Below are 71,280 nucleotides of genomic sequence, written 5' to 3'. Positions count from 1 at the left end.
ATTATATTATTATGTTATAATAAAAATATTATAAGCCATCATCATTTTATTTTATTTCTTCTTCATCTTTATGACCGAAACTAAACAAAAGAAAAAGAAAGAAGAACCTAGCTACATTCGGCCATTTTAAATTTTAATTAAGGTTAGTTCTTTGTTCGGTTTTGATAATTTTTACGTTTTGATATCGTTGTTTTGTGTTCTTCAAAACCCATGCTTAAATTTTGTGAATTGATGATGATTTTGAAATGTGCCATTGATGGATGTTTGAGTTTTATGATGTTAGTTGATGAAATATGAAATATATGTGTTAGATTAACATGTTTTGTCTTGGGATTTTTTATGAATTTGAGTATTTAGGGCTAAATTGTGAAAATAAATTTTGAGGGACTAAAATACGAAATAAATGAAATGCATGGACTTGTATGAGTATAATGAAGTTTCGGCCTAACCATAGTATAGTCAAAATTTGAATGTTTTGTGTTTTGTGTAATTCGGACTAAATTGTGAAAAATGTAAAATGTTAGGGCAAATTTGTAATTTTCCATTTATGTGTTTTGGATTAAATTGAAGTTAATAATATTTAAACTAGCTCATTTTGAATATGTTTAGATCAAGAACCAAAGAAATCGGAGCTAGATCGGGGAAAAACCAAAATCGTCGACTAATTATCCGATTTCAATTTTTCACTGTCCGAGGTAAGTCTGTTAGCAAAAATTCATGTTATCAAATCAATATATATATATAAGTATATTTATTTTATAATTAATGAGTTATAATTACAAGTATAAAATTTATGTTAGTTGATGTGTGAATTTCATACATATACATGTGATGTTCGAATAGGTATGTATATAAAAGTATAAATTTTGGATTCAATTAAAAGTTCAAATGTTATGGTTGTGATTATATAATGTGCTAATATATATATGTGTAATATATATATATATATATATATATATATGTATGTGGATCGAACAAGCTTGCATATACATGTATGATACCTTATATGGATTTGGGAATGAAATTATGGATGTATATATATTAGATTCGAATATGTATGAGTATACAAATATAAATTCATGCTTTGATTATGAGTACGTAATTATATATGTATATGATAGACTCAAAAAAATATATATATATATAAATGTATTCGGTTGAATCATTGAATTTTCAAGTTTGGAATTGGTGAATTGAATCAGGTTATAAACCTAGCAGGCTAAGTGCCGGTGATCTGAATCAGGCTATAAGCCTAGCAGGCTAAGTGCCGGTGTTCCGAATATGATGAATTAAGTGATTCTAAGCATTTGGTATAAATATAGATATGATTTTATATGAAATGGATGAATGTATGAACATTGTTTCAAGATGTTGATGAGTATATAATTGTTCGAATCTTTGTGATTAGTGAGTATGTATATATATATATATATATCTCGGATGTCATGAAAATTGTTGGATATTTATGTGTGCATATGTAGGCATTCGGCATAGGTGGATATATATATTTGTATGCATTTGGCATAGTTAGATATAAGTGTATATATGTATGCATTTGGCATAGGTGGGTATAAGTGAATATGTGCATTCGGCCTTTATAGTTTATAAGTATAAAATTATGCTTTTGGTATATGTAATTGAACAATTATATATAAATGAATCCGATGAAGTACGAACAACAAGTACTCTAGAAATCAGATATGCGATAATGATTATGTTAGTAATTTGATTTTATGCATGTAATGTATATACCTTTGTCCGCTTATGTATAGTAGTTAAATATACATTCTTTTAGATTTAAACGAAATGACTTAATATAGAAATGTTTGGTTAGTAATTATATTTGATATTTGTGATTTTGATAAATTTACTTAAATAATTATGTGATTCTTTTATATGTATTTTTAGATACGCTATAGACTTACTAAGCTATAAAAGCTTACTTTGGTTATCTTTGTCTATCTATTCCTATAGATTTTGGAGACGCGTTACGAGCTCGAGGATCATCAGCATAGTCTATCATACTATCGACTACTTTTGGTATTTTGTTAAATATTTGAACTCAATCTTATGGCATGTATAGGTTTGAGTACGATGTTGATTATATTTTGATTGTAAATTATAAATAGCTATGCAAAAGTAATTTAATTTTCATATTTGTGATCAGTTTGATTTTAAAAAAATGGTTGTGTTTGTTCGGTAATGCCTCGTAACCCTAATACGGCGACGTATACAGGTGAGGGGTGTTACAGGTAGAGCAGGTGAGGACGATGGGACGTGCGCGGCGCAAGTGGGGTGAGCCGGTGGTGGCAGAGAGTAGGTGAACGGCGATGGGACAGTGGCGGCGGCAGAAAGCTGGTGAGAAGGCCCTAGGTACGGCGCACCTAGGGTTAGGTTTACTTGTTTGCTTTTGCTGATGGTGGGCTAGGGTTTTTGGATATTGGGCTGTAGATTTTGGGCTTGGGGTAGTAGGCCTGGTTTGGGTTAATTTGGTTGTAAGGGTTTTGGTCTCTGCTTGTTGGGCTAAGTTTGTAATTGGGCTGAGGTTTGGGTGTGTTGGGTTTTTGGGCCCCGGGCAAATTTGGGCTTGTACAGGTACCATTTCTGGGATTTTAATAACATGTTATTTTGGGTGAGAAAAAAAATTGGTAAAGAACTATTTTACTTAGCATCCAAGGGATATCCATACATAAAACACCTCGTAAAGACTTAATGTAACACCCAAAATTTAGGGGTTAATTGTAAGAAATAATCAAGAAAATGGTTAGACTTGATAGTTAAGTGTTTAGGGTACTCCTTAGAGGTTCAAGGTTCTATTTACACTTCTTTCTATTTTCTATTATTTTATTCAATTGAGCCCTTGATTTTAAGATTAATGCTAGAATCCATGATGGATTGATTGGATTACTACTAATAAGTATGCTATGTGATTTATACATGCCTTCAATGTCCGAATTGCCGATAAATTTCTATCATTACTCGTTTAATCAATTCTTGAATGCATGATATGTGATTAAGTACATGTTGTGTATGATTGAATTACTAATAAATTGTGTTGTTACATGTATTATTGAAATACTAATTGTTTGAACAACATGTTTATGTACTAATAAACTGAATACATGATAAACATGTCTTATGCTATCGTTGATAAAAATGCATGTTAAACATGTCTCTGTTTCTATACTATGTCTTTGTACTTTTTAAATTTTAAAAGTTTAGTCATGGTCGAATGATAGTCATTAAATTCATTAAGTGAAGTTATGTTATTTTCAAAATTCATTAAGTTAATTTATGTCAACTTGCTATTTCTACATATTACTCATAAAAAACCAATTTATGGATTTATTAGGAGATTATCATGATTTTCTTTGTTTCTTTTGGTTATATTATCTATTGGATGTTTTTATTTTTAGGCATGAACTAATTTTCTAAATACCTAGGGGATGAAATCTATGATGGATTCTCATTTTGATTTTTATTTTACGTAATAAATATTTTTTTCTTATTCTCAATTATGTGAGCTTAATTCTTGGTTTGATATTTCTAGATTATTTATCCATGTTTGACGTGCTTAAAATCGGAGGTTGAATAGACCCTATTTAAGAGTAGATCTTGCATAATTGAGTAGAGTTGCATGTAATCCTAGAAATAGGACGACATAAATCTACCGAGTTTGAGTCAAATCTAATAGGGGAATCCATAACATGAGTTAATGTGATAATAGGGGTTTTAATTAGAACAAAAAAAATCAATTGATCTACCTAGAGTCAATTGCTTTTATGCTCAAAAGAGATATTTGCATAATTTAGGGATTTCTATAGATCAAGATACTAAGTACAAAAATTGTGTAATTTAGATTGATAGTGACAGATGAAATCTAGGCAAATTCTTTCCCGAGTATTGTTTCGCTACTTGATTGTTAATCGATTATATTCCTGATTTTTTCTTTGTCGTGTTCATTAGTTAATTAGATTAGTTAATTTTACTTTTAATCAATCACTCAATTATTAGGTTAAATAATAGAAAGACAGTATTACTAGTACTTTTAGTTTTTGTGGGAACAATATTTGTTCTCACTATAACTATACTATTAATTGATAGATGCACTTGTCTTAACTAAATTTTTAACTAGATTGCAATGCATCATTCCTCATATACTCCTCCATCGTTGGTACATAGTTTTCATGGTACCAATTAGCTTCCACCATGTAAGTTTCAGATAATTGTTTAAACTATGACATGGAAACAAAACAAAAATCGTCAGCTCGTTGTCTTAGTAGTTTCTCAAGACTAGAGTTAGCATGTTAACAAAAAGGACAAATTAATTTAGACTCACTTTTTTAGCTAATTTATTTCTTTCTCTATAAATACATATAATGAAGATACTTTAGAGAAAAATGTTGTCCAGATACATAGACATCTACCCTAAAAATTAGAGGTTTATGCGAAGGTATTTTATTTGTTTTCCCGTTTGTTTTTCAATCATAGTTTTCCAAGACTTAAATGCGGAAAACACATAGCTTTTCTGCTTCAGGAAGAACGCCGACATTTTTCTGGAAAAATCATCAATAAAAGTTAGCATATAATTAGCTCTACCTCTCGAAGAAACTCTGGATGGCCCCCACAGGTCAGAATGAATATACTCCAACGTTCCCTTCGTGTTATGGATTCTCTGGTGAATTGAACTCTCTTTTGCTTCCCAAAAATGCAATACTCACAGAACTTTAGTTTGCAAATTTCTTGCCCATCAAGAAGTCCTCTTTTGCTCAATTTTGTCGTGCCATTCTCATTCATATGCCCTAGGTGCATATGCCAAAGTTTAGTAATATCATCATCTGACAAGGAAGAGGATGCGATAGCTGTATCACCAGTAACAGTAGAACCCTGCAAAATATATAACTTGGCAGTCTTTCACTGCCCTTTCATCACAATGAGGGAACCTTTGGAAATCTTCAAAACCCCATTTTCAGCTGTGTATTTGTACCCTTTTGAATCAAGAGTAGTCAACGAAATTAAATTTCTCTTCAATTCTGGAACATTTCGTATGTCACTAAGTGTTCTGACAACTCCATCAAACATCTTAACTTTAATTGTTCTAACACCTGCAATTCTACATGAAACATTATTTCCCATCAAAACAACACCTTCAGAAACTGTTTCGTAAGTTGTAAACCAATCACGATTGGGACTCATGTGGAAACTGCAGCCCAAATCAAGGATTCACTCCTCTCTCACTTTAGAATTGTTGACAGAAGCGACTAGAAGTTCACCATCGTTGTAGTCTTCTACAACATCAACTTTACCAGAATTTTCTGGTTGTTTTTCATTTTGATTCGCAGCCTCCCTTTTGATCTTGTTCTGTAGCTTATAGCACTCACATTTGATGTGCCCTTTCTTCTTGAAGAAGTTACAAGTTTTACCTCTATTTGAAGACTTCAATTTACCCTTAGATTTACTGCGAGGATTTCGCTCCTATGTCCTTCCACGATCATCATCAGCATTCTGATCTTGTCTCCCACAAACAATGAGAGGGTCAGTTTTAACCACAAGATGCTTCATCTTATCATGCGAGGTTAAAGAATCAAAAACCTCGTCAACTGTAAGAGACTCGCGGCTATATAAAATTGTATCTCTAAAGGTTGAATAAGACGAGGGCAACGAACAAAGTAGAACCAACCCTTGATCTTCCTTATCATACTGAACCTCCATGGCCTCCAAGTTTGAGAGAATTTCTTTAAACTCTGTTAAGTGTTCTTGCACAGACGCACTTTCCTCCAAACGATGAGCATAAAGATGCTGCTTCATATGCAGGTCGCTAGTTAGAGTTTTCGACATACATATTTGTTCCAACCTCTTCCAAAATCCAGTTGCGGTCTTCTCCTTCATCACATCCTGTAAAATTTCGTTAGACAAATGCAGATCTAACTCTGTTAACGCCTTTCGATCCTTGCGCTTCTTCTCTTCCTCCGTCAATGTTGAAGGCATCTTATCTACTCCTAGCAGGGCTTCCTCTAAGTCTATCTGTGCAAGAACTACCTGCATCTTTATCTGTCACAACGCGAATTTGGTGTTGCGATCCAACAACGAAATTTCATATTTTAAAGATGTCATTACCGTGATTGAGATGAACAACTCGGAAGCTCGGATACCAATTTGTTAAAAATAGAATGTCGGTAATTACAATTTATCGCAAAGAAATGAGAAATAAAAAGAAAAATAAAGAACACGTAGATTTTACGTGGAAACCCTTTCGGGGAAAAAACCACGGGCAGAGGAGAAGATAATTCACTATGTCGAATTCGAATGAATACAAGAGGAGTAGACTATGTCTATTTATAGGCTTGTAAAACCATATTCTAATAGGAGTGTAGTAAGATTGAAACACCTTCTTCTAATCAATATCAAATAGATGGAGTTTAATAAGGTTTAAAAAAACTTTATTCTAAAATAAAATAAAAGAAGTGTAGTTCTATAGGGAATTTACTTTTATTTTATTTTACCACTGTATTTTATTTAAATAAGGATTCGGGTCACTTAATTCTAACACTACTCATAAAAGCTTTTGGATCACACAAAACTCTAAACAGCTTTTACCATACTAAACAAAATGTCTTCTCCAATTTTTACAAATCTTGCTCCATCTCAAGATGGTAACACCTCCAAGGAAAATCGTCATTTGGCCAATTTTAAACCTAGCTTTTGGGGGGACATTTTCCTCTCTTCTCCTTCTCAAACGGTATGATCGGACGTATGATAATCATTTTTATTTTCTGCTTGTGTGACATTATTATTTAGATTTGATGTAAGTGCTAATATGTATTTCATACAATGTATTTAATTTTTTTATAACTATTTTCGTAATTGATATAAAAATAGAAATTTATCCATAATTTAAAGGTAAATTCAAGTGCAATATAGGTAAAATAATTTTGTAGAATGTTTGGGCTTCATGAATGTTAGTATCAATGGCGGTGTTGTTGATATAAAAGCCTTGAAGTATTTTGTGTGGCGGGTGACGAGCTGTGAAGGGCTTTGTGGATTGAAATTGGATACGCAACATAACATAGCCTTGAATTTTAGTCTTTATCAAGTGGTAGCTAGTCATTAAATTCATTAAATTTTCTGTTATTTTTAAAATTTAATGTGATAAATTTATTATCACGTGTATAATGTCATGTCAACTTGCTAGTTCTACATATTACTTAAAAAAAATCAATTTATGGATTGAACAATTGTAGCTTGCATTAAAACTAAAACTTTGAAATTTAAGAAATATAACAACTAAGAATGATTCAATTTGAGAATATAGACTAAATCTACAATCTTACATATAGTACAAGACTAATAACAGATTTTAACCAAACAACGGTAATTGTTACTATTTAATCAAGAGTAAGATTTCAAATTTTAAAAGTATAAAAACTAAAATTAAGTAAATTTGCAACTTATGCAAAATACAAGGATTAATAATTGAATTTCAACTATTTTATAAGGAGACAAAGAAAGAGAAAAGAAAAACGTGTTGGCGAGGGCGGATGGTCCTGAAATACATGTTAAGAAATCACTATTTTGTTTTGTTTTCTTTTAATTTATTAAACTATTCGATATTTTGATTAGATAAAAGAAGTAAATACAACGAAGTTATATGAATTTCTTTTATAAAGAAAGATACCTCATTAAAAATCGTTTGGTTATATCATCTAAATACTAAAGACTGAAATGCGGAAGAAAGAGAGAATACTATAAACTAAGTGCCAAAATTCAATACTAGTGCATCTACAATACTTAACTACAAGCAATTTGGATGGTGATGAAATGTTTGGGTTTGGAGTGTTGGGACACTAATGTAGCTATTTGTATTTATTGTATTTTAATGTATTAATAATTCTGTGATTTAAATAAAAATTTTTGAATAATTCAATGATCAAATTTTAAATGACTAAAATGAAAAACTACTCATAATTTAATGACCAATGCACGGTGTTATTTTGATATAATAACCTTCAAGTATTTGTGGATTGAAATTAGATAGGCAACGTAAGGTAGCAATGATTCCTCGAATTTGGATGGTGATGTTGGTTTACTAGCGTTGTATTCAGTTATTTCAAAGTAATATTTAGGATTTATCGTTATTTTTTAAAAATAGATACTTATAATATTTATAAATATGAAATAATGAGAATAAATAAATCTTAAAAGATAAAATACTTATAAATTATATAAAATTATTTAATAAACTTCATTAATACAGTTCATCGTGAAATAAACTTGAAATGATTAAATAAAAAATTATTTCATAAATTAAACAATAAAATCATCTCAAATTACCATATTATTCAGCAAATCCAAAATAAATAATAAAAATATTTATATTTATATTTTAGCATTCGTTTTTCTTGTATCCACCAATACATCATATTTCAATCAGTAGAAACAAAATCAACCAATAATATCAATAGATTCCTTAAATTTCATGTTTTTGCTTGACTTTATGAGCGAGGAATTAGTGTGGCCTGTTTGGGTTTTTCTTTGATCTTTGTCTAAGCCTTGGTATTTTAAAACTTAAAATCTGATATTAGTTTATGCATTATATGTAAATTGTGAATTTGGTCTCTGTATTTTAATTTAATCATTTTCGATCTTTGTACTTTTAAATTTTAAAATTTTAGTCCCGGTAGAATGGTAGTTATTAAATTCATTAAGTTAAGCTATGTTATTTTCAAACTTTGATGCTACAAACTTATTATCTTATATGTAATATCAGTCAACTTGCTATTTCTACATATTACTCATAAAAAGATCAATTTATGAATTTGGCAATTGTAGTTTGCATTAAAATTAAAACTTTGAAATTTAAAAATATAACAACAAAGAATAATCCATTTGGATAACATAAACTAAATTTACAACCTTACGCATAGTACAAAACTAATAGCAGAATTTATATTTATATTTAGCATTCATTTTCTTGTATCAACCAATACATCATATTTCAATCAGTACAAACAAAATCAACCAATAAATACATTAAATTTCATGTAGATTCTTCTTTTTGATCGATCAATCAAAACCCCTTCCCAAAATGTATAAGCTTCTTCCAAAGCATACGACTTTCTGGATGTAGATGATGATATCTATACAAATGGATTCATATAATTCTTATATATTATGTACAATGAAGTACCACATGAGTGGATATATAGGAATCCAAATTTGTCGAACCACTCATGTTATGATATTCTACATCTTAGGTCTTCCCATTCCGACATCTGGCTTATGATCTTCATGTAGCATTCAGACCGAATGACTCTATGAAATTACGTCGATACTTCCACATATTATAGGCAACGTAGAAGATATCTCTATTTTTTCCCGGGGAATCTTTAGAATTAACACTACTTAGCTTTCAATTCGCCTCTGACCATCAAATGAAATGTGAATAAGCCATCCTCCTCTCTTTGAAACAAGCGGCGCTCTAGTTCTGTCGGTGCTTGAAATAAATTTGTCTTGTCCATATTACTATATCTCTAGAGTCAATAATTTTATATGAGAAACTACTGAATTTAATCACTTACTACCATTACACTTCAATTTTCTGTTGAGGTCTATCTTGTAGAGGTACTCAAATTGGATCAGTGATCGATTTCTAGGTTCCATCGTAAACCTAATTGGTTCCTTCCAATTACGTAAATCAATAGTTCAAACCGCACTCAAAGGTAGGGTATTTCCCATTTTTATAAGAACTTCTATGCGGAATTTAACAAAACAGGTTTAATTGCTACCATTTAATTAGGATTAAGATTTCTTAATTTGAAAATTATAAAAACTGAAATTAATTAAATCCGCAGCTTAAGCGATGTATAAGGATTTATAATAGAATTTGAACTATTTTACAGGGTAACAAAGAAAGATAAAAAAAAAAAAAAAAACGTGTTGGGGAGGACACTTTCAGCTTGAAAAGACTATGATTGTCTTTCCCTAGAAAAGAACTGGTCTCTATTTAAAATTACACATCGAGACACTTTCAGCCACGGATTTTCAATGACAGATTTTAGTTGAGGAAAAAAATCAATTTATGGATTTGGCAACTTTAGTTTGAATTGAAATTAAAACTACGAAATTTAAAAATAATACAATTAAGAATAATTTAATTGGAGAACATAGACTAAATTTTAAATGATTGAATTTAGACTATTTTAAAGGGTAACAAAGAAAGAGGAAAAAAAGAGAAGGTGTTGGAGAGGACGGATAGTCGAGAAAACAGAGTAGGGAACAATCTTTTAGTTGAGGAAACACTTGAAATGAACTGGTCTCTATTGCTACAGCTGCCTTTTGTCACTTTCTCCTACTTTCAATCGTACATTACTAAACAAGAAAAACGTGTTGGCGAGGGCGGATGGTCCAGAAATACGTGTTAAGAAATCACTATTTTGTTTTCTTTTCTTTTAATTTATTAAACTGTTCGATATTTTAATTAGATAAAAAAAGTAAATACAACGATTTTTTATTTATAAAGAAAGATACCTCATTAAAAAATGGTTTGATTATATCATCTCAATACATGTCTAAATACTGAAGATTGAAATGCGGAAGAAAGAGAGAATAGTATAAACTAAGTGCCAAAATTCAACACTAGTGCATGTACAATACTTAACTACATGCAATTTGGATGGTGATGAAATGTTTGGGTTTGGAGTGTTGGGACACTAATCCCTAATCAAAAATTCATCAAAATTACTTAATAAAATACTTTTAAATATCAACAAACTTCTCAAATTCATCATTTAATAACTAAAAACAAAATAAAAACCTAGAGTAAGATTTAGTTGGACCTAATTGTAACAATCTCAAAATTATAAAATTATAAGAAACGAGTAAGAATTGAACTCACATAAAGCAAAATTGAATAACCAGCTCAAGGAGCTCTCCCATGTCTGTTTTTGAACTGAAAATTAGGAGAAGAATAAAGAATTGCCTAGAAACTTTCTAATTTCACTTTTATTTTATTTTAATTTCAATTTAATTACAATTTTGCCATTAATGGATTTATTTTATTATTTTTTCCATGTTATTCCGCCTCATCTTTTAATTTAGGCATAATTTCTATTTAGGTCCTTCTTTATTTATTAATCAAGTCATTTAGTCACTTTATTATAATTAGCAAGTTTTGCACATTTTTCAGTTTAGTCCTTTTTAATTAATTAACTACCAAACGATAGAATCCTTTCAACGAAACTTTAATATACCTTAATGACACTCTATAAATATTTATAAAAATATTTACAGTTCGGTTTATAGAAACGAGGTCCCGATACCTCATTTTCTAAAATCACTTGAACTAGGGTTTTATCACTTGAATTTAATAATTCATTATAACACATAAATTACTAATTCAAATTTTTTTAAAACCATTTTTGAATCGTAAATATTAAATAATAAAATTTACGAGCTTACTCGCCGGATTTGGTGGCCTCAAACCACTGTTTTCGACATCACTAAAAATCGGGTTGTTACATCTTAGGTCTTCCCGTTCTGACATTTGGCTTATGATCTTCATGTAGCATTCAAACCGAATGACTCTATGAAATTACGTTGATACTTCCACATATTATGGGCAACGTAGGAGACATCTCTATTTTTCCCCGATGAATCTTTAGAATTAACATTGCTTAGCTTTCACTTCGCCTCTAACCATCAAATGAAATGTGAATAACCCGTCCTCCTCTCTTTGAAAACAAGGGGCGCTCTAGTTCTGTCGGTGCTTGAAATAATTTTGTCTTGTCTATATTACTATATCTCTAGAGTCAATAATTTTATATGAGAAACTACTGAACTTAATCACTTGCTGCCATTACTCTTCAATTTTCTATTGAGGTCTATCTTGTAGAGGTACTCAAATTTGATCAGTGATCGAGACTTAGGTTTCGTCGTAAACCTAATTGGTTCCTTCCAATTATGTAAATCAATAGTTCAAACCGCACTCAAAGGTAGGGTATTTCCCATTTTTATAGGAACTTCTATGCAAAATTTAACAAAGCAGGTTTAATTGCTACAATTTAATTAGGATTAAGATTTCAAAATTCGAAAATTATAAAAACTGAAATTAATTAAATCTACAACTTAAGCAAAGTATAAGGATTTATAATAGAATTTGAACTATTTTACAGGGTAACAAAGAAAGATAAAAAAAAAAAAAACCGTGTTGGGGAGGACACTTTCAGCTTGAAAAGACCATGATTGTCTTTCCTTAGAAAAGAACTGGTCTCTATTTAAAATTACACATCGAGACACTTTCAGCCACAGATTTTCAATGACAGATTTTAGTTGAGGAAAAAATCAATTTATGGATTTCGCAACTGTAGTTTGCATTAAAATTAAAACTTTAAAATTTAAAAATAATACAATTAAGAATAATTTAATTGGAGAACATAGACTAAATTTAAATGATTGAATTTGGACTATTTTAAAGGGTAACAAAGAAAGAGGAAAAAAAGAGAAGGTGTTGGAGAGGACTGATACTCGAGAAAACAGAGTAGGGAACAATCTTTTAGTTGAGGAAACACTTGAAATGAACTGGTCTCTATTGCTACAGCTGCCTTTTGTCACTTTCTCCTACTTTCAATCGTACGTTACTAAACAAGAAAAACGTGTTGGCGAGGGCGGATGGTCCAGAAATACGTGTTAAGAAATCACTATTTTGTTTTCTTTTCTTTTAATTTATTAAACTGTTCGATATTTTAATTAGATAAAAAAATTTAAATACAACGATTTTTTATTTATAAAGAAAGATACGTCATTAAAAAATTGTTTGATTATATCATCTCACTTTCTCCTACTTTCAAACATGTTAAAAAGCTTTCATCGTACATTATGCATCGAGACACTTTCAGGTACAAAGTTTCAATAATTGAATTTGGACTATTTTAAAGGATAAGAAAGAATGAGAGAAAAAATGGTGTTGGAGAGGACGGATGGTGGAGAAAACAGAGTAGGGAACAATCTGAGTTGAGAGAACAATTTCAAGTGTTGAATGAATGGTGCCTATAAATAGAAGCTACTCATAAAAGCATTAGGATCACACAAAACTCAAATGTCTTCTCCAATTTCTACAAATCTTGTTCCATCTCAACATGGTAACACCTCCAAGGAAAATCGTCATCAAGTAAAAATGGATTATATACCTAGGGTTTGTAAACCCTAAGGGCGACAATGGTAATTCATTCATGCTTGCCGAAATTGAAAAAAAAAATTTGGAGGAAGGAAGCTCAAACTTATAACTTCTAGGAAGTAAGACTAACTCTTAACCATCAAGCCTAAGACTCATTTCTTAATTAGTTATTTTTACTAACTTTATTTATTTTAAGGCGTGACAATTTTATTCAAATTTTAAAATAAATTTTAATTTTAGAACTGTTTTAATTAATATAATTTTAATAAAATAATTTATATGAATTTCATTAAACCGTATTATGTAGGACTATTTTAGTTATTTTTTTAAATTGTTTTTGACATGTTTTCTTTTAAAAAATTTAATCATTATTTTAATTTTATTTAAAAATGAAACCAATAAAATGCATTAAAAATTAAAAATAGTTTTGACAATACACGTGGCATTCTTTTAGAGTGCGAAATGTCGTTATTTTAAATTATCCACATTATTATTGATATCCTACTAAAAATTTTTAAAAAGAAAGTAAGAATATCGTAAAAAGATATGTCAAAAATAAAGAAATGAAAATACTATTCTTTAAAATAATTTTATACCATAGTTGTGGGTGGAGGTGCTCATGGGTCGGGCCCAAAAAAAATTCCGGCCTGGGTCCTAGGCCCGGGCCCGGCCCGGCCCGGGAAAAATTTATAAGCCCGAGCCCGACCCGGCCCTTTTTTTAATAAATACCAAAAATTTATTTTAAAAATTAAAAAATGCATTTTAAAAATATTTTAAAATTAAAAAAATTAAAAAAGTATTTTAAAAATATTTTAAAATTAAAAAAAAATAAAAATAAATATATTTATTATATTTGGGCCTGGCCCAGGCCAAAAAGGTGGTGCCCGAGGCCCGGCCCATTTTCTAATCGGGCCTCATTTTTTTCCCAAGCCCATATTTAGGGCCTATATTTTTACCCGAACCCTCTCATATTTCGGGTGGGCCGTCGGGCCGGGCCGCCCGGCCCATGAGCACCTCTAGTTGTGGGCATTTATGTAGGTTTTTTTTATAATTTTTAAAAAATTTAAATTTTATATATCTTGTTATCTTAAATTTAAATTAAATAATGCATACTTTATGATAATTTTAAATTTTAATGAAGTGATTAAAAATAAAATTTTAAACAAAATTTAAATTAAATCATAAGGACAATTTTTTAAATATCCAATGATAAAAATTTAAATATTAATCATAATTAAATAATATTTTATATTTACGATAATATAATTTATTTTTATAATAGTTTTATAAAATTTTAAAATCTATCTAACCCTTTGAAATTTTACTTATGATTTTAACTTTTATTTATTTAAAATTGTTAAAATAATAATAATTATCCAGCTTATACACATCAAGTTTGGGTCTTAGACCTTATGGTATGACATAATATAGTAATATACATTAGAATTTTTTTTAAAAAAACTAATCTAAAATTTTTAAATAGAATAACTTTAGGAATTTCATTAAAAGAAGTTTTGTAAACCATATGAAGTACATCTATTTTAAATTGTAAGAAAAGTGTCTGAAACATGATTTTCCTTTTACTTCAAATTATATTAATAAAAGTGTATCAAATTAAAAATAGTTTTGACAATATACGCAACATTCATTTAGACTGTCAAATTATTTACATCAACATTAATCTTAGGCCGGTAATATATGTACTACTTTGCTTATCTTCGACGCATAGTTGATTGTGTATATACAAATTAAAAAATATCTAATTATTTTATGCCTTTTATAATGAAGTTTTAAATTTTTTAAGTAATGTATAAAATTTCTTAAATTTAAAAATAATTATTTCTATAAGGTTTTGAATATTTTTATATATTTTTATTTAAAACAATTTTGAAAATAAATATTTTTATTGAAAACATATTTATAAATATTTTCAACTTAACATATTTGTGAAAAAAGTTTTAAACATATTTAACGAAAAATAGATGCAATGATAAATTTTTCCAGAAAACCAATTTCACATTTTAAAGGTAGAGGGACCAAAGTGATCTAAAAGAAAATAAGAGCTAAAATGACAAAATTAATAAATGTAAGAAATTAACTTTATCTTTATACATTAAAAATATTTTTATAAAGTGACAAAGTTAAAATAACTTTTAAAAAGTGACAATTTTTTTTTGTTTTTTAGCTTTTAAACTTATGTTTTTATTAAATCACTCTAAAATTGATAGAAAATATAACATTTTTAACTTTACTGATATGTATACACATGGATTGTCACATGAATGACACATTAGTATTTAACTAATTTTAAAAATTTTAAAATTCAAAAAATATTATAATTTTTAAAAATTAAAAATTATTGAAATTATTTAAAACTTCTAAATATTTTTAAATTTTAAAAATTAATTAAGTGTTGACATGTCATCCACGTGTATGTCACATCAACAAAGTTAACAAATATTAACTTGTCCATTCATTTTAGGTAGATTTGACAAAAAAAATCATGTTCAATGGTTAAAATAGACGAAAAATTAAATATATGGCCAAAATGATTTTTTATAAAGTTGGAGGGCAAAAAATCATTATGCCTAATTTTTACATAGTTTTACAACGTTTCTTAAAAATTAAATTTAAATGATGATTATATAGATATTTAATATTTTAGCATTGTTTATTTATAATTTAATTAATTTCATTTTTTATACAATGCTTCGAACTACCCATAATCCCTTCCCAACCCTTGAAAAGGAGGATAACACCCTTCAACTCGCTCGTATTCACATGCTCCTATACTAACAAGAATGTTAATGTCAACTTAAAACTTGAATGCAAATTATTATCACTTCACTTGATTCAATTTCATATCAAATTTGCTTTTTTTTTATAGTTTAGTTATATTTTTGATTGATTGAATTAATTTGGTATAATGACTTATTTAGCCATCCAAGATTACAAAAAGGTCTTTTTTTAATCCTCCATTTAATTTTTTTCCCCTCTCTAACCCTCAAACTTGCATTTTTTCTATCAAATCACTCTAAAATAGATAGAAAAGTTAACAAATATCAACTTTGCTGACGTGGACATACACATGGATGTCAAGTCAACAATTAATTCATTTTTAATATTTTTATTTTTTAATAATTTTATAATTTTTATTTTTATTTTTACCGAACCCTGCTGTTCAATTTATAGCTGTATATGTAAATATAGGATTTTCACATGCTGAGAAAGTTCTATAAATAGTTCAACATAGGAGCTCTTCGCCTCACACCAATTCATCTCATTTCGTAGTGTTTCCAACATACAGAATTACTGTCTAACAAAATGTCTTCATCAAAGCTTCCTTCTTCAACTCATGGATCCATGTCCAACCAGAAGCGTCCCACAGCCAAGTTTCATCCTAGCGTTTGGGGGGATATTTTCCTTTCATCTCCAACAACGGTAAAGAGTTTAGATACATACGTGTGTTTGCACATGAGTAAATATCAGTCGTTAGTATATTGTTTAGCTTAAATCACATATATACAAGTGTTTGCACATAAGCAAATATGTTTTCGTGTTTATATTGATTTCGTATTGTACTACATTACAATTTTGCAGAACGTTGATGCTAAAACTAAACTGCAACATGAAGAACTGAAAGAAGAAGTAAGGAGGATGATTAAGGTAGTGATGGATGATGAGTTGCTCTACAAATTGCGTTTAATTGATACAATCAAACGGTTGGGTGTGAGTTACCATTTTGAAAGAGAGATAGAGGAAGTATTGCTCAATATTTATGAGCATGACTATAAGGATGACCAAACTCTCGAGACTACTTCTCTTCAATTTCGGTTGCTTAGAGAGAAGGGATTGGGTGTCCCTTGTGGTGAGTCCATTTTCCTTCCCATTTTTCGCGTCAAATCTTGTTTTTTTATTGTTTTAACTGCTAATTAGGGTCAACAAAATAACTTAACTGTTTTGATTCAAAAAAATTGTCCAGCTCCTTCATCATTAACTTGAATCGATGATCCAACCCAATCAAAATTGTTAAAAAAATAAAATAAATTTTTTAAAATTTTTACTCTATAATTCAACACAAATAAATAAGCAATTCAATATTCTAGATCGAGATCTATATTATTTTATTTAAAATCCATATAAAAGTAATTGCATGTAATTATTTTCCTATAATAATAAATTATGATGGTCATGACCACGATGAAAATCGTTGTCATATTATGCATCTTAATTTTTTTTCTTCAAGTTATTTTTCTCTTTTTGCTACAAAACTTTGTTGTTGAGGGTTTAAATTTTAGATTTAATTTCTCTATATTACAATGATTAATATAATAATATTTTCTTGGGCTGAGTAGAATGGTTCAACAAGTTCAAAGATGATGAAGGAAACTTTAACATGTCCTTAACAAGTGATGTGAAAGGCTTACTAGAATTGTATGAAGCTTCATATTTACGTGTGCATGGGGAAGATATACTTGAAGAAGCTCTTGGTTTCACCACCACTCATCTTGGTTTAGCCAAAGCTGCTGAGACTATCGAATATCCCCTTTCAGCCTTAGTCTCCCATGCTCTATACCAACCCATCCGCAAGGGCTTGTCAAGGTTGGAGGCTAGGCGATTCATTTCCTTTTACCAAGACGATCCTTCACATAACAAAACGCTATTGAAGTTTGCAGAGTTGGATTTCAACTTGTTACAAATTTTACACAAGGAAGAGCTAAGCAAGATCTCAAGGCAATATATTACTCCTTTAACATTCAACATTAATTGTTTATCCCAATTTAAAAGGACTAATTGATACCAAATAATGAACTATACACAGTTAGGCTAATGTGGGTTTTGTTTCAGGTGGAATAATGGTTTAGACTTAGCTACAAAACTACCTTTTGCTCGAGATAGATTGGTAGAAGGTTACCTTTGGGTATTAGGAGTGTATTTTGAGCCACAATACTCTTTTGCTAGGGAGATATTAGCAAAAACAATTGTCATGATAACAATAATGGATGACACATATGACTCATATGGCACACTTGAAGAACTTCAACTCCTCAAGAATGCAATCCAGAGGTTAGCAACTTCTATATTTACACAGGATTCAATTTTAAAGCGATTCAATTAGTTCATGTGATCATGTATAAAAAAATATTCAAAATGTTTGATTTTGAACTTCTCTCTAATTGATTTTGCAGGTGGGATGTTGATTGTATAGATCAACTCCCAGAATACATGAAGTTGTTTTACAAGCCATTGTTAGATTTTTATGGAGAAGAGGAAGAGGCAATGATTAAGCAAGAAAAATTATATCGTGTCAAATATGCGAAAGATACAGTACGTTCGTATTTTATCTTATTTTTTAAATAATTTTACATAAATAATAAAAATTAGTAACCCTGTTCTCATATATTAAATGGGGAAAGTGTCGAATATAAGTCGAGTTGGCAAGGAGACAAGGAATTATTTTGTTATTCTTAAATATAGATATATGTTCAACATAAGCATATTCCATTTTATAAAATGAATATTTATATTTAAAGGATTATAAGTTAATACATATGTACTCTAAATTTGAAATTTTATTATGACCTAAAGGTAATGACCTTTTTTTTTTCTTTTTTCTTTTTTCCTTTTTATAGTTTAAACAAGTGAGTGAAGCTTATTTTGTGGAGGCGAAATGGTATAATGAAAACTATGTTCCAACAATGAAGGAGTATATGAGAAACGCAGTTGTAACTGCTGGTTATATCATGTTAATCGTCACATCTTTTGTTGGAATGGGAGATTTTGTGACACCTAAAATGTTTAATTGGGCATCTAACAACCCTAAAATCATTGATGCTTCTTCCATTATTGCTCGTCTCATGAATGATGTTACTTCACACAAGGTATCTTTTTTCGAATTTTGCAAGAGTATGTTCAATAACTTATATTTGATGAATAAAACTAATATAAATATATAGTTTGAGCAAGAGAGAGGGCACTGTGCATCGGCTGTTGAATGCTACATTAGAGAACATGCAGTTTCAGAAGAAGAAGCATGTAGTGAATTGATGAAGCAAGTGGAGAATGCTTGGAAAAATATAAACCAGGAATTGATATTTAGTGAGATATCCAAAGTTGTTCCAGGGCCGGTTCTTACACGAATTCTCAATTTTACAAGGGTCATCGATTTCCTTTACAAGAATGGAGATGGGTACACACATGTTGGGAAAAAAACAAAAGATGGAATAACTTCTTTGCTCATTGATCCAATCTCAGTCTCTTATTGAGGAATTAAGAATCTATATTATCTAGCAATCCATTTCGTGTGTATTGCTGTTATATGTTATATAGTATTTAAGATGTTATTTAAATCCTAATATCTCAATAATCCATAGTGTATGTTTGTGTCACTTTTATGTGTCATTTTATGTTTGAGGTGTTATATCACCTCAATAATTTATGGTATATTTATGTTACTCTTTTGTACTATTTTTATGTCATATTTCAATAAATTTTCAGTTCTCATGATTTCTTGAGCCTTACGGGTTGGTGAATGAATCAAGCATTGTTATTTAAATGAGTTTCATGGTTGTTCTTTTGGTGCAGTTCTGAGTTGGTCACAAATGATTTTTGCTTATGAGATTTCAGTGAAAGGGATCATGAGTGGTAATTGTGTTATTGTGTTACAAAGGGCTAATACTTAACAGTATATCAACATGGGATGATGGTGAATGAACCTTGGCTTTAAAGTTTTTTAGGTGTTAAAGATGGTAAGTTTGATCTCTTGGGGTTGTTTGAGGTGTTTTTATGTGATTGCTTAAGAGATTAAAGGTATGTGTTTTAAAGAAAAATGGATCGTGGAAGCAAGTATGGATAATCAACCGTGCATTTTACTGGAGGGAAGTGCAATCGGTAGGGGATTTCTAAGAGAGTTGAGATTCATCAGTTGGATAAAAATTCTCGTAAAATAGTTGGCGAGCAATATGAGGCTAGTGAACAGATGGTGAGTAATGGAGTCATTCTTGGGCTAGGAGACAATAGAAAAGTTAGATCTATAGAGGAAATTGAGGACAAGTTCTTAACAACAATGAAGAAAAAGAGAGAGAGCAATGTAAGGAAGAAGAGATCTAGTTGATTTGGACAGAATGTGATTCTTGATTTGGTATAGGACCGATTGAGTGTAAGTTGGATTGTTTAAAGAAATTCTAAATTGTGATAATGATTTATTTGGTTCTACATTTAATTTTTGGTTTTTTTAACCTTCAAATTTATATTTTTAAATTGTATGTATTGTACGGAGTAAGATATATATCAGGGTATTGAATGCCTTAATTAGCTAATTGATAACTGGCAGTGTGAATGGTTGCCAGTAGAATGGTCTACAGTTCGTTTTTGAATCTGTCCTCGGACTTGGGGATTCCCCTTCTTCTTCACTTCTTCCCTTTGAGGATTGGATGCTCTAGAGGTCTCAACGAGCAAGAGGCATGGTACGAGAGTCAAATGCCACATAAATGCGAAATGGCTAGCTGCCCATTACTAAGCGAAGGCCTTTCTCGCCTGTCTTCTTGTGACCGGGTCGGGTCCATTCTTTAATAAGTCAATTTCCCACGGTCAGGTCAAGCCTAGTATATAGCTTCTAGTTCGACAAGACTAGCAAAGATGCTACCAGGCCTAGCTACCAAGGATGGGAAAGCGAAGGACAGAGAAAGTCAAGGCATACAGATTTTTTGTTAAGAATTTGATTACAATGGAGTAACTTATTAGATACAATGTCTTGAAATTGATCTATAGGACCAAAAAAGTTCAATTCAATTGATTAAGAATTTGATTAGATAGAAAAATAAATGAGTAGCATAAATATGCCACAATTTTTTGAGATGTCAAGATTTATATAATACTTTAAATGTAATATGACAACAGTAACGAGTTTTTTTTTTTTGGCCAAATAAAAGTGATTGCATCTACGTAAATTTTTCTACATGTACTCATCTCCATCTTTGTAAAGGAAATCAATGATGTTTGTAAGATTGAGAATTTGGGTAAGAGCAAACATTGGAACTAGCTTAGATGTATTACTAAATATCAACTCATGATTTATATTTTACTCATCACATATAGGTTATTGAAAATACTCCTCGAAATTTGCGGAAAAAATCACCTTGTGTGAAGCAATATCATCCATGAGACGATAAATATTTTTTTTCTCAACCAATTTAAAATTTTATTAATAGAAGAAAACCACGTAATTTTACAGGGGTGAAGGAAACAATGCCATACTACAACACCAATAAGAAATGAACAATGAAATACACGCAGCCAAGACACAACCATACAGAAAAACCACCAGGCCTGAAGATCAAATTGTCACGTCCCGAAATATAGAGGATTAATTAAAATAGTTAAACAAGAAAAGAATTAAGTTTAATGGCTAAATGTTAGAAAGTCCTCCCTAGAGACCTAATTTCAAGCTCTCTTCCTCTCATTTTATTTTCGACAACTTAGGGTAAAGTCACACCCAAAATATATATGGTCAGGAATTAAGGCTAAACAAGAAATGAGTCTTACGCTTGCTATAGGATCTAGGTTTAAGCCACTGCTTTGTATTCTTTTTATTTTTGGTCAAATTTTGGGATATTTACCCTTCGCACCCCTAGGGTTAACAAATCCTAGCTATTTAGCCATTCTTTGTCACGTCCCAAAATATAGGGGGTTAATTGAAATAAATAATTAAGAAATTGAATAGGCTTGATGGTTAAATAGTTACCGCACTCCCTAGAGGTTTTAGGTTCAAGTCACTGTTAAGCTCAATATGTAATTATAACATGTTATATAATCAAATATGGGTTTTAAACAAGTTTACAAAAGCTCTTTCGATGAACCAAGGTTGATTAAGGACTAAAATGTAATGTTTTTAAAATTTTTGGATTGGTGTAACGATGTTGAGGGTATCACGTTGCGATAGTGCCAAAACAGTGAGTGTCGTCACGACATCAAGGGTCAGTGGTCACAATGGCACTTTCTATCGGTTTCACATCGCGATTTTGAGAGTCTGTCGTCGCAACTTCACCAATTGTTTGCACAATATCATCTAAGCATCAACATAATAGTTTTGCTCAGTGAACGATTTTATTCAACAATTCATCTTGTACAACTCTTGGTTTAAGCCCAATCTATACTCTCCCTAGTATAATTGCAGCCTCAAAGTCAAATCCAAGAGTGTCTAATATAATGACCCGAAAGTTAGCAGTGCTGAAAAGTGTTCGAAACCCCATTTTCTTAAAATGAACTCGTAATTATAATTAATAAATAATTACGGAGTTATCTTGGAAGCGAATTGAAATTCAATTAGGAAATTTCATTGAATTAGGGCCTATTTCACGTTTAAGGATTAAATTACTTAAGTAGTAAAAGTGTGATTTTTTATTAAATTAAAAGCTAAACTATAATTAAAGGACTTATAAAAAATTTAACCAATGTTCATTTTAAATGGACCGCAATATGGTTTAATTGTTAACAAAGTGTGGTCAATTTTGCATGAAATAAATAAGTAAATAAATAAATAACATAATATAATAATTAACAAAACTAGTGGGAAAAAAAACACAAAAACATTTCCATTTTCATTTCATGCAAATTCGAACCTAGGGGGAGAAGAAAAGAACTTTCGGCATTGGGGCTGAAATTTTACAAGCTTCAATTGATCAAAAACAAGCAGATCAGTCGATAGTCAAGGAAAGGAAAACTTGTTGAATAATCATCATCAAGTACTGATAGCTACTACGAAGGTAAGTTCGTAGTCCTTAAACTCAAACTTAATTTGTCTAGTTTAGTCAAATTGGTAATTACTTTGATATCAAATTATATGTGTTCTAGTTATTAGTAGCTTGAATGAAATATTATAGAATTGTAAATGTATGTGTCTATAAAATAGATAATAGAAATTTATCTAGATGATTGATGTAAGAGATTGAATTATGAATTGATGGTTTGTGGAATGATGTGATTATATATGTAATGTTGGTTTAATCAACCAATGTTAGGCACACTCTTATGATATTGTCGATTTATCCAATCAACGCTGGGCGCAAAACATTGTCGGTTTATCTGACAAGTGCGGGCACATCTATCATCAGTTTATCCAACTAGCGTTGGGCGCAAAATATTGTTAGAGTATCTGACCAGTGCAGGGCACATCTATAATCAGTATTATTGACCAATAACAAGAGGCGCAAATCATTGTACGGTTTATCCATTAGGCACTAGGTGCCAATTAAGGTTTGATTTTTGGGGGGTTTGTATAATCGATCTATTGAAGATGTCTGGCAAAGAGTTGATATAAAGAGGATGAGTAGAGAATGATAAAAATGTTCCTTGTAATATAACAAGTGGTAACAACACAATAGGATATGGATTTATGAACTAAGGTTTTTAAGTAAATGTTTAGTTTGTGAAGATTAATGAAATTTTCTCAGTATATGATTTGTTCCTCTATGTGCGGTTAGGTATTTAACGTCGTTTGTCAACTCAGCGTCCAAAGATAATCCCAAACTCAATGTTAGTGAAGTACTCTTGTTGTGTTTTGGCATATACCTAGGACTTAATAGTTTTAGAATGGTCATTTTGTGTATTTGTTAGTTTTTGGGAGAGACATGTTAAAAGAATGTTGTTATGTGAATATGGCATATGTTTTGTGATAGTTGTAAATACTTGTGTATATAGTTGATATTATATGTCCAATGAAATTAGTTGTTTGGAAGTGTATGCTATGAATTATCTTGAATTGGGTTAGTTTATAATATGATATGGTAGATAGGTTAATGGATATGGATGATGTATGATGTATGAATTGGATGTATAGATGAGTAGAGTTAATGTAAGTAAATTGTTTATTAAATTGAGGTACCTTGATTGGCATATTGGTTAGAACTTATAGGTGGATTGATTTGGTATGTTTTGAGTGCAATTAGAGAATGTTTTGGTCAATTGAATGTGTGTGTAAATGGTGTATCTTATTGGGCAAGGCTTGGTATTGATTTGGCTTGTTTTAGGGGCTAAATTGGAAGCACGCGGCCTGGGACGCGATTTGTCACACGGCTGTGTGCCACACACAATCACCTCACACAGTCATGTACCATTTTCATTTTAGGTGTAGGTTTCACATGGCCTGAGACACGGTCTGCGACACGGCCATGTGTCTTAAAATAGTTCGTCACACAGTCTAGCAGACAGACTGTGACACGATCCGTGTGACCCTATTTCGAATACCCACACTATCAAACACACGGGCTAGGACACGGCCGTGTGTTTGGATTTTGAATGTCCACAAGATCTAGGCTATGTCACACGGTCGTGTGAACCCTATTTTTAAAATTTTCAACCTTTTCCTAGTTTTTCTATTTTGTTTCAAATTGATCCCAGAATATTCCTAAATTATTTTTAGGACCCTATAAGCTTGGTTTAAGGCCCGTAAGTGCATATTTATTATAAATCGATTGCGATTTGTTTATTTATAGTTATACTTGAATGATTGTTTCTATGCAATGTTAGAATTTTAATGTACTACTCCGTAACCCTAATCTAGCGATGGAGACAAGTTAGGGGTGTTACATCTAACCCCTCTCCAAATGGCTAAAGAAGAAAGTTGACCGTCAACCTATTTATAGCCTATTTCTGTACCCTTAACCTAAGCCTCATTACAACACCGTAAAGACCTTTTGATTGTTGTGTCATTTCATTTCTATAGTGGTGAAGATTTGATTTTCAAGCAAGCCTATGGTAATAGCATTTCTTATTCGACTATTGAGTGCACATTACTTGAACCTTAAACACCTTGATTGCTTGAGTGAACCTTAGTAAGGGTATTAATTCTTGTTAAGTTTGAATTTCATATAATTGTCGAGATAGATGAGACGTCTAATTTTTATGCTTCAAAAAATTTTTGCTTGGATTACTTGTGTTATTTAGTGTCATTTTTGTTTAAATTTCCAATGCATGATTATCTATAAATTATCTTAAGACTTTATCGGTGAAAACAATAAATTGAGGGAAGTTAACTTGAATGTGGGTTGAGTTGTTTGAGGACAAGCAACTACTTAAGTATGGGATATTTGATAAGTGCTAAAAGTAACATGTTTTAACCTCGTTCTTAATGCATTTTTTGGTGATTATTCAATGCTAATTGTGAATTTTATGCTCCTAATCCTTTAAATACATGTTTTAATGCTTCATAGAACACTTGGGAGCAAAAGGAGCGAAAAACCGAAACGTCGGAGCAAGCTATAGGAGTCTCACGGGCTGAACCATTCCACACGTCCAAACCACACAGGCGTATGGTAGGCCATGTCGATTTTGTGGAATTGCGCACCGAATAGCAAAAAATCACATTTTTTAGGTTTTTCTAGCATTCTAAGACATATATATGAAAAAAAAATAAGAAGATAAGAATGAGCCGTCAAAGAATATTCAATAAGATAACTCAAAAAATACCTTTGAAGCCAACTTGGAAGCAGATTTTCGTCAAGATTGACGATTCCCCGTTGATTTCTTAGGAAGTTATCTTGAGTTTCTTTGTTTCTTTCAGTTATACTGTCTCTTGAATGTTTCTATTTTCAAGCATAAACTAATTTTCTAAATACCTAAGGGAGATGAACCTTATGATGGACATTGTCGTTTAATTTTTATTTTACACAATAAATACTTAGTTTTTTATTCTCAATTATGTGTGATTAATTCTTGGTTTGATATTTCTAGATTATTAATTCATGTTTGATATGCTTAAGTCGGTGGTTGAATAGACCTTGTTTAAAAGTAGATCTTGCGTAGTGGAGTTACATGCAATCCTAGAAATAGGATGACATAAATCTACCAGATTAGAGTCAAATCTAATAAGGAATCCATAGCACAAGTTAATGCGATAATAGGGGTTTTAATTAGAAAGAAACTTCAATGAATCAACCTAGAGTCAGTTGCTTTTATGCTCGAAAAAAATATTTACATAATTTAGAGGTTTCTACGGATCAAGTTGCTAAGTAAAGAAATCGCATAATTTATATCGATAGTGACAAATGAAATCTAGGCGGATTCTTTCCTGGGCACTATTTCGCTTTTTGGTTATTAATCGATTATTATCCTGTTTTGTTCTTTGTCGTGTTCGTTAGTTAATTAAATTAGTTAATTTTATTTTTAATCAATCACTCGAATTATTCGGTTAAATAATAGAAATATGATAATTACTAGTACTTCTAGTTTTCATGGGAACGATATCTTTACTCACCGTAACTATACTATTAATTGATAGGTGTACTTACCTTAGCTAAACTTTTAGTTAGTTCCGTGGATATCAAAGTATATAATTCATTATTATAATGATATGTAATCTTAGTCTAAATTACCGGTGATAATTACACAGTTTTTTTTTTTTTTTTTACTTTGTACTAAAGAAATAAAATTATCATCTTTACAAGTATATACAAATTTTTATATTATTGAATAGGAATTTATTTTTGTTAGTTTTCAAAACCACGGAAGACTCTCCAAATAAAGCCTTGATCTTCGGCGGTAGCATTCTATCCCATACCAAGATTAGAAATGCCAGGAAAGTGTTTTAAAGCAAATTCATACCCAGACCTCATCGTATACACACCATCATGATTAAAATGCCAAATCAACATATCCCTTGTCTTGTGCCACCAGATCGGGATATTGAAATTTCTAGAGGAGTCATAAGGGGGCTATTCCATGAACGGTTGGCAAGTTAATTTTATAATTATTTTAGGTAATTATTTATAATCTTAATTCAACCTACAAGTAAAAGTATAATCCAATCCAAATTCAGTTAAACCAAAAAAATATTTTAAGGAATTTATCAACACATTACAAATTATTTCATTATAACATATTCGTCATGTGATTTTATTGAGTATTATTTTATTTAAAATATGAAAATGATAAAAATTCTTAGTAATTTTCAGACTAAACTGTACATAAATATACATATCTAATCTATTAAAATTAAAATTAATTTAATGTAAAACACAACAGACTGAAAACTAGAATATATTAGAACTTAAATTAGAATAGATCTTAATAGAGTTCAACATGATAGGATTTAAGTTCAATAATCTTTAAATAAAAAAACACATAACAATTGTATGTAATAAAATTCGAATCTAAACCAACAAGCTACTAAAACCCCAACTCAACCAAGTAACATTGACAAAATGCTTTCAAGTAGTGATAGACACATACTGAAATCTTTGAAGTGGTTTCCCTCCGTCTCTTAATTGGAGTAACATGGTGGGGTATGATAAATTTGCAGAATGAGCAACATTTCCAATTGATGACGATGGTTGGTGGGCAATGGAAGGGATGCATTGTTCCGGTGGGACCATTGGATGGATAGTCGTCTAAGATGTTCCCAAAGAGGGGAGGGATGGCGTTGGATGGAAGATGGATACGATCCATGCGTTATTTAACTGTAGTTGGATTACAAAATTCTCAACTCTATCTTTTAGGTGGAGTATACAATTATGCTTCCCAAATTAAAAGCTTCTTTTGCTTTCAACCTATGTTTTCCATGAGGATAAACCTAGCATGCTTTTATAGTATTGAGTCGTGGGATTCTATCATGTTTCAAAATTTATAGATGCTGTTTGGCAAATAGAGTTTTGAGTTTTTTTTAGTTGACTTGGGCACCAATGGAGGATTGAGTAGTTAAACTCTATAATTATAGTGTTTGGTGAATGAAGGTTAGTAAGAGCTTGTTGAGCTAAAACCTCCAAAAGAAAAAACGCTAGTATGAACAACTTTTTTCGCAACTAATTGAAAATGAAATATGTGCAAACTTATCTAACTATGCTTGCTCAAAAATTACTCCCTTTGTCACTATGTATAATTATATTGATACACTATTAATATTTATCCATTTCCATAATATTAATATTTGCAAATAAGAAACATAGAATTTTTTATTTAAATTTTAATAAATATTCACTAATTCATTTTCATAATAGATGTTTTAGTTCCTTGGTAATAGTGTTTCATTTCAATAACTTCACCCAATAAATACTAAAGTATTATAAACAAATAAATACTTAACAATAAAATGTATTATGCCATTATTTATCAATTTACACCTATCATGCTTACAGTTAAATTTTACCAAATACTTTTCAATAAATAGTTAATAAAATCTATTTATCAAACCAACCGCTACAATCAACCAACAGGACCATAGTATGATTTGTTAAGAATAAATATTCAAACAAGAAAGTCACCAGTGCAGGGGAGCAGTAATTAGATCTCTTGTTGACATCTCAAAACTTAAAATTGATTATCAATAATCTTTAATTTAGCAACAAGGGTGTGGCCTACAATTTCATCATCCATCCAAGCCAAAACTTGGCTGCCACTTCTATGAATTTGAAGAATTTGTCTATTTTTGTGTTTCAAAACATTCATTTTCTTGGATAGCAAGATTACATTCATGTACTGCAAAGAACAAGTTTTAAAGATTATTTTCTAAAACCACTCATGACTATCCCTTACCAATCGTGATGTACATACAACATGTTCAAAGATGAAAATAATAATAAAAATTTTATTCATTATTAAAGGAAAATATTACCATATAATAGTTACAAAAAGTAAGCTTGGATTAGCAGCAGGATTAGCTAGGGATTTGAGTAGTCAAATATTATTATGATTATCACACAATTGAATGAAAGATTACAGGTCGAAGGCAAATGAAATAAGCATCGATCAAGATTTGAATAAGGCTTTATTTTAAGCAAATTAATTTCATAACAAAGCCAGCTGCAAATAGGTAAATAATCAAAACAGAGAGGAACACCAAATAATCATACAATGAGTTCTTAGCAGCCATGAAAATAATTCAACATCTGCTCCTGTTTTTCCTATAATTCTTGAATAATAGACCTCAGTTCATCACATTCCTAGTGCATTCAAGTCTCACATTACAAAATTCATAATTAATTTCTTTCTTCTGCCAAGGAGATGATAGGTCGACCTGTTGTAAACCCGCCTCTGATTAAAATAAAAAATGACAAATCATGTTTCAGGTCGAAGTTATTCACGGCCATAGGAATTATAGCCATTTGAATTAGACATGTTGCTCTGAGGCGGAGTTCGTTCTGGCCGAGGTCTTGCATACTCTGCAAATATAACCCAGCCATCGAGGAACTGCAATGATCCGAAGGAAATTAGATACCACAATCAAGGGAAAGGGGGAGGGAGAGTATGCAGATAAATCACTTTCCGCAATCTACCCTCAAAAGAACATAATAACAACAAAGCATGGTTCAATCATCAATGATCTAACCTGGAACAGTTCTATAAAAGCACCTAACATATTTAGTTCAATTGAAATTACAATATCGAAACAAAGAAATGAACATTTTAAGGAAGTAAAGGGAGCTAACCTTGCCATCCATTCCCACTCTTCCTTTCTCAGCTTCCTCTACAGTGGCATATCTTACGAAACCAAAGCCTTTAGAATATCCTGATACCCGATCAGTCACTACTCTGGCTGTAAAGAAAGAAAAGGCCAACGGTTAATAATCTCATAAAAACAATTTCCAACATTCTTTCACGTAAGGAGAGACTAACCATCAATTACACGTCCGAACTGAGAAAAGGCTTCTCGAAGTTTCTCCGACTGAGTGCGCTTGTTAAGCCCTAAAAACAAATTCACATAATAACTTTCATCAAAATATGAATCGAGAAAGGTAAACAAGTGACACAGTCAACACGTAGAATCGAAAAAGTACACAAATCAAATTACAAACCAAAACAGGGAGAGGATTCATTTTAAACCCAAACTTATAATACTCAATTCATTCTAAATTGATGAATTACTTCTTTGAATGAATTAAAGATATAGACAACATCAATCGTTTTCCTTAATCAACCATAGAAATTGACAAAATTTTCTTCCGTTTTCCCACATTTTCCCGCAATCAAGCCAGCATAATAACCTAATAAATAAGCCTGTACGCAAAAACTATAAATTAAACCAGAAAATAATAGAAGCAATTAAAGGAAAACCTGAAAAAACAGAGCTTTTTCCAGCAACAGAACAAGCAAAAAAAAAAACCCCAATAAATCAATATATAAACAATATTTACCAAGAACCCAGAAAAAAACAGGACCAACAAATTAAACCCATTAAAAGAAAAACTTCTCTTCCATTTTCCAGCAGTTTCCAAGCAACCAAACATATAAACAATACCAAATAATCCATAAAAATAACATGAGAAAACAAGAAAGAAGCTATGACAGATAAAGATGGAAAAGAAAATATATGTACCGGAGACAAAGAGGTTGGTACTTGGAGGCGCTTGCTCTCTACCAGGGGTTCCCTCGCCGTTGCCCATCGCCGTAATTGGGGGAGGCATAAAGGAATTAGCCGTAGCCGTTGAACACATGCGCCTGAATCCCTGGGGAGCTGCCCCAGCGAAGATCGCTCTCGTCGCCGCCGCCCTCAAAGCCATCAAGGAGATATTAGTGGGGATGGGGAGAATCAGGGTTTAACACTTCAGGATAAAACCTCTTTTGTGGTGAGAGAAAAATAGGGCAAAGTTGCAACCGACTTTAAAAGGCAAGGACTTGATGAAATTACCAATTTAGTCTTATAGAAATATATATTTAGAAACATATTAAATAATATAAAGGAGATGCTAAAATTATTCAAAAGTTACATATTAAATAATAATAGAGTAAACTTTTTAAAAATTTAGCCTAAATCATATCATTCCTCACTCAATTATGAGTAAATTTTTATTTTGGTCACTTAATTAGTTACAATTTAATTATTGAATTATTCAAAATATTTTATTGAAGTCATTGGGTTATTAAAATCTATGATATATGACTTTTTCTATTAGCGTTACCTACACTAATCGAAAATTATTTTTTTTTCCTTTTATTCTACAATTCATTTTTTCATGAAACAGTCACAAATCTACAAGCCAAAATTCAAACAGTTTATTTCTCCAATCTCCGAGGTTGACTGTCAATGGGTACTGACCCACCATTCTAATTATCAAAATTTCATTACAATTATTAGTATTTACAAGAAACATTTGTAGAATAAATATAAAACAAGGTTGATGGCTTTTCTTTTCTTTCTTGAATGAAATTTCAAGGATTGTTTAAAAACATGTTATTTGTCAAACATAAAACATCGATTTGATTAGAAAAGAAGATGCAAGATCATGATGGTATCCTCGATGAGCCTAAGCAAAGCTGTATTAACTTGGGTTAAGCTTTTCACTCCCTGATGATCACAGTCAATGACAGCTTTCTTAACAGCCTCAACACTTTTATACGACTTCTCAAACTTGAGCTGATCAAAAGCCTGTAGACCTTCCTGGATTTGAGGAACACTGGTGTTATAAGAATATCGACACAACACAAGGGACCCCCATGTTGGATAATCTGACGTCGCATTCTGCACCAACATGTCAACAATGTGTAAGGTTTCAACAAGTTTAGAAGCTGATTTCTCCACTGCAATCCGAGTTAACCCAGTTAAGTTGGCAGTGAAGCTGCCAGGATCTGATTCCAAAGCTGAGATACATTCTTCAGGGTACTGTGTTTTTTTGCAGGTTGATTCAATTAGGGCCTTGCCTGTTTCTTCAGCATGAATTGGCAGGAAATAGTTGTTGAAACCAAGGGATATTAGGGTTATGATGACCAAGGTTTTGGGGGAAATATTACTATTTTGGCTAGCCATTTTTTTTGGGGGGGGCTGGTGGGGGTTGCAGGAAAATGAGAATGCAGGAGGAAGAAATGATGTTTATGACAAGGTTTTGTGACTTAAAAAATGGATTAATCTTTTGAATTTCAAAAATTTTATCAAGTACTTAATTAGTGGATTTGTGTAATTAATGTTGTGGTAAATATGGCAATTGGTGAATTTAATTTAGAAATTAATTTGCTTAATTGATTCTATATTATTTGCTCAATTTGTTATTTTGTGTTTTATACCATGAGTACTAAAATAATTGACTTAATATATCAATTGAGAAAAATATCAGGATAAAATTATTAAATTATGTCATAAATTAAAATATATAGATGAAATTCTAAGTTTCAGCATAACATAGTATAGGAGTTAAGCTAAAGTTTGACTATTATATTATAATAATAATAATAATAATAATAATAATAAAGCAAGACAGTCTCAAGATAATATAACCAAATAATATTTTAATTGAAAAATTAACAATATTAATTATTTAAATTAATAAATTCGAACTCCACCTTTAAAATTTTCCAAACCTACAAATTCTAAAAAAAATTTTCTTTTTTTTTTCGAGTAGTTTGTTTCTTATCTTTTGTTTTGGCCAATGGCGATGTTAGTCTCCGGGTTGGTTATCATCTGCCTTTTTCTCCCCTCCCACCAACATTTTCTTTCTTTCTTCTTCTCATTCACTCACATGTCTTCCCTTTTTTTTTAGTTTGTAGATCTATTTTGTGGGTATCTTTGTTATCTTCACAAGTTGTGATGAATAGATGACGACGCATTTCGTTCCCTAAAACTCCACCGGCCACCAGTACTTTTTCTTGGAAAGTGGGGGCTCTTTGTTAACTTCTTAATGTTTCTGTTTTGAGGGTATTTCAGAATAATAAATGATTTCACGAGTCAATTTAGACCTGTGTTATCTTAAGTTTTATATGTTTTTTTTTCATTTTTAATAAATTTTCAATTTTAGAAGTTTTTGTTTGTTCGTGTAGCACGTTTTTTAGTCTTACTTATGCATGTAACCTTAGTTTTACAAGTGATTTTAGGGATGGTTTTGTTGTCGTCCTCTCTAGTTTGGTAAATGCTCGATTCTTTTGTCGATTTTTACTTGTTGCTTTGGACCATTTGGGGTTAATTTCCTTATCGTATTAAGTACTTGTAGTCACTCCAGATATGTCATGCTTGAGTTGTGATAAATCCAATTGTCAACGTGTCATGATGTTCTATTGATGCTAAGGCTAAAACCTTTGTTGTGTTGATGGAGCTTGTCCTTCACCATCTATGACAGTGTTTGTTATTTTTTCCCTAAATTGTATGCTTTCATTCATTGAACAAATTAATGAATTTACCTTTAAAAAACTATTTAAATTAATTGATAGTATTATAAAAATATAGAAACCAATTTTCAATAAAAATTATATTTTGAATTTAAACATAAAAAAGAGAGCAAAAGTGATATTTTACTCTCCCTTTTTTGTATTGTAAAAAAATAATAATGTGCTCAAAGTGTCAACAAAGGAAGGCCTTATTTTATATTGTTATACCCTACTTTGGCAACGAAACATGACAAAACATGGGACGACCTGTTAATAACTTATCATTGAGAACAACTCACAAGCAAGCCTCTGCTAAAGGCTTCTTTCAATGATCTTCTGCTAAAGATTGTCTGTGTAATGGCCCAAATTCAAGGTTATCGGAATAGTGGTTTCGTAACTACAAATCTGATTTAAAGAGAAATTTATTTTAATATTTTTGCATGAATATTGATATGATAGGAAAATCGTATGAAAATATCAATAGAAAAATTTTACCGATTTAGTGGTTAGTTAGAAAAAGAAATTATTGAAGAAATTGGGTAAAACAAGGTATCGAGACTTGATCTCAGAAATCGAGTCAAAAATATTTTTATAAATATTTATGAAGTGTTAGTAATATGGTATTAAAATTTCGCTAGAAAATTTTAATGTTTGGGTAGTCAATTAAGTGAAAAGGACTAAGTTGAAAAAGGCGTAAAAGTTACTAGAAGGATTAAATAGCTAAATTGTTAAATGAGGAGGGACATAAATTACAAATAAGCCCAAAAGGAGATATTTTGGGCGGCATAAGCCGAGAAAAATCAGGAGAATTGGAGAATTAAGGGTAAAATTGGAATATTACAAAATTTACTTTAAAAGTTAGGACTAAAGTGGAATTATCTAGATTTCTCTTTATTTTTCTGCATTCTCATCAGCCAAAAATGTCCTAAGGGTTTATTCAAGCTGGTTTTTCATAATTTTTGCACCAAATCCAAAAAATTCAAATACGAAGCTAGATCGAGGAAAAGAAAAAGTTTGGGATTAGTAGATTTTTGTTTACGAACAAGTATCGAGTGTTAAGTGCTCGGAGGTCGGATTTGGTCAGAGACGCATCACACTATCAACTTCAAGATCTCGGTACATAAAGAAACTTTATTTTGGAAATCAATGGCATGTATAAGCTAGTAAAGTAAATGTTAATGTGAAATGAATGTATGGTTAGCCATTGGTATGGCTAACAAATTTTGGTTTTGGTATGTGATGAGGTTATCTATTGAATATGTTAAATCTATCTTGAAAATATGTTGAAATGAATTGGTTGTGTTGGATTGGTCTCGGTTTAAAATTGCAGGAAAGATTAGATATTTACAAAGGGGTTATATTGAGTTCAAAAAAAAATTATTCAGTAAAATTTGGTAATGCCTCATACTCTATTTCGGCGACGAATACGGGTAGGGGGTATTACAGTCTGTGACTAACCCTTCATGAGTCCTACTTGAGCTATCTTGGAGACGATCTACTACAAACCTCGTGGGTATCACTGAGGTACAACAACATCGTACAACCTTAATAAGAATAATGTCAGTGTAGGACCACACAGTATCGCGTATGGCAACAACTGACCTATAATGGCCCTAGCCGACTGCTTGATCATGCTCACCTCTCGTATTGTCAACTACATTGCTCAATGGGAGAAAAGAATATATCCCTATATATACCCCAAAGCATGAGAGAAAAGGGATATCTCCTTATACCCCCCAAGAAAAACCTAAGTATCCCTCTTCCTACATTCTCCTTTCCCTCAACCTCCCACTTCTTACTATCTGCCTATCATTGGTGAAACGCCCATCCCATCTCCACCACATTCTCCTCCCTTGTTGAAATCTTGTATCAATATATATATATAGTTTTCTTTACCTGTGCAACACACGGGCTTGTTGTATATATTAACTAAATTTTAATTTTTTTTTATAAATTTTGTAACGTTTATAAAATTAGAATATAATATTTGGCACACTGTTGTGCAAGTGGAGTCTTAAATTCCACAAGCAGGGTTCATGAGTTGACAAGTGTCCTATAAGAATATAGTAGAATATTAAAAAATAAATATTTAAAAGAAAGAGACACATGATAATTTTTTAATGCTACCTATGGAATAAAAAGTACATTGCTAGTGTACCAAATACTAATCCCGATATTAAATTGAATTTTAATAAACAATATTTTGAAATTAATTATTTTTAAAATATAAATATTAATAATAGTAGATTGTGTAAAAGTTTGTTTTATATATAGTTTCTAACTTAACTTGAATTTTGATTATTAAATAATTTATTGTAACATTATTTCTATTTCAATTTTAATAATTATTTAATTTGTAAAAATGAATAAACTTAAAAGACTTTCTTTAATTGTGTCAACGTTTTACTTAAAATCCCTGTAATATATATTTAATCTTTACAAAATTCCATTTTTATTAAGTAAAATCTTAACATCCCAAATCAAATTAGATTAATGACACAAATAATTCAGTAGAGTGAGGTCGACTAGTTCAACCATATTTAAGTCTAAAATTTCAAATCAAGTTTAAGTTTACCATTGTTAGGTAGAAATACTTATAGAATGAATAATTCACGATTAAGATCGAGCTTAAATGAAGAATTTCATGTCACAAATTCATCCAGCATCATCCAAATTCGATTTAAATAATATTGTAAAAAAATTAAATTTAATTCTAAAAATAAATATTAATATAAGAACATATTTTATTTTTTATTAATATTTTGAACCGCAAAATAAACTTTGGCACTGGGTGAGATTAGCCTAAAAAACAAGCTTAACTTCTTTTTGTTTTTTAATTCAAACCATTCTTGACCAAACCTAACCCATAAACAATTCTATGTTTTTTTTTTGGACATAGCTTGACTCTGAGTATAAGTTTTGGAGAACAGAATAGTAATAGGGCAGCCCAGCAAATGGATAATTTCATGGATTGTTTGAGAACATTTTATTTGTCAATAATATATGCAATAACATAAAACATTGTTTAGATTAGAAAAGAAGATGCAAGATCATCATGGTATCCTTGGTGAGCCTAAACAAAGCTCTATTAACTTGGGTTAAGATTGGCAATGTCCATCCCTGACGATCACACCCAATGACTGCATTATTAACAGCCTCAACACTTTCATACGATTTATCAAACTTGAGCCCATCAAAAGCCTGTAGACCTCTCTGGATTTGAGGAACGCTGATGTTGTAAGTATCACGACAGTTGACAAGGAACCCCCATGTTAGATAATCTGTCGCATTCAGCACCAACGTTTCCACAATGTGTAAGGTTTCAACAAGTTTAGAAGCAGATTTCTTCACTGCAATCCGTGTTAACCCGGTTAAGTTGGCGGTGAAGCTGCCAGGATCTGATTCCAAAGCTGAGATACATTCTTCAGGGTACTGTGTTTTTTTGCAGGTTGATTCAATTAGGGCCTTGCCTGTTTCTTCGGCATCAGTTGGCAGGAAATAGTTGTTGAAACCAATGGAAATTAGGGTTATGATCAAGATTTTGGGGGAAATATTACTAATTTGGTTTGCCATTTTTTTGGTGTTATGGGAAAATGAGATGGAAGAAATGAGGTTTATAACAAGGCTTTTTGGAAGAAATTGTTATGACTTAAAACGGATTAAGATTTTGAATTTGGAAAAAAAAAACGTTTTCAATTACGTAATTGGTGGATTTGTGTAATTATTGTTGTAGTAAATATGGTAATTGGTGAATTTAATTTAGAAATTAAGTTGTTTAATTGATTTTATACTATATTTACCTAAATTATTTGTTATTTTGTATTCCTCTATTGAGTTCTGAAACTTTTTTTTTATTACATGAAAAAGGATAAAATCATAACTAGACTAGGCGGAGTTAGGTCATTTCGAATCATCATATAGTTTTTGAAGAATTTCATCCTAAGGTTGTATACAGTTATACATGCTTAGAGGCCTTGAAATGTCATTATTGTCTACTCGATTACCCTCTCTAAATACATGTGTCATCCTAATCATCCAAACATGTTGAATAATTTCTTTAATAGCTCGTAACACGATTGAGTGGTGAAACTCAACTGACTTATCTTGAATCAATCGGATTGCAGTCATACTATCCATCTCAAGCACATTTATTTAAGGCATAGACTCCGACAATTTGAAGTCCCTCTAGAGCTCCCCAAAGCTCGACATTGAGTGCAGAACAACAACCAATGTATTTAAAAAACTAAAATTCATGTACCATGTTTGTCTCGGATAACTCTCACCAGCTAAAGCATTTCTAGACACTTTACACAGGACCATGAGTGTTCACCTTATACCATCCTTCCCCAAGCCAAAAATCCTTAGTGTTCACCTTATACATATTAATCATGAATTAATATATATATATATATATACATTTCATGAATTAATCATCAACTTACATAAAAAAATTGATAGGATGTAAGATTTTGGACTCAGCAAATTATTCGAATTATTCGAATTCGATTGAAGAAAAACTCAATCATCAAACCAAACTCAAACTTGAGTAAGCTATGGATTAAACCAAATTCGAACTAAATAATACTCCAAATTTAATTATATTATTATCTTTGAAATATATTATTAACCTTAAACTTAATTATCCAACCAAAATCATATAACTCAAGCTTAATCAAGCTTACACTCAAATAACTCTATTACATCTTAAACTGACCTCGAACTTAAAAGTAGATATCTGATTGAGTTAGCGCTTCAAATTTCGAATCAAACTCAAACTCACCAATATTCAGACTCAAGTCGACCCCGTCCAATTACACCCGTGTTAATGCATTATTTATTCCTCTGGAATATGGTATTGAACTTCGTTTCTAAGATGGGAAATGTGCATAGTGCACATTGTGGACTTCAACTGATTCCATAACAATTGAAAGCTACTTAACCACAAGAAAAATGCTAGAACTTACGGACAGTGGACTTTAAAGTATATTGATCATCATTATCATCCAGAAGAATAAACAAACGAGCAAGTGTTTTTGAGTTTGTAATATCGGCAAATTTACTTTAAAAAAGAGGCTACACTCGTTTCACAAGAACAACCATAATAACCATCACTGCCAATCCCATCAAGCTAGCTCCAATTGTCTTATCCATATTGTTCGATCCAGCATTTTCTTTAGCCTTGTCCACCGAGGGTAAACTAAAGAGACTATGGAGGAAATCAGTCGTTTTACTCACCATCTCGACCACACTAGTCTTGATTTTCTGTATAAAAGCCGAAAATGATTCTCCACCATCTTCATTTTCCTCTAGCTTCACTGAAGATACAGAACTTCGAGGAGATCCCGGAAATTCAAACTTATCATCTGCATCACAATGGTTACAAAATTAAGCAAAATAGTAAAAGATGCGATGCAATGGAAGAGTGAAACAATGAGCAAAACGTCTCACTTGTCTGCTGGGATTTAATGAAATCCATATAAGCTGAATTGTTCAGGACAGCATCCCATACATGCGGATCAGAAGCAATGGAAGCAACAACAGACTGAGGGGAAAACCAAAACCAAAACCATTAACCATTAACCATCAACCATCTTACATTTTATAATTATAGGTAATGGAAGTAAATCGATAAACAAACGATTATCAGATAAACAACCAAATAAAGCATCCTAGTATGAAGTATGGAAGACTATGTTGCACTAATCTCTGTTTTTCTTAAAATATCATCCGATACCCTCTAAGGGTACCCAACACCCAACACTAACGCCCGAATCCTAATAATAAATCCAAGTAAAGAGTATAAAAGGAAACAACCCTAAACAACACTGTTAACAATCTGTAACGAATGTCATTATCCAAAATGTAGTTAACCACAACCTGAACAGCAGGGCTCTCATTGAGTAATTTGAATGCCTGAATAGCAGGTTTTGGCACTGAAGTGGCTTCAATGTTGTAAGCAACACAATCTTTAGTCTCCTCAGTGTTCGAAAGCGATGAAACGCCAGTCACCTGAACCATTTCACTGTATTGTGGAGATGACAGATAAACCCTGAACCAAAAGGAAATATTCTCTAACAGATCAGAAATATAGTAACATGATTTTCTCATACATACCAACATCACATCCCACCCTCAAAATATGTCATTACAAACTTGAAAATTCAATATGAAATGAAGTCTTAACTATTTTTTGTTTGGGGTTCTTGATGTTAGTCAACAGTCTTAAAGCAGCTTTTTGATGATGTTTACTTACTATATCATAATTTAGATAAAAATAGTTAGCAAAACCCTTCAAATTCAATATCTTTATCCTATAAAAGCAACCATTACCCAAATTTCAGCTTGATACATTTTCTTTTGTTAACAATTCCTAAAATCTGAAATAAATAAATAAAAAGAACTGAAAGGAATAAACTTTACTTGTCCAGTGCATCTTTCAAATCATTAGTGGCTTCTTTAGCCTCCTCCAGGCTTGGAGCGCCACTAAACAAAACCCGAGCAATCGGTTCGGGTCTACCTGAGGCGGCGATGGATCCTTCCAGAGCAGCTTCCTGTTCAAAATCACCAGCGAATTCCCAATCATCCACCATCTCCCAAGATGACTTGTGACTGACCGACGCAGTCGTGTCGGCAACAGACGAAACTCCTTCACTAGAAACAGAAACCACGGAAGAAGCAGAACGGGAAGCGGCGGCGACACGCATAACGGATTGCTCAGCAGACAGCGGAGTTCCCTGAACACCACCACGAAGGCTGGAGTTAACAATTCCGACCCCGGCGACCTTCCCCACCGCCCTCATGACTCCTCCTCCGCCCATTTCGGTGATTCCAATAAAAGGAAGAGATGGTATTTTTGGATTAGATGAACTGAGAAGAAGATGAGGATAATGGTATTAAATAGAAGGAAATTATTTATGATTATCTATTGATTCTATTTCAGTTGAAAAGGAAAGGATATTTTATGACGGTTGTCATTTTGAAGGAACCAAACGGCATGTCGTTTCGATTCCTTACTCTTATACATTTTGTTTTCCAAATATCTATATAAAATAATTCCAAAAATTTGTGTTTAAAAAGAAAAAATCTGTTTAGAGTTAAAAGAAAATATTTTAGACTTTAAAATATTTAATGATATTGATATTTATACAATCGATTAATTCTATTAAAAAATTAATTATTTTAATTTAACTATTACGCAATAAAATAATAAATGATTTTTATAATTTTTATTAAAAAAAAGATTTTATTATATGCTTACGACTTTTTTTTTCAGCTAGTTTTATAACATAGAGAGAGAACGCCACCTGTCCAACCAACACTTTTGTTTTTTAAATGTAAGGTATTGCATCTTTATCCCAAATTGTTATTGTCGGTCAAATTTGATTCTAGGGAAAGGCTCAAAAGTATTTAGATCCAACGGTTTTATATTAGTCCTTTTGTTTCCTTTCATTATTGAAAAGCCTTGTAACCACAATACACATTTTGGGGTTCACAAAGGACCTCCCTGCAATTCAAATCAATGAGATAACAACACTCTGTACACAAAACACATATCCAAGCCACCATCACCAAAACAACTCAAAATCTACCCAAATGATTTATGGATGGTGTGATAGGACTGACATAAGCATTTAATGCTTAGTAAATTCGAAAAGGGTAAACTTTAACTTACAAAATATCAATTAATAAACCATGTAACCATACTCATTACATCATTTAACATTAAACTTTCCTATGCACCATAATTCACATGGTTAGTAGATATCATGAAAATATAACATCTATGATTTTAATAGTTGTCATTTAGTCGTAACTAAAATTTTAAAATTATAAAAATACAAGGACCGAAAAGGATTAAATCCACAACTTGATCAATTATAGTGTCTAATAGCATCATTTGACAAAAAAATAAAAATAAAAGATTAGAGTAAATGCCCTCGTTAAGTTTTTAAATATATATATATATAAGCATTTAAAGCTTATGAACAGACATGGTGGGGGATGGTAACCAAAGACCACAGGAAGTTAATCGTTTCCAAGATGTAGCTCATGTTCATCACTTCATTTCTCTGTAAAACCTGTATTTTAAGTCTTACAACCCATTCATTGTACTATACTATACTATACTATACTATCACCATTATCATCCACAAAGGCATCCGAATGAGCAAACTTCTTTACTATTTACTATGTCGTTTCAGTAAAATAATTATAATCACTATCACTGCAAATCCCATGAAGGGTCTTACAGTTGTATCATAAAATACGCTCAATCCAGCAATTCCCTCCTTTTCAGTTGAGTCAGTAAAACATCTATCCTTGAAACCAATCGTTTTTTTCACCATCTCAACCACACTACTCTTCATTTTCTGCATAAAACCCGACGACGGGTCTTCACTGTCTTCGTACTCTTCTAGTTTCTTTGGAAATCCCTCAACTTTAAGCTCATCACCTGCAACTGCTACATAAATATATATATATATATATATATATATATATATTAGTTTTAAAATTAACCTAAGGAATCAAAAGATACATCAAGTTATGGAAGTAACATAAAAGCAATGATCAAAACTTCTCACTGGTCTGTTGTGATTGCATGTAAGCCATAAAAGCTGGACTGTTCATGACAGCATTCCATACGTTCCCATCGGCAGCAATGGAAGCAACACACACTGAAAGCATGACCAAAACCATTTAGATATCCAATCATAATAAGATGAAGTAAAGCAAAATTTACGGTTTAGGGTTTGTTCAAGGTTTACAATTTCAGGGTAAATTCAGCAGTAAAGGTAATGAAAGTAGATCCTAATTGTATTTAGCACTTAAATAAGATCATGAAGAAAGAACAAAGTTATGCAGTTACCTGAACAGCAGGACTCACTTAATAATTTGACTGCCTGTATAGCAGGTTTAATTGCCTTCCCCACCATCTCACTCGCCAGCTCAACCACACTAGTCTTGATTTTGTGCAGATAACCCGAAGATGGATCTTTACTGTCTTCTTCATAGTACTCTTCTAGCTTTACTGGAGATTCGGAACCTTCGGTAGACTCCTCTACTTCAAACTCATCACCTTCACCTTCAAGATGCATCGAATGATGGAAAGTAACACAAAAGCAATGAGCCTGGTATTGGATGAAATCCATATAGGCTGAATTGTTCAAAACAGCATTCCGTACATTCGGATCGGCAACAATGGATGACACAACAGACTGAAAGGAAGCACAAAGTTAAGCAGTACCTGAACATCTGCACTTTCACTTAATAACTTGAAAGCCTGTATAGCAGGTTTAGGTGCTGAAGCACAACCTTTACTTGTCTCCTCAGGGTTTGAAACCAATGAAACGGCAGAATCCCGAGCTGTGTCACCGTATGGTGGAGGTGATAGATAAACCCTAATAAAACAGATAACAGCGCAATCATCTCTATATGTAGTACACCATAAAAAAAACATCATCAAAATGGCTTCGAAGAGTTTCATAAAGGATCATGCTATTTGGAATCAATAAAAGAAAAATACGAGAGGAATAAACTTTACATATCCAATGCATCTTTCAAATCAGCAATGGCTTCTTTTGCTTCTTCCAGGCTGGGAACGCCACCAAACAACACACCAGCAATCGGTTCGCCTTGGCCGGAGGCGTCGCTGGATCCTTCCAGAGCCACCTCGTGCTCAACAATACCACCAGAAAGTTCCCAGTCATCAACGTGCTCCAAAGATGCCTTTTGATTGGCCGATGCTGTCGTGAGACGAACAGACGGAACTCCTACACTAGAAACAGCAATCGGGGAAGAAGCAGAAGGAGGAGCGGCGACACGTATGATGGAGTGCTCGGCAGACCGAGAAGTTGACTGAGCACCGCGAGCGTTGGCATTATCAATTCCGACTCCGACGACCTTCCCCACAGCCCTCATGTCGTTTTAATTTTTTTTATATTAAAATCCATCTCAGATGAAAAGTTCTAAAATTTATATTTTAGTTACCGAATTTTTAAAAATTATTAAATGTTTATTAATGTTATTAATTTATATGAAAATTTCAGATTAAATTATATACTTAATCTCTATATATTTTTTTTAGCAATCTAATATTTCTCCATTTTCACTTCTCCCTTTCTTTTCTTTTATTTCATTATTAAATGACTATATTTTTAAATATATAAAAAAAGTTGTCTCATGTTGATATTAAAAAATTAAAAAAAAATGAAACATATTGCAGCTTTTTAAGTTTTAACCCTTCTAGAGTTTGAAAAACCAAGTAATAATCCATTTATAATGTTCAAAGGACTCCTCTATGTAGCAAGATTGCGGAAGAAAATTAGAGTAAAAGGCAAAAAAGTGTGCTGGCATAGATTATTGTGGTTTCCTAAGCCCTCTATTGTTGTTTAGATGGTTGTGTTGAATAAGCTCCCTTTTAGAGATCAATTATCTCTATTCAACTTAATGTTGATGTTGGTTGTTTGCTTTGCTCTACAACTATTGAATCTAGAAATCATATTTTTTTTCATGAATTCATTTTGGGGGACTTAGGTCTGGTGAATATGCTGTCAATGCCTGTGACTGTATTCAGCATATGGTCACTTGATCAAACAGATAGTGAAGGCCAGCTTATCGAGTTTTAGAAATCCATTTGTAAATGTAAAGTTGCACATTTGTAGTTTCAGGACTCAGAAGCTCATCCACAATGGGACATGAAAAGCTGGCTTAAGCTCATTATATCTAAGTTTTAATGACTGTAATTCATCAATCTTTTCCTCTTGCAAAGGCTTTTCTTTTTTATCAAGTAACCATGCAGTGACGGTTGAGACTTGCTGCTTTCCTTAAGAGCTTTACCCTAATGAACCTGTGTGCTTTCTCTCTGTTCTTTCTGTGTCCAGTTTTGCAGTGAGGACAAGTTTAATGGTTGATAATTGCTAAATGTCATTGATGAGAGAGGAGTGATCTTGAATTGCTTTTATGTTGGCAGTCTAAAACAGTATACGGGGCTACAAGATAAATAAAGCTTGTATGCTGTATTAATTGAAATGTAATGCTTGCATCATAATTAAATTGCAAGTTTATGGCCAGCATTGGAGTTAAATTATAAGCTTATTCTTCACTTCAGTAAGCTGTGAAGTCTGTACTAATTCTTGCGGAGTAGTTTTTGAGTTCATCTGATGTGCTATTTTCATTTGTAGGATGTCCTGCAGTATGATAATCCATCAACTAGACCAGGGTTGTGAAACAGATAAGATTATATCTATTGATCTATAAAACCAGGATTATACCTTATTCTAGTCCTGTTAATTCATTTGAAAACACCAATCACTGTGCAAGTTTGTTGGTTTCCTTCAGAGAAAGCTAAATGGTCAGATTTTTGGGTTTTTATTAAATTTTAAAAATCTCTTCCTTAAGAGAAAGCTGTTTTGACCTACTTCATTCTACTTCTTATGTATGTCAGACTGAAGAAAAAAAGCAAGCTGTTGCAGCTGATGTACTATTTCAATATTCGAAATTTGCAATGGCATGCATGGGAAACCAAGTTCGTCCTTGTGACATGAGGTTGCATTTGATGAAGATAGGTTGGAAAAAAGGGTTAAAGTGATATCACTTTTCTATTCTATTATGTTCCTTTGCAATGGTATTATATGATGGCTGCATGTGATACCATGCATGTTATGATATGAAGAGTAAAGGGCTCGGTATCAAGGGCTAAATTTCTGCCAAGATAATTGACAAATAGTTCATTTTTCGCCCTTGTTTAGGAAATACCAGGGCAGCCAACTTCTCTGAAGAGAGTTTCATCCCAAGCTGCTACTTCTCCTGATTCAGTGGGTGAGTCATCAAGCTCAGATACTGCAAGACTTGATAAGGAAGTTGATACAGCTGATAATGAGGTGAATGAACATAATGGTATGTTCTTATTTAATTCCATGTATGGGAGCGAAAAATCAATTGTATTTATGATAGATAGAGGACAAGGCTTTATAGTATAATATTAATTGTATAAAATGTTGTCATTATAGTATACATAGTTTTTTTTTTTTTTTTTTACTGAAGCAATTGTTCTCTAGTACGAGTAATGCTTTAATGTATTTGTTTAATGCAGGGAAACGGACAACTTGTTGCTTGGTGTACAATTTTGTTATGTTTGAACCATTGATGGAGCTTAACATGTTTGATGCATGGTATAACTTTTGTTGATGCATAGTCTACTTGCGATGTGAATCGAATTTAAAATACTAAAAGTACACTCCTTAATTTTACCATTTCAATCAAAGTTGTTGGAAATTATAGATTCTAAATTCATTAGATATTATTTAATAGATCATTTAGTGTGATTCATGAGCACTTATTTGGATTAGAAAGTGATGATTCATTCATCTAATGGATACATTTGATTTCCATATTACATATTTCTTAGAAGAAATATGTCCAATACGGATGGTTGTAGTTCTTCAATGGTGTTCATTAAGTGCATATAAATAGATGATTATGGTGCTCAAAATATTATTATTACAATCAATCCAATTTCAGAAATCAGAGTAAGAGTTAGAGAATTCCTCGATTTTGCAAATAAAAAGAAATGAAAAAGTTTTGTTATATCCTGGGAGAGCCTTTATCTTAACAACTTTGTGTAAGGATAAATTATTCTCTAGCACCTCGAAATCTATTGTTTTAATTCCATATCGTCTTCGAATCTATTGTCTCCCCTCAAATAATATTTAATTTTTATTCAATTTTAATAAATATCCTATATAATTATTATCATCTACATTGGGAAATAGCATAGTGGAGTCATATATAGAGATGATAGAAATGAGATAAAATGAAAGTTGAGTAGGTTAGATATCAACAATGAAGTGGGGTCATAAATTGATTCTATATTTCAATATAAAGCTTTAAAAATTACATCTCCATTTTCAGTAACAAAATTAATCCATATGTGCTACCTATATTACAATGAAAATCCCATCAAATTGATGCCATTTTGAATGGTTCAGCACCAAACCACCCACAAAAATATTTTATTTAACATTTAATAAGATAGTATTTTAAAAATAATTAAAATAAAGAGAAACTTTTCTTGTAAAATTCCCCCAACCCAATGAATCTTTTTCTTTTTAATGCAAGTAGTTTAAAAAATAATTAGAAACCTAACCGTTTCACATGTTCATCCATATGAAACGACAAACCAACCCACCCAAGGAAGAACCAACACCAGAGATTCCCTTCTTGAGAATGAAGACATGAAAAAAGAAGACAAGTAAAGGGATAGTCATTCCATTATTAAAAAATTTTATTTTATGAATTTAGAATTAAAAGTTTACAATTTAAGTACTCACGCTATATCACTTTTGTTAAAATCATAAATGGCAAATTGACGACGCAGTTAAAAAAATTGGTATAATAATAAATTTAACCCTCAACCTTTTACCTATTGTATCGATTTAGTCATAATTTAAAAGAATTAACCCGAGCTCACCTCTTTCTGTTACCCAAATCAAAAAGAACTTTATCCTATGGGTGCACACCCGCTGACCAGCTTCCAGCTTCCAGCTTCAAGATGTAAGGTTAAAAGTTGAAAGGCCATTCATTGCTGCAAAAACACAACTTCACTTGATTACTGCTCTTTAGACCTTCACTTGTTATAATTGGGTGGGATTCTAGAATTAGGATTAAATTGAGAATATTTGTGAAATTTGAGGTTGATTTTTAAAAATTATGAATAAATTGATAAAATAAATAAAAGTTGAGGGCTAAATTTGTTATTATATCGATTTTTTTAATTGACACATTAACTTAGTTTATGATTTTAACAAAAGTGACTAAAATGACTAAACTATATAATGTAGGTACTTAAATTGCAAACTTTTTTATTTTAAGTGTCTAGCTTTTGACAATTAGGTTGGTAGAATAGTTTCTAAATTTAGTAGTTGGCTTAGTTTAATTAATGGTGATTAGTTGGGGAAAGTTATGTCTTTACTGACATTCATACTCTTAAGCTTCGTTGGATGTGGATTTTGTTGTGGCTTTTATGGAAATCAAATTTTTGGTGGGGTACTACCGCACCTTTTTTATTAGGAACAATAATCTATTTCGTCCCTTAATTTTATATAAAAATTGTATTTTTACTTATTATTTTTTAAAATTTTTTAGCCTTTAAAGTTATATTATTTGTCAAAACACCCTAAATAGATAGAAAAGATAATGTAATCGTCATATCAGTAATTAATTAATTTTTAAAATTTTAAAATTACTAAAAATATCTTTATTTTTAAAATATTTTAATTTTAAAAATTAATTAATGACTAGTGTGGCATGCACATGACAATCCACATATATGACATATCTATTTTTGATGATTTGACAAAAATACAAGTTTAAAAATTAAAAGAGACGAAAATATAAATGAAAAATTAAAATATTTTTATAAAATTAGAGAGTAAAAAAGTCATTATACTTCTTTATTAATAATTAATAAATATTGACAACATTTGGAATATATAAACTAGACATCTATGCTTAATGTAAAAAATCCAAATTTGATTTAATATTTTTAATAAAATTGGAGCAAAAATGATAGAGTTTGAAATTAACAAGGAAAAGCGCCCTACAACATAATTTTTATCTCGAATAAGCCCAAACTTGGACTTGACTTTTAAGTTAAATTCGTGCTTCCTTTTCTTTTTTTAATATTATAAATATCGCAAGATTAAAAAATAAAGGGGAAATATCGGCTAAATTAGTCATATATGTTTTTTTAATTGGTCAAATAGGTCTTTTTTTTTTGAAGATTTAGGAAAATAGGCTAATTTTGGAGAGAGAGTATGAAAAGCATGACTAGCTGAGCACGCTTTCTGTACAGTTGGTAGGAAAGCTCATCCAACTGGGGGAGCTTTCTATATAGTTGTTAGAAAAGCTTTTCAGAAAACGCTTCCAACTAGGCTCGCTTTCTTGACATGTTAGCGAAAGCTCATTCAGCTAAACGCGCTTTCACATGGTCTCTCTAAAATCGGTCTATTTCCCTAAATAAGGGCGAAGCTAGAAAATTTTCTTGGAGGGCCGAAATTAAATTATAATTTTTTACGATGGTAAAAGTATAATTTCATAATTTTAATAGCTTATATATTTATAATTTTTAAATGATTAAATCAAATTTTTATATTTTTAGGAAGGCCAATGTGTAATTTTACATTTACTAATTTTAAATTTTAAAAATCTTAAATAACTTAGATGAAAAATTTTTTATTTTAGGAGGCGAGACCCCTACCAAGCCCCTAAATTCGCTCTTATCCTTAAATCTTGAAAAAGCGACCTATTTATCCAATTAAAATAAACTTCATATGTACACAAATTAACCGAAAATATCTATTACACAATAAATTTAGAGCAATAATTTAGGGTTGAAGAGGAATTTAAAATAATAAAGGGAAATGCCCCACAAAGAAAAGGTGTAATATTAAATCGAAAAAGAGGATAAAATTAAAAAGGGGGGATCCCAAGAGGCATGCAAAGACTTCGTGATAATGCCAAAGAGAATGGAAAAATCCAAGTGCATCAATAAAAAAAAAAAAAAAAAAGTGGATCACAATCATCTACCCTACACTTATTCTTTTAACGATACTATAACATTAGGACATTGGACCCACCTTTCCCGCGTAAAATTATAACCTTGATCCATAACCCTATTTTTATTAGTCAATTTTGTATTTTTCTTTTAATACTATTCATATTGGATTGTTTATTTGTATATCTCGATATTCCGACACATTTTTTAATGTTATTTTGTTTTCTTAAAGTAAGAGGAAAACTCATATATTGATACTTACAATTCTTAAAATTAGTCCAAAACGAAAAATAAAGGGACCAATTGTATAAATTAATCTAAAATTTTTATTTAAAATGATGATTTAATTTACTACATCACCATCACATACATTGTTAAAGACAGCTAACGGTTCACTGACTAAAATATTACAATACGACTAAAACGTAACATTTTAAATATAAGTGATTATTTTGATAGTTTACATAGCTAAAGTAGTATTAGTTGTTTATAATTGAGCAAATATATTATTTGTAGCATATATTAATTATATCGTAATAAAATCCAAGCAAGAGAAGTGTTTTATAGGTATATGAACCAACAACACAAATTTCGCCTTGAAAAAGGCTTTCTTCTTTTCTTTTTCTTTTTTTTAAATATTTGCAGTGGTTAAAGCAATTTCACAAGTTCAAAAATAATAGCAATAATGATATTTTTATTAGATGAGAAATTTTAATTATAATCGCAAAATGATTCACATCTACCTTTGGGTTTAATTCTTTTTAGTTAAAAACTTTAAAAAATTGTCCTTTTATTCTAAATTTTCTGACCAAATTTCATCATAAAATTAAAATATTTTAGGTAATTTGGTTCTTTCAATATTTGGGAGAAAATTGAAAATAAGAATAAAGAAAAAATATAAATAAGAGGAGATTAATTTGTTTTTCTTAAATAAACTTGAAAATGATCAATTATTGTAGTGGAGAGATAACTAAGAATTGATTCATTGCTTTGGTTGTAATCTTAAATGGATTAAAAGGGAAAATTTAACAAATAAACCTTCTAATTTGATTAGGAAATTAGATTCCAACAAGTCACTTCTTTAATTACAACTCCTAAAATTACTTATATTTTAGTATACAATTAGTAAAAAGAAAACACAAAAACAAAAGTTGACACTAGCATTGGAATCTCTTTTTCCTATCTAATACCCTCAAATCCTTTCTCCTTCCTCACATTATTCTTCAATATTCCTGACAAAAAACAATATTTATTTATTAGTCCTTCAAATAAAAAAAGTAAACAAAAGAAAAAAATGCTTATTTTTCTATGTATTTAAATTAATATTTTTTAAATATAAACAATGAAGTTATTTTGTATTTATATTATAAAAAATTCTATTTTTAACTGGAAAAAATAGACAAAAAAAAAGAAAGAAAAGGAACTGACAAAGAAAGAAAACAGAACCCACTGACTCACTGAATGAATGTAACTGGAAACATTAAAAATACAAAACTGTTTTTAATTCTCCAAATAAATTATGTTGTTAGAAAATTTAATTTTATTTGATTTCATACTGTAGCTTAAATGATGAAAAAATGGAAAATGAACAAGGAAGACATTGATATATACCTTGAGGTTTACACAGAGGAGGGTCTTCGAAAAGAGACAACGAAAGCTGTTTGTGAGCAAGTCCTATGTCAAACAAGATGAGACCAGATGTCGGGTCATTAACGATGATGTCTTTAACAGGCAACCAGAGGAACAGTTCTTCTTGGCTTAACCCGACAACCCCGATCAAGCTTCCATAGCTAAGGTTAGCCCTCACTACACTGTCGAAGAACACCCTATTCTCGTACTTTGTCAAGCAGGGTTCGTCCAACAACACTTCCAGGGTTCCATTGTCTGAAAGGGTATAAGATTTCACTTCTTTTGGGAGCAAACCTGCCGGTAACCCTCTGGAAACGAGAAGATCGTGGATTGAAGGAGAAGAGGATGAAAAAGAAGAGGGTAAAAAGAGGAAGGAAAATATGATTATGAAGAAGAAGGAATAAAGGTGTTGTTTTGTTGAATAGGGTCTGGTTTTTATGGTACAGCTGGGAACTGCCATGGATGATATTCGAATTTGCATAGAAAGATGGAAAAGATAAAAGGAAATTAAAGAAAAAAAAGATGGGGGGAAATGGAAAGGTGTTTGGAGGAAAATGGGTGTGTTAGCTTATTAGAGGAGATGGGAGAAGAGGATGAAAACAAAATTATGTGGAAAAAAGAGTATTTTAATCAAAATTTGTTTTAAAAATTATGAGAGATGACTCTTTTCTCCTCCGTTGGTATAACACAACATGACATCATTATTAGGGGTAATTACAGTCGATGCGTTTCTTAAATTTTGGAATATTTTAATTTACTCCTTTTACTACTACTCCTTCTATCAATTAAGTCTCTCTTCTCATTTTTTTTTTTGCTATATGTTAATTTAGATTTTACATGTTTAAAAAGGAAGTCATTAGGGAGAATCTAGATTTTTTTACAGAGGCAGAATTGAATTGTAATTTTTAAGAGGTTAAAGTGTAATTTTAGCATGGATTGATATATAATTTTATCATTTTGAAAGGGATTAAATATAATTTTTTTCATTTTAGGGCAAATTTAAATTTTACATACATTAATTTATAACACCATCCTCACGGCCGTTGAATTCCCCTTGGTGGTCATTAAAATTTTAAAAGACTATTTATTTTATTCAACATGTCAAGTCCAAATTATATATACGAAAAGTATACGTGTTTAAAATTTGGTTCACGCTGAATCGATATGACATTTAAAACTTAAATTAAAAAATTAAAATAATGATTATTATTTAAAATTTTTACATATTTTAACAATTTATATTATATAGAATAGAAAAAACTAAAGGGACATGCATTTATGAAATGTGATTTGGATGGAAATAGAGAACATGAATTTGAATGTTAGGTTGTTGTAAGGTGACATAGTTTAAAATTTGTTGTGTTGACATATATAATATTAGTAAGTTATAGTGTTGATATAGGAGTGGTAAGACCATAAGAGACATGGTGTGGTCCATTGAGTATGATGTTGTCCAAAATTATTTGGATTATTTGACTTGTTTTCATACCCATAATTATAGAATTTGGTATATGTCATGTGGATGTTGGAAAATAATAGAATAACTAAAACAAAATATTTGGAATATTAGATTGAATAGCATCCGTACATGTTTCTCTATCTTAATTAAACTAAAAAACCATACAATTAATGTTTACTTAACTGCTTTATCATTCTCTAATATTCCTACAAATGCAAAGGTAAATTGTGGGGTTAGGCACAACTCATGGTAAATTTTTTTTTAAAAAAATTGTTATAATAAAATATATAATAACTAAATCGGATTATCCGACTCGAAATATTCATGATTTAAATAACCCCAATCATTCCATTTGGGGGAGGAGGCCAGACAAGCTACTTCTTTATCTTCTTCCCGGGAAAGTTTCTTCCTCCCTATACTCTCAACCTTCTTCAAGATCATTTTGTCTTCCCTTTTTCACTTCTGTTGATACCGTGTGTCAACAAATTTAAATTTTGAAATTGAGTAAATTAGTCATTTCAAAAAAAATTGAAGTAATTTAAACCCTATTAATTTCAAAAGTGAGCAATTAAATATAATTAATCGTATTAATATCTTCATCAATTATATATAATTTTGATTGGTATAATAACAAATTTAACCTTCAATGTTTACATATTTTTGGTCTTAATTCTAAAAAAATAATCTAATTCAAAATCAACATTTACTCAAATATTGCGAGGTAAATTTGTTGAATTATTACAAAATTGATAAAATGTGTAAAATTTGAAGGCTAAATTTGTTATTATACTAATAAAAATCATGTAAATTTTATGGAAAACATTAAGTTATAGTCAATTATCCCCAGTTGCTCACTTTTGAAATTAATAGAGATTAAATTACTCAATTTGCTCAATTTTGAAAATGAAATTAATATAATAAACTTTTTTTATACCTTATAAACAAACTGTATTTGAAAATGGTCCCTAACCAAGTTGTTATATGGACGGAAGGATCAATCAATCACAATCTTTCTTGTTCGAATCTCATCGCAATTAGGATGGTGCTCCAAGGCAAAGCAAAGTTATTATCACCAATTCTTAAACCCTAATTCTAGTGATCATAAATTAGGGTTAGTTTAGACAAGGAAAGGTCATTTTTGTCACTCCATAACTCAATACAGACGGCAACTCTCATGTAGTCAGATTAGAAAGTGAAGGTCAAACATGTAATTATACCCTCCACAGCTCTGATTTTCACATTTTTCTTGCATCTTTATTATGAGTCTTCATGCATTTATTCATGTATGTCATATTTGTCTCTCATGTTCTTTTTTTCTTTTTTAAAGTTATCTAACATTACAACTTGTTATATATATATATATATATATATATATATATTGTAAAACTTGTAATTTTGTATATATATATTATGAGTGATTACAATAGCGTAAAACTATTTTGTACAATTTTTTTATAATTATATATTTTAACAATTTAATCATTAAATTTATTCATATAATTGTATCTATTATAAATATAAACTTTTAACCAATCTTAGAGTAAGTTTGGTGGGTAGTAAGATGCGCGTATTTAGTTTTTTTTATTATTATCTAATGTTATATTATTATTACAATATTTGCGCTATCTTTATACTCGCAAAAAAATATACTGTCCATCCAAACTCACCATTATTTTTTAGATCAATACATCAAATGATTTTGTTAATATCATTATTATTGTTGTAATAACTTAAAAGTATTGGCTTCGTTTTAATTTATTTACCTTTTGGCCACTTGGGGACAGGAGAGTGGGACAGTAACCAGAACTGACCCAGACATAATTCTGAGTTTGTGGAGGGGGGCAATGATTTCGTTACGAGCAGGGCACCAAATGAAGGTGAGGCAGCCATACGGTTTGACACACGTGGACCATGGGCGACTGCCAACTTGGCATTTTCCGTTTGGTGGGTTGGTCACGAGGTGTATTTCTGTGTGGTGGAAGGAGTGGCTCCGAGCAAAACCGTAAAAGCAGATTTTATAGGCCCACGTGTGGGCCGTGCAGGTCCACAGGCGTGATTTTTTACCCGTGACCTCTTTCTTTCTGTCATGGAATCCAACGCTCTTTGTTCCTAAGGCCAATCTCTTTTCTCTTGGATCAATTAGAAAACCTATTGGCTCATAATATAAGCAGTAAAATAATAAAAATTTATTGCACATTTTAGTGGAAGCAAATTATTTTTCTCATTTTAGATATTATTAGTTGGTTTCAATTCAGTCTTTAAAGTTACCGAACGTTCTTGAATCATTCTTTCGGACGTTAAAAACATTGATTAAGATATTCAACCAATTATAAATCGTCACGTTAATACTGCAATGATATCTTTAAAAATCTTTATAAATATAAAATATTTATAAAATATAAATAAAATTATATTTTTACAAAATAAAAATATTTTAGATTTTTTAAATAGTAAAAGTGATAAAATTTTTAAAATTATTAGAATTTGTAAAATATTGTAGAAAATTATAAAATCATTAGAAACTGTAAAAGATTGTAAAAAATTAAAATTTAATAATAATAAAATTATTGTATATTGACATAAAGTATACATTCGCTAATCACATTTAAAATATTAAAAATTTGATATAAAAATTGTATGCCATAATACAATCAATTTTTTTAAAAAATTGTAATAGTAAGGGCCAGTTTCGGTTACGGAATAAAGTTTAGGTACCTGGTTTGACCCAAAAAAGTTCAAGTACCTATCTCAAACAAACGACGTAGTTTAAGGATCTTCTGTTCAATTAAGCATTTTCTGACTTTTTTTTATGATTTCATTTTTATTTTTAAATACTTAGAATTAATTTTAAAAACTGGATATTGCACTACTCATTTTATATGGGTGAAAATAATTAAAATAATTTAAAATAATAAGTTTAGTCCTATAATATATAAGTAGTTTTTCAAGTTATAGAAGGAAAGTTACAATATATTTTGGGTAAATTATATAAATAGTCACTTAATTATTAGCATTTTTTTTGTTTTGATCACTTATATTTAGTTTTTTTTTAATTTTAATCACTAACGTTAACAAAATTTGATATTTTGGTCATTCATCCGTTAAATCACTAATGGATTGCTAACGCGCCATTTTTATTGGTATAATAATAAATTTAGCCCTCTAATTTTTATAGATTCTATCAATTTGGACTTAATTCTAAAAATTCAACAAATTTAACCCCACCTTTACACTTGATGTCAATTTAGTATTGATTTTAAAATTAAAAACTTTTAAAAATAAAAAAATAACAGTTTCATTTTTCGATAAAATACATAAGATTTTATAAAATGCATATGAAATAATAATAAATACCCAATTTTCATTTTTTAACATGAATTTTATTTATTAAAATAATAATTTTATAAAGTAAAATATTAAAAAAAAACCTACAAGACTTAAACCAAATTCAAACTTTTCCATCTTTAATTTCATTTTATAAATAATAATTTATTTATTATATGTTTGGCTTTGTTCTTTAGTCATAGCCAAATTTGTGGAGTGCTAGGCACTATCTTTGGCCACAACCACTAACACCAATAACACCCTTACTTCGAACTCCTCAATTTTCACATCTTTCATATCATGCCATCAAACTAAGTTAGGTAATGGAGCTGCTAAGATGACCACCTAGTGGGTCTCCAAGATCTCATATTCACCTATATATATCCAAACATGCTCACCCTCAAGCATAACCTCAAACGTAATAAACTCATTCTGGCAAACAACCTAAAACCATCAATTCTTACCCTTTCTACCCCAGGTTGTAGTTTTTAACTCAACTTGAACATGGTGGTCATCAATGTTGAGAAAAGGGAAAAGTTAAACCTGCTTGAGTCTTCTTCATAGATTTTTTCCCCTTAAATTATTTTTTTATTTATAAAATTACCATTTTTTTTATAGAAGAAGAAGACCATAAGTGGCCTTAGGACCTATTAGTTCTTACACAAGATTTCCAAGCTTTATCATCTAATAATATCTTCCTAACATTATTCAAAGATAACTCAAATATGACTAACTCTAAAGCATTCCCAGGACATGTTTTTGCCATACAATCAGCTACCATATTAACTTCTCTAAATACATGTTGAAATTTGACCATCGAGAACTGCCTGCTTTCTCTACTTTAATACCTCGAATGAGCGAGGCCATCATAACATCCTCATAATCTGCATTTAGCATATCAATCACTATCTTGCTGTCACTCTTCAAAATAACCTTAGAATAACTTCTATGTCGAGCTACTTGTAGACCATGATATATTGCCCATAATTCAGCTGTGAGACTTGGACATCTTCCAACAAACCGGTACAATTCTACTATCCAATTACCATGACAATCACGTAAGACACCACCTATGGTGGAATAGTTCCCATTATCATTTAACACTCCATCTGTGTTAACTTTGACCCAACCCTTCTTTGGAGGATTCTAAGTTACATAAATACTTCGATTGGGTGACTTTAGGTTATCGGTTCTCATCATACTACAAATATTAGTAGCAAGACTTTCAATCCTTCTAAGAATATCTTCAGGATAGACACTATCACGTTGAAATATAACTCTGTTCCTATTTTTTCATAAGAACCAACATAAAACAGCAAAGTATATACCCCACTCTATACTACCAACATGTAAACCAACATTATTTTCTAGATTAACAATTATCCTATCTATTAGATTCATCCCAAAAAAACTGAGATATGTAACCTGAGGGAATTAGTTTATACCACATACCTGCACTAGAGAGACAATCTCGCAAGATTAGAACCATAGATTCTTCGCTTCCACCACAAAGTGGACAACTGTTATCATCAGACATTCACCTCCTCACCCTCTCCTGATTTGTCAACAAACCCTGTCTCAAAACCAGCCATATAAAGTGCTCGACTCTCGGGGGCAAATTATTTCTCCAAACATTCTTCCAATTATCTATATTAGTAGAGTTTTCCAGCTGAGCAAAACCCTTATATGCATCTCGAACAGAAAAATCTACCAGTCGCACTATTCTTCCAAACACATCTATCTTTGCCAAGTTCATCATTCGGTGGAGGATATGCTTCAATATACTTCAAGATCTTCTTATCAAAATACTGTCTCAATGAACTCCAATTCCACCAACCATCCGAATCCACTAAATCTGCAACTTTAAGCTCTAACAAATTAACCGGGGAAGTTTTAACATAATTACACAACGGCCCCAGACATGGAATCCAATTATCAGTAAGAAAATTAACAGTTCGCCCATCTCCAATACTCCAACGTATGTTATCCATAAATGAATTCCAAACTTTAATAAGAGACCGCCGAGTATGAGAACAATTAGCTCTACTAATAAACAATGTCATGTTAGAAAATGAGATATATATATATTTTTATAATTTTGTATGTATTTTTATCGAAAAATGAAAGTTTAAATAAATTTTTAAAAGTTTTTAAAATTTAAAATTTATATTTTTACAACCAAGACTAAATTAATATAATGTATAAAGTTGAGGGTTAAATTTATTGAATTTTTAGAATTAAGACTAAATTGATAGAAACTGTAAATATTAGATGACTAAATTTATTATTATACCAATAAAAAATGCCACAACCAAACTCCATTAATAATATGAGTGATCAAAATATTAAATTTTTTAATGATAGTGACTAAAATACAAAATTTTAAATGTGAGTAATTAAAACCAAAACACGCTAATAATTGAATGAATATATTTTAAAAGTGAGAAAGTTATGTTATCCTTAATTTCAGTGCTTGATAATAATATTTTACACTGTACCCTATATTTTTTTGTACATCGTTAATGGAGTTCAAAGATTCCACAAATGGTATTAAAATGTTATCAAATGTCTTTAAATTACCTAAAAACCAAACTAATAAATAAGAAAAAATATTAAAATTATTTATGAACTTGATTTAATGTGTAATATCATATATAAACTTTGATTCTGTATGCGATTCTATACATAAAATCTCAAATTCATTTCATTTTCACAAATCACTAACAATATTATCGAATTAACACAAATTTCACTGATATATTACATACACAAATAATTATCTTAATCTAATATAAAAATAAATAAATTTATTTATTTATTCAAACATGTACAATTGAATCAAAATTAAAATTTCACGAATAATTGCACCAACTTAATCAAAGTCGCAATGCCTAGGCTAACTCCTTAACAACATCGATAAATCCGATTTGAGATCAAAGGTAATGAACACAACACATTGAACTTATAACAATGTTTTTTTTTGAATAACACTAATATATTTCTGTGACAATAAAACTACTACAAAGTCCTAAACAGACAAGCATTTATACAACAAATATTTAGTAACCCTCCAACAATGAGTTCCCCATACATGCATAATGACATTGATATCTGCTTTGCCCTGTCCAGCATCCATTCATGAACATGAACCGTCAACAAAAGAAAAAAGAAAGGTTGATGATGAAAATGAGACTTTAAGACCCAACATTACTAAGAGGAGCATAGAAAAATGTTTTACGGATTCGAATGTAAGTGTGAAATGCGAATATATGTCTAATATGGGTATATTCATGTTTGGACACAAATATTTTATGAAAAATGAAGAGTCGAAAGTACCTCATCAAGATGATGATTCCGATTGACTTGCTGATTGCTTTGGTCTGAACTGTCCAGCAGGAGGACCATCTTTTCGTCTCTCATATCTTTTGTTCACAGATTTTGATTCTTTTCTTTGCTTTGGTTGATAAGTAGGGTATTTGCAGGGTATAATTTCCCCATTGATATATTTATCACCTAAAAAATTACACAAAAACCTTATTATATTACATGACCATAATCTAGCTATCTGGTGAAACCAAAACTTTCTTTGCATGACCGAAGTTAACTAGACCAACCAACCTCCATAATCTTTATTTTTGACATCTATGTAGGAATCAGGCAGCACCCAAAGTACTCCAGGCAATCCTACATCCAAAACAAACAACATAATACTAAACTTATGTTCCATGTATTTGGAGGGTTCATGGACCATGTCTGAATATGCATAAGACATTACCCTTGAACTTTTCGGAGGTTTCTTCTGATACAGTACACTGGAAACCTGTATAGGTTGTAGTGCTAAAAGCATACATGTTCTTCTTTGCTTCTTCCATGCTGTAATAAAGAGAAAAAAAAGAGATCATATAAGAGATTTCTTCATTACAGTTGCTAGATATACATACAGTCCTAAGACAAAGATTCTGTCATAAGTAGCCTTAATTTCTAAGGAGGAACTGTTATAATGTTGTCTGAAACTCATTATAACAAGATGAATTGCAAATTCTTTTCCTCTTCATTATGCTTTCTAACTTCAGTGGCAACTACTAATTATGATGATTCAGAACATTTATGAGTAATGCATTCTTCAATCTTATTTCTTTCATTCAATTCAAGGCTCCATCTTTGTTCATAATCTTCAAGCTAAAACAATAAGATACATTATTATAATAATAAACCCCTCACCTTAATACAATTAACAAAGGAATTCCCTTTCTATGTTTCAATAAAAAACCAATGGAAACAAACTAGCTACCCCATTATTTAAACATTTCCTGGGAAACAAACAGATACATAAAGGGAAAACAGAACTCTTAAAACCCACAAAAAATCTCATCAAATTTGAGATTTCCCAACAAGAAAAAACAAACCCAGAAAATAAAACATGAAACCCAAAGAGGAACTCTTAATTACTTCACAGCCAACCAAAATTTCATATTTTTCAGTTTTTTCAACTTAAAACATGAAACCAGGAAGAAAAAAAAGTCTCACCTGCCAAGGACAGTAGCAAGAGTGTTGAGATAAGTCTCAATCATTTGTTCTCTTGTAGGAGCTGGGTCTTTAGGGAACTCCATAACAATGAGCCAATGGTTATAATCACAACCAGGTAACATTATCGTTTCCCTGGTCTCATTGCTGCTGCTTCTCTTAGATGAATAGTCACTGTCCAGTGCTGCAGCTTTGATAACACGACGACGACTAGTCGACGATGAAGGGAGATGATGAATCAGTGAGTTCACTCGGATAACAGGGTGTGCAGTGAGCTGGAAACGAGTTGGAAGAAAGGGTTTTGAAGGTAGAAGAAGAGAAGAAGGGTTTAACAAAGTCGCCATTGGAAGTATCAGAAGGAGAAGAAGAGATTAGATTGTGATATTTCTGAGGATGTTTCGATATTTTAAGCATTTGTTATTGGGCTTAGAAATGAAAACTTTGAGTTCTGAGTTGGGCTAAAAGTCCAAAATTGATTCTAGAAATATTCAACATGAGAAACAAAGGCTGAAAGGTCGACATTCATAGCATTAGGATCATCCCATTCAATGGATTCCCACCATTCTCTTGGCTTTACACAGATTCGTTTCAAAAATGTAGGAATTGAAGGTTCCCCATTTTCAAGCTGGGGAAGTAACAAAGGGATCCTTTTTAGTTCAGGACATTCTGTTATTCGAAGATATCGAAGAAAATTTGTGGGAATCATCACACCATTACCACAAATAGTTTTCAGTCTTGGTAAGCTGTATAAGGACAGTTCCCTTAGTTTTGGGAGAACAAGTGATGTAGTCTCGGAACCGTTTCTTGTTCCATTGTCGTCTATGATTTTTTCCATTTCTTGGCAATCTTCAACCCTCAAATCCTCCAAGTTTTGGAGGCCTTGCCACATTTCAACCGAAAACAACTTCTTCATCCTTGAACATTTTTCCAAGGAAATCATTGTAAGACGAGAAAAGATGACAGGACATGGAGATTCAAATGTTGGTCCTACTCTTACAAGTTCAAGCAAGTTGCATAGTTTTCCAAGGACTAGCCTCTCGATGTTCTTGAATGAATAGGAAGGCGATGACGACAAATCGATCACGCACTCGATCCCTTGACACTCCCAAATGTGACAAAGTGTTACTCCATGGAACAAAGACGTTCCGTCGCTTAACATTTGAGATCATCACACTTCTCAACATGAAAATAATTGAGGTCCATTGGAAGCATTGCAAAGTCTGCTTCTTCTAGATCACAATTAACAAAGTATAAAGTGTTATGCTCCTCAGGTTTCTCAAACTTGTCTTCCACCCCAAATAACGAACCATTTCTAGACAAAGACGATCCCACAGAGCAAATATAGTTTTGAGGCCATTTGGTTCCGCTCGTAGAATTATATTTCTTGAATTCTTCCATATCAAGAAATATGCATGAAAGAAATTCAAGCTTGCTTAATTTGCCTACTTCTTCTCCTTTTAGCTGTAGCATTGTTGCCAGGTATTGGAGACGAGAAAACATCGGTAGAGTTCCGGTCGGTAGCTCCTTTAAACCCTCTGCTTGTAGAGCAAGATACGTTATATTTTCTAACGTTTCCATTTGAGGAGGGATCTTATCAATGGTTGTGTTATAAAGATCCAACTTTTTCAGTGCTTTAAGCCCTGCTAAAGAAGGCAGATGTCTTAACTTGTAACAACATCGGAGTACCAGGGAATTAAGATTTCCCAGGTTAGAAATGGAATCGGGCAGATTCGTGATGTTGGTATAGGAAAGATCAAGAACCTTTAGTCCATTCATGTGCTCAAAGAAAGTTCCCGGAATCGTTTTGAAACCAGTTTCTAGAACCCTTCTGAATACCAGATTACGTTGTTGCAATAACAAGGTTGATAGATTATGACATTTAGGTGAAATGTGAGAAGGGATTTCTAATATTGAATTATTCATCAAGGAAACCTTGTCAAAAGTCCCTGTCGCCCATTCGCGTTCATCTGGTAGTTCCTTCAACTGCAAGCCAGCTTTCACATAGAATCGAGAATGGTCTTTGATCAACAATGCCATGTCCCTTATGACGTCGTGCATCTTAACACTTAACTCATAGCCTAAACTTCGAGTCCGCTCCAACAGGCTATTGTTTTCGAGCTTGTTTAGAATACTATGGCCTCTGTCATACATTGCCTGCCTAGTATTTCCATTAATGAACCCCTCATCGATCCATTTCTCGATCAACTCCCTTCTTTTAATCGGGAAATCTTCAGGATACAATGAGCAATATACGAAACAATTCTGGATTTCTGAATCAGCCAAACGGTTATAACTAAACATCAAGCACTTGAAAACTTCATTATCCCATTGTTTCACACTTTTCACATGTTGACATAACTCATTTAGTGCATTCCTCCACTCATGGATATCATATACCCCTTTCATGCTACCAGCTATTGTAACAATGGCAAGTGGTAAACCTCCACATTTCTTAACAATGGAGTTCACAATTTTTTTCAACTCTGGATCTTGTACAACACTATGCCCAAGCTCAACATGGTTTAAGAATAAATTCATGGACTCTTGTTTTGAAAGAGGTTTCACTTGGACCACCTTGCACCCCATAGATATGCACACTTCTTTTGATCTGCTAGTAAGCACTACTTTCACTTTCCTCTGCTCATCAGGTTTCGGATCAGGGATTCCGATTTTCGATAAAGAAAACCATTCCCAAACATCATCTAAGATCAACACATAACTTGTTCTTTCCAAAGCATGGTTCAATGTTGTTGCCCGTTCGAGTTCGTCTTCCGGAAGAGAATGCTTGAGACAACGAGCAATGTCTTCTTGTATTTTGGAAACATTCATTTCTTTCGATACAGTAACCCAAATGACTTTACGAAATTGATCTTCCTTCAACAATTGATTGTTGATATGCTTCATGATCGTAGTTTTCCCGATACCGCCCATCCCGCAAACTCCAATCATTCTAACTTGATCATCATCCATCAAGAGCTGCCATATTTGATTGTTTACATTAGTTTCACCTTCTAAATCTGATGTTAACAATGTCACTCCTTTGGCTGGTGGCCTATCAACCGCCAAACCATCTGAAAAACAGCCTTGTCGATGAATTTCCTTCACTTCTTCGATCTTCTTCCGAACAAGTTTGCCTAATCGAGCACGCGAGAAGCAAGAAACAACGACCAGCTTCTGTTCGATCTTCTCGATTTCGGCATTCATTTTCTCTACATTGTCTAGCCATTTCTCTACTTCTTTCTTGACCATTTTCCCGCCACGGATCTCCGATTCGTTTTCCGATTCTATATCTTGCTTTCGAACATTCAAGTCATCCAATCTCAATCTTAGATCATTCATTTTTTCTTCAAGTTTTCGGTAATTATCCAAGTATCTGCATGTAGGAACCCCTAAACACTTCATGAATCCAATTGCTGTTCCTATTAGCTCCATGTATAGAATTAATCACTGCCTGTAATGCAAACTATATAATTTGTTGAATCAAAAGATACAAACTTTCATGATCATTCAGAATGATATGAAACTATGCCATGACTGAGGATTAAAGATGACATGAAACTATCATATATATGCAGAGTTTTAGATAGTTTTTACCTGGTGGATTATTGCAGTAAGCTCTGATATTTCTGAAGAACTTGGTTGAATCTGGGAATTAATGAAGGCAAATCTGAGAATGATTATTATGAATGAAAACAACCATGAAAGAGATCAAAGTCAATTATGTTGTTGTTTCAAAGTAAACGAAACTAGAGAGTAAGTTCAAGGCACCATCCAGCTTGTATATTATTATTATTTTTCATATGATATGGCATCTACATAAGATAAAATAAGTAGTTCAGGAATCTAAACAATAAACAAATATTTCATACTTTAAAAGTCAACAAATATTTTATAGATTTGAATGTTATGGTTTTTGACAGCACATAATAACAGGATCTTAGGCTTCAACAACACAAGTGATGGACATAGATGTTTTTCTTCTACACATTTCGAAGGAGAACTTTGAATTTTGCCCATACCTTCTATTATGGTTTTTTGATAGAATTGTTAATGGCTTAGTTTATCCCTCCAATTCTAAAGATTGGTTCGAAATTTAAAAAAATTTGAACAAAAATTTTAGACCCAAAAAATAGAATTGAGTAAAATATTAAACCTGTTTAAAATATATATTAGACTCAAGCTTGAACATTAAAAGTCCGAGCTTGACCAGGCCCATTAATACCTCTATTCCTTGAATACATTTTGCTTTTTCTTGTCTTTAAGTAGAAGAAAAAAGAATTCCAAATACTAAAAAAATATAAAAACATCTAGAAAAAAATATATATATATAGAAAAATATATATGGAGAGAGTTGTCTAAGGGTTAGGTAGTTCGTTGAGCTCAACATAGGTTGAACTTAGATAAATATTTTCATGTTTCATACGGGTTTAAATTTAATTTAAATATATGAAAAATATTAAATTGAACAATTAAACAAGTTTATGGGCCAAGTTGGCCCAAAATAGATCTAGGCTTGAGGTTTTTTTGAACCTCGATTGTGGTTCGATACATGAATAACTTTAGCTTAAATTTGTGGTTTATGTAATTAATTTTAAGCGATAGATTCAACGGGTCTAAAATTATCATATCTGTAATTTATTTCACTATTTATATTATAATCTCTTGTAAAAAATGGGGTTAATGTAATTTTTTCCTCTGAACTTGGCGATTAGATTCACTATGGTACATGTACATTTTTTAGCACTTTGGTACACGAACTTCCATTTTAGTTTTTACACCTGAAAAAAATATCAAAGTTTGGTGGTGCGACACTTAAAATTATACCATGTCGGCAAATTCACTTTTTTTTATAGGTGATGATGCGGTATTAAAATTATACCACATCATCAAATTTTTAAATATATTTTTTAAGTTTAATTATTAAAATAAATTTAATTGTCAAATTCAAAAACCAATAAATCTGGACCTGGGCAGCCCCTTAGATACAAGAATAACCTGTTGAGAACTCAAGACATACCAAACATTGTCTAAAAAGTGATGTTGGAAACTCAAGGCCCATTGCCTCGTCCTAAAAAAACCTGTTTTTTTCATTGAAAGGGATCTGATTGAACCTGGTAACTCGCCAAGACATAGCAAACCTATTTCATCTAATGTTTGCACCATCACAAAAGTAAAGGCTAGATGATTGCCATGTTGTTACATTTGCTGTTTGGGGGGCTAATGTCTTTTGATTGTTGCTCATTTTCTTTGGCAGTCAAGGATAACCGTATTTTACTTTTATGTTACTTGGATTTGAATGTGAGTGTTGAATATGAGTATGTGTCAACATGAATATTTTTAGAGAATTCTTGAAGGATCATATCTGAATAACTCTGTTGGACATAGGTTCCGGACAAACATACTTCTAAGAAAAATGAATAGTCGCAGCAACATAGCTTTGTTTCTTGAGCATGACAAGCAAAGCTGAAACCCAATGTGAAGGGAAACAAATAGTTTTTTTCTGTTTTGAAATTAAGGGAAAGAAATAATAGTTTTATTAGTTCTATGTTACCTGAATTTGCCCCTCAACGATACATCAGGTGTTCTACAAGTTGCCAATCAAGGGATCCTAGTCCTTACAGACCATGAATGTACCATTGTCCGGTCTTCAAACTCATCCACACATGGTGTTCATAGTCCAGTTGCCCAGCTTCTGGATTCAGGGAATCTTGTTGTGAAAGAAAAATGAATAGAATCCTGGGAACTTCTTATGGCAGAGCTTTGATTATCCAGGTGATACATTCCTGCCAGAAATGAAGCTCGGAAGGGACTTAAGAACCGTACTTAACCGATATCTGTCATCCTGAAAAACCCCTAATGACCCTTCTCATGGCAATTTCATATTTGAGCTGCAACTTGATGGATTCCCAGAGATCATTACCAAAGAAGGCTCAACCATTCGATACCACCTTGCTCCTTGGAACGGTGTGCAGTTCAGCGGCATAACTTGTTTAAAACCGAATGGTATATACACATTTAGATTCGTGTTGAACAAAAGGGAGATATATTACAGCTCCAAGCTTCTTAATAGCTCAATTCCTTCAAGGATTGTGTTTACTGATAATGAACTTTGGCACCTTGTTTGGATTGACAGAAAACAAAGTTGGGAAGCTTATGCAGTGGTACAAATGGATAACTGTGACAATTATGTACTTTGTGGTCCATATGGTATCTTCACCTTTACTTACTACCCTGTATGCAGTTGTTTGAAAGGATTTCAGCCAAAATCTCCAAACCCATGGGTTAGAAAACTTTGGTCAAGTGGATGTGTTGGAAACACTCCATTAATCTGTTCTAATGATGGATTTCTAAAGTACTCCAAGGTGAAATTACCGGATTCTCGACGATCCTGGTTTAGTTACAGTTTGAACCTTGAAGAGTGCAAGTACATGTACAAAAACAACTGCTCTTGTAATGCTTATGATTCAGAGGCAAGGTAATTGACAAATTCATTTCAATGTATGAATTTGAACCGGTCAATTCATTACACGATTGTATGTGTGTTTAGAACTGATCATATACGTAATTAAGAGACACAACTCTTTCACCTAGAACATGCAAATTACATTATTTTACTTTTGAAAATGTTCAAACATAAATCCACCATAGCAGGAAAGTTCTATCTACCTTGAAGCATGGATATGGTAAGTTCTTTTCCGGTAAATGCTGTATCCATTTTGATAGCACTAAAATTGTTGAAGGGTTCCCTTTGTATGAAGAAACCAGGTCGTTTAGGTTGAGGCAAAGTTGCTTCTTCATTTGTGAGTTTGAGAAGAACAGATGACATTGGTGGCCTGTCTTCTGGGCATTCTTGAACACACAATAAACCAACATGGATAAACCGAAGCACTTCAGACCTAACACATGTTTCTTCTAGGATTCTGTCCATCACTTCCAAACCTCTGTCTTCATTCCAAAGCAACCAGGCCTACAAAGAAAATGGTACATGACTGAACATACATCTGCGACCATAATTTAAATCGAAAAGAGATTCCATTGTTATGACTTACGTGGCCTAGAAGATTGTGTTGATGATCGGGATGATTGTACCCTTTATTCTTTTTACCACTTATTATCTCTAGCAAAAGCACACCGAAGCTGAAAACATCGGATTTGGCTGAAAATGTTCCATCATTCACATACTCAGGAGCCATGTAACCACTGCATTAAAGCGTTTTGTATGAAATGAAGTCTTTTTTCTATATAAATGAGGCCTGAGTTAACTAATAGATCAGTAATGGTAGCTTACAATGTTCCAACAACTCTAGTTGTTTTTGTTTCCTCATCATTACCACCAAAAATTCTTGCTAACCCAAAATCTGAAATTTTAGGGATCAAGTTGCTGTCTAGTAAAATATTGCTTGCTTTGAGATCCCTATGAATAATTTGAAGTTTAGAGTCTTGGTGGAGATAGAGTAGCCCTCTTGCTATTCCTAGAACAATATCAACCCTGTTTTTCCATGATAAAAGTGCTCTACTTTTATGATCTGCACAAATAATGCCTTGTGAATCTCAAAATGATGTCTTGAATATTGATATTATAGTAAAGAATAATCTATTAATTCAAACTGATAAATGGATGAAAATATCAAACCAAAGATGAAGTAATCCAAGCTTTTGTTGGGCATAAACTCATAGATTAACATCCTTTCATCTCCTTGAATGCAACAACCAAGCAGTCCAACAAGATTCCTATGCTGAAGTTTGGCTATCAAAACTACTTCATTCCTGAATTGCTCCACACCCTGGCATGAATCTTTTGACAGCCTCTTTACTGCTATTTCCTGTCCTGTTGGGAGATTGCCCTGCATAATGTCGAACAAGATTGGTATAATAATTGCAGACATGGACATGTTTTCAGTTGCATCATGACAAACGAATGCTGCCATAGTCAAATTGTGGTAACGTAACATATACCATATCTGGTTACCTTGTAAACAGGACCAAAGCCACCCTCTCCAATTACATTGCCAAAAGAGAAATATTTGGTGGCAATTTCTATGGTAGAGAAGGCGAACAAGGGAACTTCTCTTTCATCTTCCTCACCTTCCATTCTTGTTGAATTAAGCACTACATCTGTAATTCAATGTGTTATATCTCTTAAATACCAGAAATCTGTTTGAAGAAAATGAGCAAGCTTGGATGAGTGTCCTTACCTCTTTTCTTTGATTTCTTCCAAATTATGAAGGATATTAGGCCCAAAACAATTGCACTTGAAATGATTGACACGAGTATGATAGCCACTCTGTTCTTTTTCTTTGACTCATTGGTTAATCCTAGAAAAGACAGTGTTAAGAAAATAGTTATTAACCATGCATTTGTTTTGAAAAACAATTATGATGAATATAGACAAGATATTGAATTACTCTATTCCAAATATCTGTCAAACATGAGTTCTTCCAGAAAAAATGCATAACACGCATAGCAAGTGTGCATACCTAGACCTGAAGCTGAGAGTCTTACAAAGACATCTTCTCCTCGGTACATGTCTGCAACTTCAGTAATATCAAAGAGGTCACCAAACCACATCAAACAGCCCGTGCGGCCCTCACTTACATTCATATTAGCATAAGCTGTACAAGAGCAGTCCTTCAAGCATTCAGCCTCACATCTGGTAGGGTTCAAGCTCTCATTCAACTGAAATTTCAACAAATCCGGCACTTTAACCCCGACAAGCCTTGTAAAGCCTTCTCCCTTCTGACAGTCCAGTGATGATTCTCTTACACAGTTCTTAGACTCTTGTGATTTTGATATGAACCCTTTTATACACTCACAAGCATCTGCTCTCCTACTGCTGCATATACTGTTAACACCACAGGATCCATAGCTCCCACATTTATCAAATGGAGCTGAGTATAAAACATCCCAACTGCTTCGCTGGTTCAATATAAGACGCTGTACATAACCAGACTGGTTCAACCATAATCGCATGGTAATCGCCTCACTGGCAGCTTCATAAGTATGATATACCTCATTCTCATTAGAGATGACAATTGGTTTGAAGACTAAATTTTGAACTGCAGGAACGGCTCCAAACCCAATTCCATTCCATGGTCCTGTACGGTATATTTTCACCGATCCTCTATCAATGAATAACTGAGGCAACCCATTTTTGTCAAGCCTGTAAGTTAAGTTTCCGGGAGATGGATCATCGGCGCTTTTCCATGATGTTAAATATCTTTCCTCACCTGTCTTTAAGTTCCATCCAATTTTCATGCCTGGCAAGAGTGTGTCTGATGGGTGATCAAAGCTTTGCCACAAATAGCTTTCTGGCATGCTTTTGTTGTCCTTGAGAACAAGGTTTCCAGTATCTAAGAGCCGTGCCACAGGATCTTGTACTGTCCCAGACACATTGGATGACCAGATAACACTATTTGTCTGGTTGAAAAGGACAAGATTTCCAGTTTCACTTAAAGTTAAAACCCCTTTCCGTTCAGCAATGGGGTTGTTCCCGTTTGCAACCCAAACAACTGCTCCAGGGCTGTTCTTGTACCATATTCCCAAGTACCTGTTTCTTGATTTTCCTGGTGAGAAGAAGCCTAGTTCAAAGGTTTCTAATGATGAAATCAGTGTCTCACCATCACTAATAGATCCTTCTACACCTAAAACATCTGCTTCCTCTGACAATTCCAAGTGTGAAAAAACTAGTACTACAAAGCAGATCAAAGTGAATACAGGAGCCGTCTCCATGTTAAAACTCCAGTGTTCTCCTAAACAGGTTCTCTCTACTAGCCTACATATATTGCAATTGATTGGCGTGTAGAAAAAGGCTACAATTGACTTTAGAAGTTGAAGCATAGACTCCATGTACCATACCAATTAACATAAAATAAAGAAATCGAATTTCCCTTTTTCCTCTTCCAACTTTTAACTTTTAATTACCGGGAAACTTGTAAACTTTTTAAAATATATATATTTTTTAAAACTTGTTTTAACATTTAACTTAATTATCAACTTTGTCTTTAAATTTATTAAAATAAATAAAAATATTTTCTTTATTAATAACTTAATTTAAGCAAAATATTTTAGACGAAAATGAAAACACTTATTATTTTATGTATATTGAACCACACTAGTTAACAACAAATTTAAACAGGGTATCTTTTTTTTTAAAAAAAAAAGGAATTTATGTTCAATATTTATATCAACATAAAATCTTAAATATGAAAAAAAACTGTAAAAAATAAAATATGGACATTCAACCTCTAATCCAAGTAAGATGGCCAGTAAAATTACCGTGGCTTGAAATTATATGAACATTTGACACATGATATTTGTATCTCTTAGAATGTTAAATAAGACTTTGGATTCAAAGCCATAATAAATTATAGTTTGCAAGGAATATTCTATCACACATAGTTTCCTTCTCCCTCAGGCATTTGGAAAACGACGTTTTGACATTACTACCTATTTACGCGGAATACTTTGTATCAAATATATTTGTTCAAACCTTGACTATCAATGTCTTTTTTAAGATTAGTATTTGTACCTGTATTTTTTAAAAAATTTATAAAATTTAGTAATTTACACATAAAATCATATAAATTTCCATTCCATTGGTCAACCTATGTGTGTGTATATATATATATATATATATAATGATCCTATCAATGGTTCACTATTGTCAGCAACGGAAATTTAATTTTCGAGTTTGTTATTCTCATCTGACAATTCAAACATGAAATGCAATAAAAGTCAGAGGAAGTAGACAATTGCTGAGTTTATCGCCATTCAAAACAATTTTCCATTTTTTTAATCTTTCAAGTCTTTAAAGCTTTAAAAAGGGTCACAAATGGATAGCACACCTGCAATATTAAACACTGTTTTTAGAGAAGTGCAAGAGAGGAAATGGTATCCAAGGGCCCCTTAAACATGAAGCTTGCTTTTTAAACTAAGTTTAAGATTATATGATAAGCTATACAAGTAACATATTTTAATTCCATTTTTAATGTGTTTTTGGATGATTAAATATGCAAATTAGTGAATTCGGTGCTCTTAATCCTTTAAATTCATGTTTCTATGCTTAGGAGAGCATTTGGGAGCGAAAGGAGCGAAAAACGAACCGAAATCGGAAAAAATAGATGTTTTCAGGATCCACACAGTCTGGGCATTCCTAAACGGGCATACCACATGCCTATGTGCCAGCCAGTGTCAATTTCGCAACATGCTTCCCAAATACGCCGAAAAACCCCTTTTTTAGGCTTTCTGAGCATTCTAAAGTCTATAAATACCAATTAGAAGAAGACTTAAGGGGGCAATCAGAGAAGATCAAAGAAAACACTCGAAGAACGCCATCAGAATCAACTAGGAAGCGAATCTCCCTCAAGATCGAAGATCTCCATTTAATTTCTTTTGAAGTTTTATTGAGTTTCTTTATGTCTTGTGGTTATCCTAACTTTGAGATGTTTCTATTCAGGATTATGAACTAAATTCCCTACATACATAGGGAAGATGAACCCTATGATGAATCTTATTATTTGATTTCTGATGTACATGATAAATATTTGATTCTTGTTCTCA

The 71,280-nt window shown here is 31.7% G+C and overlaps 9 protein-coding genes and 1 pseudogene across 9 annotated transcripts; 2 read left to right on the top strand and 8 right to left on the bottom strand.

Moving 5' to 3' along the window:
- Positions 1-16,428: 16,428 nt before the first annotated feature.
- On the top strand, positions 16,429-19,678 carry LOC105761220 ((+)-delta-cadinene synthase isozyme XC14). The gene is made up of 7 exons (XM_012578972.2): positions 16,429-16,612; positions 16,772-17,039; positions 17,527-17,905; positions 18,020-18,238; positions 18,361-18,499; positions 18,805-19,053; positions 19,129-19,678. The coding sequence occupies exons 1-7, from the start codon at positions 16,496-16,498 to the stop codon at positions 19,435-19,437; spliced, it is 1,680 nt and encodes a 559-aa protein (XP_012434426.1). The 5' UTR covers positions 16,429-16,495; the 3' UTR covers positions 19,438-19,678.
- A 9,221-nt stretch (positions 19,679-28,899) lies between these two features.
- On the bottom strand, positions 28,900-30,745 carry LOC105761222 (organelle RRM domain-containing protein 2, mitochondrial). The gene is made up of 4 exons (XM_012578973.2): positions 30,477-30,745; positions 29,777-29,845; positions 29,590-29,696; positions 28,900-29,350 (listed from the first exon to the last, which is right to left on the bottom strand). The coding sequence occupies exons 1-4, from the start codon at positions 30,658-30,660 to the stop codon at positions 29,237-29,239; spliced, it is 474 nt and encodes a 157-aa protein (XP_012434427.1). The 5' UTR covers positions 30,661-30,745; the 3' UTR covers positions 28,900-29,236.
- Positions 30,746-31,361: 616 nt separating this feature from the next.
- On the bottom strand, positions 31,362-31,904 carry LOC105801290 (cell wall / vacuolar inhibitor of fructosidase 2). The gene has a single exon (XM_012632608.1). The coding sequence runs from the start codon at positions 31,902-31,904 to the stop codon at positions 31,362-31,364; it is 543 nt and encodes a 180-aa protein (XP_012488062.1).
- A 4,233-nt stretch (positions 31,905-36,137) lies between these two features.
- Positions 36,138-36,879, bottom strand: LOC105801637 (cell wall / vacuolar inhibitor of fructosidase 2). The gene has a single exon (XM_012632851.2). The coding sequence runs from the start codon at positions 36,803-36,805 to the stop codon at positions 36,263-36,265; it is 543 nt and encodes a 180-aa protein (XP_012488305.1). The 5' UTR covers positions 36,806-36,879; the 3' UTR covers positions 36,138-36,262.
- A 1,323-nt stretch (positions 36,880-38,202) lies between these two features.
- LOC105761223 (uncharacterized) lies at positions 38,203-40,145 on the bottom strand. Its single transcript, XM_012578974.2, has 4 exons — positions 39,653-40,145; positions 39,110-39,281; positions 38,681-38,774; positions 38,203-38,595 (listed from the first exon to the last, which is right to left on the bottom strand). Exons 1-4 carry the CDS (start codon positions 40,048-40,050, stop codon positions 38,306-38,308), a joined length of 954 nt encoding a protein of 317 aa, XP_012434428.1. The 5' UTR covers positions 40,051-40,145; the 3' UTR covers positions 38,203-38,305.
- Positions 40,146-49,809: 9,664 nt separating this feature from the next.
- LOC105761225 (uncharacterized) lies at positions 49,810-51,016 on the bottom strand. Its single transcript, XM_012578975.2, has 2 exons — positions 50,397-51,016; positions 49,810-50,017 (listed from the first exon to the last, which is right to left on the bottom strand). Exons 1-2 carry the CDS (start codon positions 50,893-50,895, stop codon positions 49,965-49,967), a joined length of 552 nt encoding a protein of 183 aa, XP_012434429.1. The 5' UTR covers positions 50,896-51,016; the 3' UTR covers positions 49,810-49,964.
- A 6,968-nt stretch (positions 51,017-57,984) lies between these two features.
- LOC105761227 (multiple organellar RNA editing factor 9, chloroplastic) lies at positions 57,985-60,114 on the bottom strand. Its single transcript, XM_012578976.2, has 5 exons — positions 59,725-60,114; positions 58,973-59,070; positions 58,816-58,881; positions 58,534-58,710; positions 57,985-58,318 (listed from the first exon to the last, which is right to left on the bottom strand). The coding sequence occupies exons 1-4, from the start codon at positions 60,063-60,065 to the stop codon at positions 58,538-58,540; spliced, it is 678 nt and encodes a 225-aa protein (XP_012434430.1). The 5' UTR covers positions 60,066-60,114; the 3' UTR covers positions 57,985-58,318; positions 58,534-58,537.
- Positions 60,115-60,199: 85 nt separating this feature from the next.
- LOC105761226 (probable disease resistance protein At4g27220) lies at positions 60,200-63,458 on the bottom strand (annotated as a pseudogene).
- A 1,987-nt stretch (positions 63,459-65,445) lies between these two features.
- Positions 65,446-66,200, top strand: LOC128037435 (G-type lectin S-receptor-like serine/threonine-protein kinase At4g27290). Its single transcript, XM_052627342.1, has 2 exons — positions 65,446-65,493; positions 65,610-66,200. Exons 1-2 carry the CDS (start codon positions 65,446-65,448, stop codon positions 66,198-66,200), a joined length of 639 nt encoding a protein of 212 aa, XP_052483302.1.
- Positions 66,153-69,561, bottom strand: LOC105761231 (G-type lectin S-receptor-like serine/threonine-protein kinase At4g27290). Its single transcript, XM_012578980.2, has 7 exons — positions 68,199-69,561; positions 67,917-68,036; positions 67,691-67,836; positions 67,355-67,565; positions 67,010-67,247; positions 66,771-66,921; positions 66,153-66,688 (listed from the first exon to the last, which is right to left on the bottom strand). Exons 1-7 carry the CDS (start codon positions 69,556-69,558, stop codon positions 66,380-66,382), a joined length of 2,535 nt encoding a protein of 844 aa, XP_012434434.2. The 5' UTR covers positions 69,559-69,561; the 3' UTR covers positions 66,153-66,379.
- Positions 69,562-71,280: the final 1,719 nt, after the last annotated feature.

Source organism: Gossypium raimondii, unplaced genomic scaffold (genome assembly GCF_025698545.1).
Source record: "Gossypium raimondii isolate GPD5lz unplaced genomic scaffold, ASM2569854v1 Contig00259, whole genome shotgun sequence".
Lineage (NCBI taxonomy): Eukaryota > Viridiplantae > Streptophyta > Magnoliopsida > Malvales > Malvaceae > Gossypium > Gossypium raimondii.
This window is presented reverse-complemented; position numbering and strand designations above follow the sequence as displayed.

Excerpts from the sequence above, each read along its gene's own strand:
- LOC105761220 (XM_012578972.2), top strand. The coding sequence starts at position 16,496 with ATGTCTTCATCAAAGCTTCCTTCTTCAACTCATGGATCCATGTCCAAC. Across the intron at positions 18,500-18,804 it reads TCAAATATGCGAAAGATACA|TTTAAACAAGTGAGTGAAGC; the intron begins GTACGTTCGTAT and ends TCCTTTTTATAG. Across the intron at positions 19,054-19,128 it reads ATGATGTTACTTCACACAAG|TTTGAGCAAGAGAGAGGGCA; the intron begins GTATCTTTTTTC and ends ATAAATATATAG.
- LOC105761222 (XM_012578973.2), bottom strand. The coding sequence starts at position 30,660 with ATGGCTTTGAGGGCGGCGGCGACGAGAGCGATCTTCGCTGGGGCAGCT. Across the intron at positions 29,697-29,776 it reads GTTCGGACGTGTAATTGATG|CCAGAGTAGTGACTGATCGG; the intron begins GTTAGTCTCTCC and ends CTTTCTTTACAG. Across the intron at positions 29,351-29,589 it reads GAGTGGGAATGGATGGCAAG|TTCCTCGATGGCTGGGTTAT; the intron begins GTTAGCTCCCTT and ends GGATCATTGCAG.
- LOC105801290 (XM_012632608.1), bottom strand. The coding sequence starts at position 31,904 with ATGGCTAGCCAAAATAGTAATATTTCCCCCAAAACCTTGGTCATCATA.
- LOC105801637 (XM_012632851.2), bottom strand. The coding sequence starts at position 36,805 with ATGGCAAACCAAATTAGTAATATTTCCCCCAAAATCTTGATCATAACC.
- LOC105761223 (XM_012578974.2), bottom strand. The coding sequence starts at position 40,050 with ATGGGCGGAGGAGGAGTCATGAGGGCGGTGGGGAAGGTCGCCGGGGTC. Across the intron at positions 39,282-39,652 it reads TTGAAAGATGCACTGGACAA|GGTTTATCTGTCATCTCCAC; the intron begins GTAAAGTTTATT and ends CTTTTGGTTCAG. Across the intron at positions 38,596-38,680 it reads CATTAAATCCCAGCAGACAA|ATGATAAGTTTGAATTTCCG; the intron begins GTGAGACGTTTT and ends ATTGTGATGCAG.
- LOC105761225 (XM_012578975.2), bottom strand. The coding sequence starts at position 50,895 with ATGCAAATTCGAATATCATCCATGGCAGTTCCCAGCTGTACCATAAAA. Across the intron at positions 50,018-50,396 it reads TCCTCTGTGTAAACCTCAAG|GAATATTGAAGAATAATGTG; the intron begins GTATATATCAAT and ends GTTTTTTGTCAG.
- LOC105761227 (XM_012578976.2), bottom strand. The coding sequence starts at position 60,065 with ATGGCGACTTTGTTAAACCCTTCTTCTCTTCTTCTACCTTCAAAACCC. Across the intron at positions 59,071-59,724 it reads CTTGCTACTGTCCTTGGCAG|CATGGAAGAAGCAAAGAAGA; the intron begins GTGAGACTTTTT and ends TCTTTATTACAG. Across the intron at positions 58,882-58,972 it reads AACCTCCGAAAAGTTCAAGG|GATTGCCTGGAGTACTTTGG; the intron begins GTAATGTCTTAT and ends TTTTGGATGTAG.
- LOC128037435 (XM_052627342.1), top strand. The coding sequence starts at position 65,446 with ATGAATAGAATCCTGGGAACTTCTTATGGCAGAGCTTTGATTATCCAG. Across the intron at positions 65,494-65,609 it reads GCAGAGCTTTGATTATCCAG|CTGCAACTTGATGGATTCCC; the intron begins GTGATACATTCC and ends TTCATATTTGAG.
- LOC105761231 (XM_012578980.2), bottom strand. The coding sequence starts at position 69,558 with ATGCTTCAACTTCTAAAGTCAATTGTAGCCTTTTTCTACACGCCAATC. Across the intron at positions 67,566-67,690 it reads GCTTTGGTCCTGTTTACAAG|GGCAATCTCCCAACAGGACA; the intron begins GTAACCAGATAT and ends GACATTATGCAG. Across the intron at positions 66,922-67,009 it reads ACTAGAGTTGTTGGAACATT|TGGTTACATGGCTCCTGAGT; the intron begins GTAAGCTACCAT and ends GCTTTAATGCAG.